The following is a 72089-nucleotide window of genomic DNA, read 5'->3' as shown; positions in this document are numbered from 1 at the left end:
CAAAATAAAAAATGCATGGGAAAATACATCATAAACTGTGATATACTACACAAAATTAAGTCTATATTATTGAACCTGGATGCTTAATGTTTTGCTATTTTCCAAATGGAAACATCAAATATTAACCACCTCCGTTATTGCTCCCCTCTAATAAAACCTACATTTTGGTAATAAATGAGTCTTCATGAATCACAAATCTTAATATGAATCTGCCCCCAAAATTCCAGGGATGTGTCAAATTCATTTGGCATTCCATGCTCCATAGTGCCTTCATCCAATAAAAGAAAGAAAGAAAAAAATCCGCTTTCCTCTATTTTTTAAAATACTCAGTATGGTCCAGTTCAAGTGTTTTTTTTTCTTTTTCCTTAAACAGTATCCTCAGTTTTCTGACTTCAAGTTGTTAGATTTTACTGTGGCAAGGATAGGAAATATCTACTCATTCTTACCCTGTTTCCCTGAAAATAAGACCTAGCCAGACAATCAGCTCTAATGCATATTTTGGAGCAAAAATTAATATAAGACTCGATCTTAATTTACTACAATATAAGACCGGGTCTTTAATATAATATAATATAGTATAGTATCGTATAGTATAGTACGGCACAGCACAGCACAGCACAGCACAGTACAAAACAATACAATACAATATAATATAATATAATAATATAATACTGGGTTTTATATTAATTTTTGCTCCAAAAGATGCATTAAAGCTGATTGTCCGGCTAGGTCTTATTTTCGGGGAAACATGGTATAAGCCAAATCCAATGTGCGCGGACTTTGGGGCGTAGAATTGGCGAAGAAGAAAGAAGGTGATTACAGTGATGTCATGACACTACAATCTATTCCCTTACCCATACTAGGGCAAATGGCAAATGAAGCTAACCTGAAGTACCCTTTAAATGTCTCAATTTCTACTTTACACTAGTGCCATCTGGGAGGTTATAACTATAAAAAGATGGCATATTTTGTGTGCTCCTTCTAGATCACCTATTCTCTTTTCTCTGATGGTGGAAAACAAACCCATCCTTTAAGGACCATTTTAAAAGCAATTCCTTTCAAGAAGCCATTTCTGATGACCTCAATCCAAAACTATAAAACTCGTTAGCCTTTTCTGACTCTCTACTGTTTTAAGAGATATCACATTTTCATGTGTTATAAATAGTTATATTTTTTTTCCCTACTATAGTATATGCTGCTTGAGGACAATATCGTGTCTTGTTAATTTTTACATCTGCAAAAGCATTTCATACCAAGTGGCATTCAACAAAATATTAATTTATCGTGTTATGCAACAAATAAAAAGTCTCCTCCTAAATCTACTTCAACCTATGTGATAAAACAATTCAGTCTCTTTTAAGTGAAAAAAAAAGTAACTACAGAAGGAACACAATGGATCAGCAAAGAAATACCCTTCCAGTGAATTTTGTTCAGAAACAAAAACCACCATTTTAAACTAAAGTAAATTATTCTCTAAACTTGCAATACATACAAATTAGCAGGTTATTTTCAAATAGCTAGAGTTTCTTGGATTCTTATTTGTACTTGTTTAATAGTTCATGCTCCTTGTTTACATACATTTATTCAAAAACCAAATGCTCAAACAATTTAAAGCAAACGTAGAATAGACATTTTTGTTCCAAATTGGAATCCCAACAGAAGGGGCAAATTGCAGTGACCTTAATAACTAATGACTCAATCAAAAATTGATTTAAGACAAATTAACAAATATGAAAGACTTATTTAGTCTGTCTAAAAGAGTCCAAGGAGAATGAAAGTCAGTAAGTGCTGAAATTTTAGAGAAATTACACATTTAATCCATAATCTCTAGCTTTATTTTGAAATCATTTCAGTGAGTTATATTAAAATGCAACAAAACTTACAGGTTTTTGTTTTTTTTACTGTAAAGTCTGAGTCAACATTCAGTGAGTCTCCATGTGAGCTATTTGATAGAGATATCTGATGCCCATCTGACCCCCACCTATGATTTCATAGGTCTGATTCTGAGGCACTAAATGGGCTTTCGGATAGACAAATGAAAAATTAAAAAGACAAGACTCCAGCAAGCAGCTGCTACCACATAGGTTGGCTGTGATTTTACTTCAAGCCTTCACCTTACTCTTGCCAGAAGAAGTTATCTCATTTCTTACTACATCAGAATTGCAAACAACAAAAAGTAACTCTAGCTAACTCCAGCAAACAAATAATTTATTGTTAGGGAAATGTGAAACAAGTTTCCAAAAGGGTATTAACCTGACTGCTCTGGCCTTTTAGGGGTCAGAACCAAACAGATGTTCTCTCTGAGGACACAACCAGCTCAATGAATAATGTCATCCCCGCTTCATTTTTTTGTGTCACTTATGCTTAAGGGCTGGATTTCTGGGAGAGAGTACCTGGTTATTCTAGTTTGCTGTCACATATCCTAACCCCTCAGAGTTCAAGGTAGCTCTACTAACAGTTAAAAGTGTACCCCCTGGCCCCTGGCCCACCCCATTAAGCAGGATGGGAGCTTCCCAGTGGGTAGTGGAGGGGAGGGAGAAAACAGGTATGTACTTCCTCTCTGACCCAAGCCAGCTATCATTTTCTGAAAACCTTTCCTCACAGGCCCAAAAAGCTCAGACAACCAATAAAAGAAACTTCCAGACTTAACATCAAAAAAAAAAAAAAATCACATAGTTTTAGGTCTCTTTGCCTGTGCTCAAGAGGTTCACTCTGACTGGAATGCCATTAACCTTTGCTAGGTGAAATTCCATTCCTTCCTCCAAACCTATTTCGAATATTACCTTCTCTGTAATGATTTTCCTGACCTCTCCATGAAGAATTAATCAGCCCTGCTCCTGAGCCTCCCAAGTGCATTCTTCATCCCCACGTGGGCTTACCTGAGTGTTACAGTTAATTGGTTAAGTGTCGGTCTCATTGACGGGATTGTGAGCTCCCTGAAGACACAGACCCGCTTCAGGAGCTTGTACAGCTCCAGATCATCTACTCTAACCCGGCCAGGGCGTCTTCCAAAATGTACTTTGAATATGTTAATATCAATTTGAAGGTCCTGTGGAAATAAATCCCTAGGCCCAAGATGGAGCTGCTCTCTCATGTCATGTCAGCATATCAAACTCGGATGTTCCTTTAAATGTTCACTCGCACTCAGTACATCCAGTCAGCCCATCCCCAAACTCCAAGCCAGCTCCAGCTCAATTCTTACCTCCTGTTCCTTGAGTTTTCTAAATAAGGTCAAGTATGCATTCCCAGCCCATCAGCACCTATTTCCGAGTTGCGCTTCTATTGTTCTCCATAAATCTCATTTGTGCTCAAAATCCCCAAGACGAGTTCTCCACCGCTTGTGATGTGCTGTAATCCCCAATCCATGGATTATTTTCCCGTAATAAAGTACTAAATTGTTTTAGTTTTGTCATGTGACAATACTAAACAGAAAAGTTTTTTCCAGATATTTTCTGATTCCGTTCTGTATATATGTAATTTGTACTTACATAATACAAAATAAGCACAATTTCACAAGCTGAGTTACAAACCACAGGTGATTTTGAAAGTTAGTTTGAATTACTTTTAACAGTTCTACACGGTTAATATCAATGAATAAAATCATAAATGAAATGTTTATTTAAAAAAAAGAGGAAATAATGTATCGGGAGCTCAGAAGTCCCAAGGATAGATTTTACAGAAAGTAAATTCAACAAATACTGTTCTTATTTCCTACAAACTTAATATCTATCATGGATAATAATAATAATAATAATAATATAGACGATATACAAAGGAAGTCTAGAATATGGGACACATAAAAATAAAAAAAGAAATTACCCATATGTCTAGGAAGTAATATATGAATATCTAAGAGTGGAATACAAAAAAACCTTAGTTGAAAAGAAATTAATTTGTATCCAATAATGCAAAAAGCCTTTTGTATCCCTTAAGATAAATTACAAAGTGTCTGCTTCTTCAAAATTCTGACAAATATGATTGCTCACTTATTTACCATTTCAGTTTCTCCATTCTTTAAAATAAAGTTACTTAACTTTTATTAGGCTTGTTTGTCTCTCCAATGACATTTTAAACTGTGAAGAAAGGCACCCTGCAGTTCCACCAGCTGAAAATGCTCAATAGATGGATTGGGAGGAAACCACTTTCACTACTTTTATATCCCCTTTGAGTTCTAGGGAGCAAGATGATAAGAACTTTTGGGTGAAGTCTGGTTTTTATATTTATTTTTGAATTAAGGAATTTTCTACAGTGTAAGGCAGAAATAAAGGTACCTATATCAATCTTTGCATAGGAGGAATATGCACATGTAAAAAAAATCAGTCTTACAAAGTTTTATTAATTTAACAATCTGAATATTCTAAATGGATGTAAATCTAGACGTTCTCATAAGCATACAGGGTTACGGCTCCCTATTTCCTCAAAGTATTAACAATGTAGATATTATTATCAATACTTGTTTTTAATATTAACTCCAAGAATTCTGCAGTGTACTAAAAATCCTATGTAGACTGCTCACCCAATAGTCAATAACAATACTAATAATACTAATAATATAACAGAATCAGGAAAGCCAATAGGATTATTGAAAAGGAATTCCAAGACTATATTTATAGCTCATTTTCATTTAGCAGCACATTAGAGATTGAGTGGTTATTGCATGTTTCAGCAGTTCTGCCTACACACACAAGAGCAGTTTTCTCCTACAAACATAGACCTTTGATACTAACTACCTTCTTACTTGCACACATATATATGGTGACGGAAGGAGAACTGCCTCTGGGTGGTGAGCACACAATGGGATATATAGATGATGTATTATAGAATTGTACACTTGAAACCTAATAGTTTTATGAACCATTGTCACCCCAATAAATTTAATTGAAGAAAATCAACTGAAATTCCTTCTGATCTATTTAGTCCCTTAACCTCTCAAACAATCCTTCCCGTTTGGGTGTGAATCACTTCCACAGGAATTCACACTGAATATCTTCTTGGAGGTCACCAGTAATTCAATTAGTTGTTTAGTTTTATTTCATTTCGATAGCACAGTAATTGAACTACAAGAATTCCCTCTACCTACAAAAAAGAACTTTTGGTTTAGTATTAGCACACGCTTTAAAAATTTAAACAAATAAAAGATAGAGGTGTGCGTATTCATTGATTTCTAGAGAAGCTTATAAATGTTTTATACTCAAAGCAAATATAAAAGGTTGAGTGCATTTCTATGTCCCTTGAATCCAAAGACCTCACAGAAGAATTTTTTTCTTTTATCATTTAGATTGGGTTAGCCCATCTGTTGAGCCCTGTTAGATGACCAACACCATACTAGACATGAGCCCTGAGCAGAAAGGATTATAGAAGAAATGAAAGGCCAATTTCCTGATATGTAGTTTATCTACAAAACAATGGAAAACAGTAAAACAAAACAAAACAACAAATAAAAACACAGAAACAACAACAAAGCAGAGCTTATAACAACAAATCATTTATTAAGAGATTTAACAAAACCTGGTAAATTAGTTTTTCATGTTGTGCTTTACTAAGGATTTTCACATACCTCTCCCCATTTGAATCTTAAGAGAACAGTCATGTAGCATACTTCAGTTCAGGGCTGGCTGCATGGACGTGGCACCTGACCCAGGGCTCAGATTGGTGCCAGGCATGGTAATGATGATACTGTCTTGAAATACTTAATAGTATCTGAATACATAGACCCACATCCTCATTTTGCACTGGGCCCCACAAATTCTGTAGCTGGTTTGGTTTGAATTTTACAGACAAGAAAAGATCCCAGAAGGAAAGGAGTCATCTTCCAATTCATGTAAACAGTTAATTAAATTGTGTTCGAGGAGGAAAAGAAAAGATGGTATTCCATTGGGTCTTTAACAGGACATGAGAATAGATGTTATTTGGGTGACAAAGGGGAGGAACATGGACCAAGTCCAGATAAATAAAACTATGCATTGCCTCTGTGAGGGTGCTCATTTTGTAGTAAGAAACTAGGGTCCCCCCAGACTCAGGTTTAGCTGCCTGACAAAATGCTGACAAAAACCTCTCATGAGAATTTTAAAAGAAAAGGCATGAACTGGAATTAACTGGATTACACTATGGATAAGAGACCTCTAGCCACCCTGATGTCATATGCCTTTTGCAATAACCAATCTTCCTTTGAACAATGAACCTGGTGCTATCTCTTCAGTTTGAGGCAATTGTCTCTGTGTTGCTTTTGACACTGCGAAAATCGTGATGATCTATGCATATTAAACAACACTGAACACAGTGGCTTTGCTGCACATGCCCCTGAAGAGTGGCCTTTCAGAGTATTTCAAGATCCCCTCCCACTCTCACTCATCATTGCATCCTACTAACAATGTGTTTCTTAAGGCCACATACAGTGTGGGTTTGAAATGCTCTAGATTAGGTGCTGGCAAATTATGGCTTCAGGGTCAGATCCAGTCCAGGGTCTGTTTTTATAAACCTCTGAAAGTAAGAATGGTTTTCACAGTTTTAAAGTGTTGTAAACAACAAAACAAACTACAGATAATATGCAGGAGAGGGACTGCGGCTTACCTATGTGGACTACAAATCCTAAAATATTTACTATCTAGTCCTTTACAGAAAAAGTCGCCACTCCTAGGTCTAGATAGTTTCAATTTCTTTTAGAGAAGTGTGTTACACTCTTCAGAGTCTTTTCCTGAAGCCCAAGACCTTAAAGCTAGCATTCTTACATTTTTAACAGTTTGGTGATTGTCACTCAGGTTGATGGTCTTGATCTTGGAGAGTCTGGACTAGATTAACCTCACCTCAGAGCAAAACTCCATCCAGACCTGTACTCCTTTCTCAGCTTGATTCAACCTTGGCTACCTCTCAGTAAGCAGTAGGCTGCTTGTGATCTCTTACTCTCATCCCTTTGAGAAATGCAATCAGGAGCATTCCATGCCCCCCCCCCCCCGCCCCAGGTTTCTAAGTCATCCCAGGTGATAGAGCTGCAGACCTCAGTGTTGACAGCTGCACTTCCTTTCTTTGCATTTACCTGTTTAGTGGCAGATTCTTTTCCCAAGTACAGAGGTCCTCAAGCTGAGAATCCCAGCCACCACCAAGCCTTCCCCAGATGCTTCTGTTGCTAACAGATGGGTACCCAGCCACGGGTTGTTCTGTCTCAACAACAAAACCATCTTGGCCTACCCCAACAAGTTAGTACAGAATGTTAGAGAAAGGGACCAGCTGAAGAAAGCTGTCTGGAAACACGCTTCTTTTCAGCATAGAAGAGATTTTCATTCTACTACAAATAGATATTTGGGGATGATTTACTTCAATAAAAACTTACATTATGTTTTCCCTGTCCTACAACTTTTAAAGGCAAGAATGGAAAGTAGATCAGATATGGATAGATAATATAGGTGAAAATAGACAGGAAGGGAAATATGAACTATTAAGATAAACTCTTCCTACAATCTTCTAGTCCTTTTAAACTTGATTGAAGCAAATGTCATTTCTCTTTCTTCTCCTTTCCTTGCACTTATGATGATTTTGTGTGAGAATAATTTACTGAGAGATGTTCTTCTCTTTTTCCATTCCTTCATTGCAAGCTAGCAGGCAGACACTTGGTCACAAATGTTTACAGAGTGGAAAACAGAAGCTACTTAAAATTAAAATTTATTTTCCTATCTTTTATAAGAACTTCAAAACAAAGTTCTTATCTTTCTCCTTTCTGACTATAAAGGCTAGTAAGTGCCTTCATGGGCAGGAAGGAGAACGATAAAGAGATTTTCCTAAAGCTAAAAAGACACTGGAGATGGGGGAAATAAGAAAAAAAATAAGCCAAAGAAAATCGGTCCCTTTAGGCCTTGGTATCAATATCTCAGAGAGTTGGCAAGAACTGAAAGGAGATGGTTTTATGGTGTTAGTAAGAATGTTGGACCCCAGTCACAGGGACTTTTAGTTTTTCCATAATTACCTTTTTCTCAAGCAGAGCACCAAAGAAGCACAGTTATGTCCAAAGATACCAAGAAGATGGGTACAATGTGCATCTCATTGGTACTATTAATTAATGACCAATAACCAATTGTCAAAGGATGTGCCCAATGCCACGACACTAAGGAGTTTTTAGGGTTGTTGCACAACTCTGGGCAAGCCAAACTCAATAATGTTTAATGTCACTTTTCTTGCCAGCTGATGGTAGGGAAACTTGGAGTCAGAATGATTTTCAATAAAAACAAAGAAACGAAAGACAATGAATAAATGGACTTTTCTGCACATTTGTGTTTATGCACTATAATTGCACTGGCCACATCTTTTGTTTATAGATGATCATGATGAATAGTTAAAAGTCTGGAAAGAATAAGGAGGCCTATGGCTTTTGTTTTAGACAAGGTCTGTAGGCCTTGCCCACAAAACATCCCTTCATATATCCATAGTCTTTGGACTTTATTGGAGGTGATGGTTTATCAATAAAACAGTTTGTAGCCTGGCCCCTCAAGGACCTTCTCCTACTAATCTCACAAGATTACTGTTCCATGCTGCAGAATCTTCTTCTAATTGAAATGTGTATTGGGGGAACAAGGGAAATGGTCTTACATAAATTGATGTCGCAGGATGTGGAGAGAGAAATGGCGTCTCTTTTACACACACACAAATGTCACAGCATTTCACTCCTTCTACCTGGTTATGTGTCTTTTATCTCTTTGGCTACCTGGTGCTTCTAGCTCATCTAAGTTTGCAATTGGTCTAAATACTAAGTGCAGAAACAGGAACCCTGGGCTGGAGGAGGCCTTCTGAGGTCAACCTGCCTATCTCCCTGCCTCTAGGCAGATTAACACTTAACCCAAGAAATTCACAAAAGTACTGTCTATTTTTAGACAGCTCAAGAATCACCTTTATGTAACTTCACTTCAGTAACCCAGTTTACTGTTTACCAAGCTGTTCCTATATCTAGCTTTAACACAATTCAAAATAATAATAAAAATAAGAAGAGGAGGAGAGATCCAAGATGGCAGAATAGATAAACACTGTGCCTGCTTCTTCCTGTAAACACTTAAAATCATAACTAAATTATAGAACAATCAACCTAGAGAACCATCTGAAGTCTGACTGAACGGAAGTTCTATAACTAAAGATATAAAGAAGAAGCCACATCAAGACTGGTACAATGGGTAGAGACAGGAAACAGGCCCCAAACCTCTGTGTGGCAGTTGAGAACTGGGAGGGATACCTCAGCCCCGAAAGTTCCCCCCAGAAGGAGCAAGACACCACAGGCACACACTGGACTCCCCCACCCAGAGTACAGGGGAGCCCTCATATCTGGCTGTGAAAAACAGTAGGGATTCCAATCACTGGGTAGGACAAAAGGCTTCTGGAAAGCCAGACATCCTCTTAAACGTCCTGCAAACAGACTCTCTCACTCAGAGGTACTCACCTTGAGCTCCAGTGGAGAAACAGCAATTTCGGCCGGGAGGGGGAGGGGTGGAGGAGGTATTGGATACATACAGGTGGCTGCATAGCGAGGACTAGAGGATAGTTGCCATTTTCCCTGTATGGGGACTTTCTCCTGTGCAGTAGGCAGGCAGGAGCCATCTTTCCTGTGTTGAGCTCTCCCCCCACAAGCCAAATCTGAATCTGATTGGTCTGGTGAGCTCTGCTGCTCCCCCCTGCTAACTCACTGGGATGTTGCCCCATCCAACTCCCCCAACGCCAGAGGCATTTTCTCCGAGAGCAGCCAGCCCTGCCCACATTGTACTCTTTCTTGTCTCAGCTAGCTTTCTCAATAATGCTATACTCAATAGAAAATAAGGACCTTCCTAGCTATCAGGCACAATAATGAACAGGAGTCAAGAATGCCCTACCAAACTCTGAAGGCAAGTGTGAAAAAGATCCAACTGTTTCTTAAAACAAAGTCAGTCCACATTTGGAGGGGGGAAGGAAATGCCACATCAGGGAATTAGAACCAGCATTAAACTCACAGAGTTTATTAGAGACCTTGTGTATATAGTGGCTGGGGACCAGAAATGAGCTCCAGAAATTGTTGCAGATGAATATTTCTTATTTCTTATTGTAATATAAGAAGTGATGTAATTGCAATATTTCTCAAATAGTATTGTCAGGAATGATACAAAATAAATATTACTATTGTAACAGAACTAATGATGTCAATTGAAATGTTTTAATAAAATTCCTGATTCTACCTGTGTTTCTTGTTTGTCTCTCAGCAGATTCCTCATTCTTGAAGAAAAAATCTGGTGGGGATTAGGAGGTAATCATATGCAAATTAGAAAGGCAATTAATTTTTAATGAAAATTAACAGTAGAAATGATTTGTTCATATAATAGACTAAGGTTCATCTACAATTTTACCATGTAAAGAAATCAGGCTGTTTCAGGAAGTTTGTTATATATTAATTTGTGAAATAACCAAAGGTTTTAAACCACTAATAAAATTATTCAACCAGTGGAGTCTGGCATGGCAAAACAAACATTTATTTTTTTTTTTATTTCAAACATCCCCATGTATACTTTCTTGTATATCTGGAACCACTCAAAAATTTAAAAGAATAATAATAACAATAATAATTTTTATGTTTGGGTCCATTGGTACTATGTCTGTATGTGAAAGAACACACAAAGTAATTTTTTTTTTCTTTATCACTCTTGGTGTTTTGCAAGTAATCTTGAAATAATTTATTCATGGGAAAATGAGATTCCTTTATCTCTCAAAACATAATCATTTATTTCACCCTATTAATACTTAGCATCCACTGATATTTTAAGTGGATTGAGGATTTTGTTGTTGTTAATAATAGAACATAGAATTTGAGTAATCAATGGTTACCACAGAGGTAGGAGCTGACTTTGTTCAAAGAAGAATAGGTAGGAATACAGGAGAAATGAGTTTTTACAAAGGCAAAGACAAACAATGTATGTGCAGAATATTCAGAACCATATTAAAACAACTATCAGAAGGGGATAAAGAAGAATACAACAAATGCTAACAGTATATGCTATTAGGTTGTGACTTTCCTAAGGACAGGGCCCATTACTTATTTTTCTTTGCATCTTAAGCAGATAGCTGTGCTTAGTAAATATTAGATGCTCAATAAATATTGATTGAAATATTTTTTTTAAATAGTGTGATTTATGTATTTTCTCAAAATTTATTTTTGACATTTTAATGTTATTACATAAATCAGGAAAACTAACTATAATAACAAATATTTAAAGTACATGTGTAATGTGGTTTCAGTGTTAGGTGGGATAACACTATGAAGAGGCCATTCATTATTTACCCCTTTTTCAGATGAAGACATGGAGTAACAGAGAGCGTTGGGAATGTAAATAAGTCCCACATCTAGTACCTTGCAAAACAAGGGTTACCTCTTTACAAAACTGTGCTCTTACTTTGCAAATTTGATTTCCAAGTAATTTTTGAAGTTTTTTAAAAGGCTGTTTCTCTCTTACCCCTTACCTCCTGGGGCCATATTTCTCAATCTGAAGATTCCTCCAGTGAGGTATAAAGGAAAAGGGATCCAAGAAAGCTGTCATTGCTGGTATGTTGTTATTGAAATTTCTAATCACAAACTTCTTCTTGATTGTTTCTCTACAGATTCCTCACCCCAACATAATATTCATCCTGATCTCCCTTATTTTGAACATACCTACTAATCCCCCACCCTCACACTCATAAAACTCTTGAGCACATTGTGTCCATTCACTCAACACATATACACCAAAACTTTTTCGAGCTTCCCAAATTGGTACTCTTTAGAAAGCATAGAAGCAGGACAGAACATTGCACTACTCTACAGAGAGGAAAGAAGATTTACTGCATATTCCGAGGCTTGAAGGAAGAAGAAAAGCCCTCTGTATGACAGCACCAAAACAAGTTGAGTCATTTTGCCTCTTTCAAGACTAGACACAAAGGAATATACGAATAGTTTCTTGTCAGTGGGATTCAGTTCATTGCATTCTGAAATCAAGTGTTGTACAAGTTCTTAATGTTCAAGAATTGAGCCTGGTGAGATGTGTGAGGTAAATTCAATAGCTCCTAAAGGAAACATCTATCATTTTCCCTTACAAATAGTAGGATTTGCCTGCCCTGGCCTCAATTCAGAAGAATATTAGTTTGACCCTCAGAAATATTTCACAACAGAATTCACCATGCTTCTTTTTGAAATAAATAAATGGTGATCGTGGATGCTCACCTAACTTTTATCATAAAAGATCTACCAGAAAGAAGTCTGAACTTCCTATAACCTATATAATATGCTGTATATGCCATTGTATTTGTAAAACTTACCTCCCACTCTAAGGATCAGAGAGGCCTCTTCACAAATGATATAACTTGACTTTCTTAAGGCAAAAGATATATTTCTCTCCATCTGTTCTGTTACTTTCTCTCTAGCTTGTCAAAAGTTTCTTAAGACACAATTATCTTTTTAAAATTACCTTGAATGTAACAGGAGAAAGGTCAAGTAGCACTCCATGTACAAGACAGACAAGTGTTGTTTGGTTTCTATTCTTTGCATCCTAGTCTGATTTTCCAAACATGTTTTGAAAATTAGCAGGGAATTAACTGATCAACTCGGTACAATTAGAACAATTGAATCAAATAATGAAGGGATCAGCTTTATTCTGTTTCAAAAAAGGGCCACTTATTACCTGTACAAAATATAACTGAGCCTATTGCTAAATTTACCTATCCTCAATTTCTAAGTGTTTCCATTTTTGTTGTGGCTTGATTGTACCTGTCTGAACCATACGAAATATCTTCCTGTTGAAAACTGGCTCAGCAAGATTTCAAAGCAGAAATGTATAGATAGACCACCCCACACACACTCTGCTTTGTACAGTCCCTTCTGAAATGGGTTACTTCCCCTGTCTGTTAAGGCCACGAGTATATGAAACAGGGGAAGGGGTTCTGAGAAAATACAGTGGGGCTGCCAAGACTTTTGCCCTCAAGTGCTACTGAATAATGACAGGAAATGATGTAGACAACATACAAATAGAAAGTAACTTGGCTGAAACCAAAGTGGTGCCAGAGATTGCACAGAAAGTATAACAGATAGAATTGGTCCAGAAAGAGAATGCCAGAAGGATTAAGACTCTTGGGCAGACTTCCCTTCTTTTTTTGAGGCTCCCCACATTTTAGAATGCAATGGATATTTATTGAACTGAATTAAAATTTCTGCACTGGATCATGTTTAACTAGTTTTTATATATTTTGCTTCAAGCAAATTCTTCCCTGCCTTTATTTTCTTGTTTTTAGTTTTGTTTTTCTTCTAAAGAAGTAGCACTATTGAAGTGGTAGATTAGAAGGATTCCATAGCCCCAAATTACGAAATTTGATGGCATTTTCATAATTTTCTAATTGAGATGATGAGATACTATGGCATGGAGAAGAATGCAGATAGGTAGGAAGATTAATGACATGTTGAATGAATATATCAAAGTAATGTTAATTACTCAGGTGAGGATAAAAGACGTTTCTATCCATAACTTAACAGACCACTATCATCAAGCCTGTCTCATCTAACATGACCTTTTCACAGTGCTCATCAAATAGGAAAAGAGTATAAATATGGAAGAGATACAAACAGGTTGGATGCAAGAATTAAAACTGATTGTTCAAACTGGGATGAATGAGGCAAATACAGTAAGATGGCATTTACTTGAGGGACAATAAAAGAGACAACACATTTAACTTCTAGAAAAGAGTAGTAGCAATACTAGCAACTACAATCAATCAGGTAAATACAAATGCATTAATTATTGCAATGACACGGTGAGGTAGCTATAGGGTTTATATTTCCACATTTTCTGCATATGTGCTGACTGCATATCTGTAGGAACTGACATAAAGAAAAGTGTTTTCTTGATTGAAGCAGAGTTTACATGATGGATGATTTATCAAATTAAGAACATACTTAGCCAAAGCATCTTTATAAAACATTATGACTGCCTAATCATATTATTACAAAAAAGAAAACAAAATTCTATTTATTTTCCGTTTGCTCTCTTAAACTTGCTTGGTTCAAAAACACCTGGTATAATAAGATGTGCCCTTCATAAAATAACAATTTTTGATGTTCCCAAAGAAAATTTTAAAAAGCAGAGCTCCTTGACTTAAGGGCACTTTTTAAATCATCCTAATCTTATGCAAAAGTGTGTGTGTGTGTGTGCGTGTGTGTGTGTGTGTGTGTGTGTGTGTGTGTGTGTGTTATTTAGAAGCCAAGTACTGTTCTCTCATTTCTCAAGGGAAGCAACATTTATGGATCTTGTTTGGAGGGATATTAATCACCTGCCTCTCAGTCACTGGCATAAAAATCTGAAGTAGCTTTTTAATTTTTTTTTTTTTCAGCCAAAATGGCAGGGGAGGTAGGTATGCTGATCATCAACAAAACCAGCAAATCCTTTAAATATTTTCCCTTTTTCTTCATAAATGAAATAAACCCCCTACGGGAAAATGTTGGCTCTTCGGTCGTAAATCATGTCTTTCTCTTTCAGAAGCAATTTTATGTGAAGATGTAGCCAAATTTTACTCTGAATCTTCTGTGCTTACCATTGGTGGTGGTGACATTTTCTCCTGGAGAAAATTAAATTTGCCTTCATCTAACCCTTCATATGATGAGCTTTGCGTCTCAGCAACTGGTTGTCCTGGCAGAGCTCCATCCTTGAGATAAGGTGATGCATCACTGTGACATACAGGATGGGATTTCAAGACCTGTCTTCCAAACTGCACAGGGGAACTTGCTGCTGCTGTCTGGGACTGCTGAGGGCTTATGGGTAGAATGTGGACAGCGTCCATTTGAGAAGGGAGCTGTGTTCTCAGCTGCCTCATTGACTGAGATGTGCTCTAAATTAAAACTTTTTTCTCTGCACTAGAATGTGCCAAGGAGCTGGGCCAGAGAGGAGAGACAAATCCAGATGGCATTGAAAGCTCATTTTCTCCCCATTTTGCTGGGCAAGCAAAGAGTGGGTTCAGAATGGATAAGCTAGGTCAGTAGAAGATCAGATGGTACCAGCCAGAGTTCCAGAGGGTTCTCCATACTAATGAGGGCACTTCCTTAGCCAGAAAATTTCCATTGTTATGGAGTTGAACAGATGTGCCCTAATGACCTATTTCCTTATAAATTTGAGGAGCATGATGGAGTGGAATTCATCTGTTGGAGCCCTTTCTGTGTTTATCCAGCTCAACCACGCCCCGTTTAAGCACATCTTTGTGTGAAATAATGAGGCCTCAGGGGATCTTGTGTAGTGTTTCCTGCTTCTAAGTTTTCCATCAAAATAAATTCTGTTTTATAGTTATATCCCATGGCACTACCCCGAGTGTAGCCATATCCACCCCCCATTGCACAACAGCTTGACTTCCATGCTTGTGAGCATTTCAAATTCCAACCACTCGTTGTCTTTGCAAGCCACCTAAAAGTAAGTAGGACACAAAAATCTCTCAAAACCCTTGGGGATGCTAAACAAAGGAAACCCTTTCACAGCAATCAATTTGAACACTTTTCCTTTCTTTTCTCCTTTGAGCCTTTTTGAGTCTTCCTTTCCCCAAGTGGAGGAATGGCAGAAAAGCAGTCAAACTGGATTGAGGATTAGCCTCTAAAAAAACGAAGGAAATTACTGCAGTTCCCCTTCGTTCCTTGCCAGCACCAAAAAGAAAGCCAGAAATCTAGTACTATACTAACAAAACCAACGTTATACCATTGTTAATTGGGCACTGTCCACCAGATTTATGACTATAAAGGTCATATTTGTTTGTTTCTGCACCTGATGCTGTTTTATGTCTCCTTCCAGTATTCATAACCCTGCCCTTCACATGCAGTCATCTTGCCTCCTTTGGTATCCGCCTGCACCTGAAGCAAATTTCAAACCAGTGAAGAAAATTGAAGACCTGCGGGCAAGTGTGAGAATCAACAGCAGGCATGCTGGCCAAAAATATGGATATTGTGGCTGGGAATTTAGGTCCTCTCTGCAGATATTTTGTTTTGATTTATTCTGCAAATATGTGGGAAGTTTTATTACTTAAGATAAGATAAAGTTTTTACTTCTAGCCTTCTGCTTGGAAAGATAGTTGTTGCTCTGTAAATCAACACAGGATTATCTGCTTTCTTTATCAGTCTGCAAGTCTGAGACAAAAATACCATAGCGTTCACTGAAGACAGTGCCAACAATTCATCTTAATTTTGTATACTGTAAGTCAGTTTTCCAAGAAAATCAACTAAAAAAATATGATATGAAATCAGGATGTAGTTAAATACATGCAAATAAATTCTAAACATTTATCAGGTTTAATTTCTTAAACAGGTTATTTTCGTTCATAAGTAGGTTTCTTTCATAAGCAGTTGGGTGTTCGCACAAATAGCTGATCATTTGTTTCTAAACGATTCTTCATATTTTTCCAAATTGAAAAGTTCTATGTTTACAAGAATGTAAATATGGAAAGCCTTATTTCTGTCCTTTATATTAGGTTTAGATTTTAGAATGCAGTAAAAGTTAAAAATTGCAGCTGACCCATGTTAGTCAATAAGTGTAGGAGACTGATATGATCCTTAATGCCAAGAAACTTAACGGGAGACTTGATGAGAGACTGCAAAACCTGAGGTAAGCTTGGTGGCTCAATCTGAAAGTGACTGATGTTCACAGAAATGGAAATCATTTGAATTCTTGAATAATTGTTCAGCTTATCCACATATTTTCTAAATCAACTATAATTTAAATAATTTTGCATATTTGTATTAGATAAAACATTTCATGCAGAAACATATATGTTGGGTTGAATTTATAGTATCAAATCAACATGTCAGCATTGTATTTGAGGATTTTTCTATCAGCCGTGAAAACAGAAAGGTAAACAAATGCATAGGAGACAGATTTCTCATTGTCTTTCTTGCCAGGGGCATTAACTAGACACTTTTTCCCCCCATTGATTTGTAGCTCATAGGCAGGATATTATATTTGGAAGTGTTAATAGTTTTTATACAACATTTAAAATGACTAGAGGTATTGGCTAAGGATTGTCTACAATATCTGAATTATACCCTTGCTTGGAAGTAACAATGCCTGAATATTTACAACACTTTACATTTTAGTACAGATATATGCACTATTCCATTTTAATCAGATCACTCATGTAAATGTAAGTATTACCATTCACCAATCTACAGAAAAATACAAAACAATAAAGACTAGAAATGAATATATGTTTACAAATTCTGAGTAACTGAGAAACTTGAATAACTGACTAACTCATTTCATTAGCACCTTTAACTAAAACTGGTAATACAAATTTAAAAAAAATGTGTTCATATGCAGCATAAATCACACAGCTGGGTATATTTACCAGTTCATTGTCCTAAGGATCTGTACACAGTTCTCATTTCCCTCAGGACACTAAATTCTTACACAATATTGCTTACACATTGTCTGATATGAACCTCTTACGTATTTGAATATGGTTTCCATTATTTCATTCTCTTTCAGCAAAAATACAGATTTAACAAACCTTTTGAATGCTGGGTACCCAATCCAAACTAATCAAGTGCAGAATGAAATCTTTACCAGACAAAGTAGAGGTAAGCCAATATCCAGTGAATAAGCACTGTGTAGATAAATACTCTGAATAATTTAGGCCTCAAATCCCTGACTACATACATAAATGTTTTATTCTCCTTGAAAGTTTATAAATAATTATTTAAACTCTTCACTTTAATAGTCAAAAGCAGTTATTGTAACATATTTCTTTCCTCATTTAGTGATTTTCTGCCAATGTAAATTCTCCCCTGCGATATTGTGATTTATAAGAAGACATTTGGTCTTCATCCACAGTTCCTTGCTCACAGCTCCCAAAACCCTTGTAATTTCCGAAAGGTGAAGAGTGATCAAGGTTTCTTTTGTTATGTTAATTAGGTAGTTTTTGGACTCCACCCAAGGATTGCCAGGAAGGAGAGCCAATGAGGTGATTAGAGGTTTGAAACTTCCAGTTCCAACCTCAGAGACTTCCAGGGAGGGTAGACCGGCTGGAGATTAATTTCAATTGCCAGTGGTCAATCATGACTATGTAATGAAGCTCTATAAAAACCCAGGAGGACAGCTCCCTGGTCCTTTTTTTTCCAGAGAATTTCCACATTGAGAAACCAGAACACTTCCAGGTGCCAACGTTCTGAGTCTCAAGCTGTACAAAGACAGAAGCGCCTTCATTTCAGACTGCACTTTATGTATCTCTTCATCTGCATGTTGATTCATATTCTTTAATATCCTTTGTATTAAGTTAGTAACCTAGTGAGTAAACAATTTTTCTTGAGTTCTGTGAGCCATTCTAGGAAATTAATTGAACCGAGGAGGTAGTCATAGGGACCTCTGATTTGTCATAGGAGGATCAAAAGCACCAGTAACAACCTGGGCTGACGACTGGTGTCTAAAGTGCAGGGTGGTCTACAAACTAGATAAAAAAGTGTCCTTAAAATTATTAATGTAAATTCATGTGAAATTTGTATGGACACTTCATAATGTATCTGTGCTTGTTTTATATAACAATTCCATTTTAAATTATATAATATAACAACCCCTTGCACACATACATTTTTAATTATGATTGACCAATCAAGGCTTCTAGATTATGTAATATATTTCTACAGTGAAAAGGATACTCATGATATCAGTGAGCATCCAGGGGTGAGAAGGTGGGGGTCTACCAAACTTAATATTAGAAATACAGCATTAGCGGTTGAAATCTAGAAGAGTGAGTGGTAACTAGTCCAAAGATAGTGGACCTTAGCACAGGGCTAGATTAGGTAGGCACTGTCTTGGTTTAGCCATTATAGTTGACTGGCACACAGCTTTAATATTTTAAAGGGAAATGGATTTGAAAGGACAATGTGACTAAGCCACTGTTAAAGTTGGCCATAATACAATCGCTTAGCACCTATGGTCGTACATCAGATTTACTCTTTTTTGTTACCTCCACTGTGTTTAAGTCTAGAATTTCTGGTTTATAATAACCCACAAATGAACTCATTTTATGCATATCTTTTTATGGAGTATTCATATATGAATGTGTTGAACCTGTGATAAATACTTTTAGTAGCAAGCGGTGGGAAATTCAACACAAACTGACATAATAAAAAGAGAGAGCAAGAGAGAGAGATAAAGTTTTATATATATACATATATATATATGTATATATATATATATACACACGTATATATGTGCATATGTGTGTGTATACACACACATATACACACACACGAGGTCAGACAATTAAGTTCGTAAACTTGCTGCAACGATGTTGCTAAAGTTTTTTGATATCAGGGGGATTATTCATTATGAATTTGTACCAACTGGACAGTTAACCAAGTTTACTATTTGCAAGTTCTTAAAAGTCTGCGTGAACAAGTTAGACAACCTGAACTTTTTGCCAACAATTCACGGCTCTTGCATCCCGACAATATACCAGCTCACATGGCACTGTCTGTGAGGGAGTTTTTAGCCAGTAAACCAATAACTGTATCGGAATACCCTCCTTACTCACCTGATCTGGACTCCAATGACTTCTTTCTTTACCCAAAGATAAAGGAAATATTGAAAGGAAGACATTTTGATGACATACAGGACATCAAGTTTAACATGACACAGCTCTGATGGCTATTCCAGAAGAGTTCCAAAATTGCTTTGAAGGGTGGACTAGGCACTGGTGGTGATGCGTAGCTTCCCAAGGGGAGTACTTCAAAGGTGACCATAGTGATGTGCAGCAATGAGGAATGTAATATTTTTTCTAGGATGAATTTGCGAACTTAATTGTCCGACCTCATGTGCACGTGTGTGTATGTGTGTGTGTGTGTGTGTATAGAGAGAGAATTTATTAGCTCACATAAATAAAAAATTCAAAGGCTTCCACCTTCAGGCATGGTTTCATCAAGAAATTAGTCAATGTCATCAAAACCAAACCTTTTGTCTATCCATCTCTCTGATCTGCCTTGTTCTCTATTGGTTTTATTCTCAGATACACTTTTATCTCTCATGAAGGTAAGAGGACAAGGTGAATTAAAGAGCTCCAGGTTTACATTTGCACAAGCCCAAGTTCAAGGATAAAGAGACCAATCTCTCCTTTCAAAGTCCCATAATTCGCTTTGATAGGCTCTGATTGGATCTTTTACTCATCCTTCAGAAAAAAACGTTGCGACCTGAGGATGTGATGCTTTTATGAACCAGGCCTGAGTCACATGTCCGCCCAGAAACAGGTGGCAGAGTCAACCATGAGAATCAAAACTACATCAGCTGAAAGACGAAGAAAATTAGTAAATTAGTTTCCCACAGGCCATTATTTTTACTATTACTAGGAGAAAAAGAAGAAGGAGGAGGAGGAGGAGGAGGAGAAGGAGAAGGAGAAAGAGAAGGAGAAGGAGAAGGAGAAGAAGAAAAAGAAGACTGTACAGGAAAGCAAATAAACATTGACTATTGGCGTTACATTTTAGAAAACCTTGAATGTCAAGAAAAGTAGCTATAATTTTTGCCACACATTTTCTAGTAATCAGGGAGAAGATAGGTACTATAATAATAGGTAAATTAAAAAGAATGAATCAAATAGCAACTGGAAGATTGAATCACAATCGCATTCATTGGATGTTCTCTCCAGTACTTTTTATTACCCTCCACAAATTAAAAAAAAAAAAAAAAAGATGGGATATCATGGAGAATAAACACTGTACAAAAGAGTATCATTGACACATCATTCCTGACAGGGCTAAGTCAAAGGTTACAGAGATAAGAAAGTCTGGAATATAATAGTAAATCAGTTTTTCTTATTTGACTTTGATTTAAAGGTACACCAGGAAAAATAATTTATCTTATGTCCAGAAGTAATAAATCAAATAATTTTAATAGGATAAAAGCAGGAAAAAAAGCAGACTCACAGGAGTTAAACAGCTATTTGTCAAAATGAGAACTTAAACAATAATTCTGTGAATTCTATCCCATTGGCTGATTTCATTATATACTGTCACGTTGAAAAACAAATCAACACACCAAAGCTAATTTGTTTTGTTAAAACTGGGTATTCTGTACCAGAAATTAATGGGAGATAAAATAATTATAGCAAGTCAAAAAGAAACCTAGTTCTATACTGACAAAACTTCTAAACTAGAAAGGCTTAGAGGGAAATGGAAAATAAATTTCTGCCAAGTTTATGTCTAACAGAGTTTGGTTATTTTTCTTTGAGGCTCTTATTATATAAGGAGCTCAGAAATATTTTCAATGCATGAGTTAATAAAAGAGGATGAAAAGCTACACTAAGGAAAAAATAGACACAACAATACTGCTGACTGTTGAATTCCAGCATACTCTCTAGAGGGTATTAAGAATTTCTTATTCATACCTTCACTTGTATTTTGAAGGCATCACAGACTTTTCCATCTGCGTTAAACAATTCTTCTATTCTTTCACAAAGCTTATGAATGCCCTAATACCCCAGGTTTAAGTCTCAGTCTTCTGCCCTGACTGACTATCAATGCAGAAAAGACGTATTATTGGGGCAGCTGGCTGGCTCAGTTGGTTAGAATGCGAGCTTTTAACAACAAGGTTGCCAGTTCAATTCTGGCATGGGATGGTGGGCTGCACCCCCTGCAACTAAAGATTGAAAATGGTGACTGGACTTGGAGCTGAGCTGCGCCCTCCATGACTAGATTGAGGGACAGTGACTTGACTTAGAGCTGATGGGCTCTGGAAAAACACACTGTTCCTCAACATTCCTAATTTTAAAAAAATAAATAAATAAATTTAAAAATAGACTTATTATTCATACCTCTGCTATACGGGGTGAAATTAATCAGAGACTCAGAAATTGTGTGTTAATTATTGTTGAAAATATTGGGGTTTTGTCTGTTGTGTGGTTAAGTGCTAAACTTCTAGATGATTAAAAAATAATACTGTGTTTCCCCAAAAATAAGACCTAGCCAGACAATCAGCTCTAATGTGTCTTTTGGAGCAAAAATTAATATAAGACCCGGTCTTATTTTACTATAATATAAGACCTGGTATATAATATAATATAATATAATATAATATAATATAATATAATATAATATAATATAATAAACATAATATAATGTAATACCTGGTCATATAATACCTGGTCATATTTTACTATAAGACCTGGTCTTATATATTATATATTATAAGACCAGGTCTTATATTAATTTTTTACTTCAAAAGATGCATTAGAGCTGATTGTCTGGCTAGGTCTTATTTTGGGGGAAACACGGTAGTAGTAATTATGGTTGAAGCCTAAAGAGCATCAGCTAAAGTGATAGCAGTAAAACCAAGAAGTCAAAGGAGTGACCAGAAGCAAAAGGAAGAGAATGTTATAAGGAACAAAACACAGTCAAACATGTTAAGTGTCTCTGGGAGAGTCAACAAGATAAAAGTAAAGTGATCCTTTCACTAACCACATAAAGGTCATTTGGTTTGACAAAAGTAGTTTCAGTAGTGCTTTAGGCAAAGCCCAACTTTAATAAGATTAGGGATCAACAGAAGTGAAAAATGGAAGACATTTTTGTAGAGATAACTATTTCTAGAAGTAGTTTCATTTAAACTTTCAGTTTTAAATGAAGTTTGGGAAACCAGGAAGGTGTAGAGAGCAAAATATGTTCAGAGGAAGTATTTCTATTGAAGTTTTGTCATTTATTATTGCTTTTGTTTAGATGGGGGAGTTAAGAGCCTTTTTTGTCTTTTGATGGGAATGATCTGGTAGAAAGAGGGAAGGTTCAGAAGAGAGAAGGTATGAGCTGAGTAGGAAAGCCTTCAAGAAGGTTGTAGCAGGTAGAAGAAGAAAAGGTGAGTGCAAGAAGTGAAATCTTGGGGATTTGGTAGTGGGAAGATATGGAGGGCAATGTAAGATCTTTTTTTTTTCCTTAAAACATATAAGGAAAGCTGAGGAATGGGGAAAAGAAAGGAGTTAAAAATAACTATATATCTCAAATGGTAAACTTACAATTAATGAAAATATAGAACTTAAATTCTAGAGATAATGATCTACCTTTTGGTGTATTTAGTTGGCAATGCCTAAGTGACATCCAGGTAGGACTAGCCAGCAAGTTCTCAGAAATAAAATATAACAATGCAAGATACTTATCAGGACTAAAGATTCAGATTTGTAACTATCCAGGCAAAGATGATAGTTGAAGCCAAAGGATTAGATGGTATGGATAATATAGAAAAAGAGTCAAAAAGATGAGCAAGAACCAAAGCTTGGGGAAATTTCTATACTCATGGAATATGAGGAAGAAGCCCATTGGAAGGAGATACAAGAGCAGTGCCTAGAAAGCTAAGAGGACTAGAATTGTGATGTGGCAGAGAAACACACTGAAATCTGACGGCTAAAATGTAGAAGATGAAAACCCATCAAAGAAATCCCACTGGATCTAGCAAGTGGGGTGCCATTTTGAGAATGCTCTTTCAGTAGATCAATAAGGACAATGTGCCCATACTCCTCAGATTAAGCCAAAGTGGAAGGAAGTAACAGCTGCTAAGTTCTTTGGAAAAGTTTGGCTTGACAGGAATAGGTGAATGAGGGTAGTAATCTAAAGAAGTGATAGAATGAAGAAATTTCATTACTTAATTGGAATGAAAGACTTTAGCGTAATTATAGGATGAAGTGAAACATCCAGTTGAAAGAGAGAAATTGAAAACACTAGTAAGAACTGGTACGATTGATCGAAGGAGTCTTTGCTCCATCCCTACAAAACACGGTTTGGTCCCATCTCACCTGCAACTTCTCCTGCCCCTTCCCTCGTATCAGATGCCTCACTGATACCCCTGAACACCCACCCACACACCCAAATCAGTATGATACTCAGGATATACTTATATGTTGCTCTCATCCTGGATGATCTTTATGCCTCAGGTCTCATTTCAAATATTTTATTTCTCTAAAAGATCTTTTCTGATAACACACACTGAAGCAGTCTGCCCAGGATTCATACCATACCACAACATAGTGTTTGTTTTCTTGATATAATTTATCAAAATAGACACCATTGTGCTTTCTTATTGGTTATCTTTAAGCTCAATATGGGTAAATCTGTTCCATATAGCAATGCAATTTTTCTCCTTGGCATTATAATAAATGTGGAAAAGGAAAAAATGCGCCTCTATCTTCCATAGTTCATTCAGCTGGTCTAATAATCAAATAGACATGACTTATTAACAAGAGAAAATAATCAAATTTAATTGTCTATGTACATACGGGGACCCTACATACACAAGTGGTTCAGTGGTTCAGAGACAGAATGGGAAAACAAGGTATATATGACATTCTGATGTCATAGGATGAGGTAAGTTGCCTTAAGATTCAGAGGAGAGGAAGGTCATTGATAGGACAATAAAAAGAGCAGATGTTCAATAATTAGAAGTTTGCCCAGCTCACAGATAGGTCATAGAAAGTTATTTCTGCAGATAACTCTTGTTATGGGCAAGTCCTCTAATTTAAATTCTTTTAGGTAGTTAAGAGTTGGGGAGTGGGGCATCAGAAGTTTCTCTTGAGCCTGAAGGGTTCCGGTTGTCTTTAGCTCAAAATAATCCAAGTTTCACAGAGGTACATATCAGAGTGACTTGTTCTGAACCTCTATATAAGCAATAAATCAACGCTGGTAGAATAATAAATGAACAAAAAAAATAGGTAGAGAAATGGGACTTAGATATCAAAAGGAAGTTTGCTTTAGAAAGAAAGTGGAACATTTTCTTTTCACGAGATGGTTGGTATTTATACAAATTAGGAGACATGTTTTTGATAGAGAGGAACAATTTTGAAGTAACTCAATTTAATAAGCTCAGAGACAAAGTTATATGCTGAAATAATATCCCAATACCACTGCCAAACTAACAACCTTCATGGAACATTTATGATTTGCCAGATACTATGTTCGGTACTTTTCAGCAATATCCCACTTAATCCTCAAAACAGCTCCATGGAGTTGGGGGTCAGGGATTGTCCACATTTCACAGATAAGCAACTCAAACTCAAAAGAGGAAAAGAGATGCAGCCAGGGTGTATAGTAAGGAAGACCCAGTCAGGACTGAAATGCAAATTTACCCTAAATATCTCCGTCTTATCCATGATGACATACTGCCAGGTGTGAGGAGAATCAGGTTGGATGTTAAGACCACACAGCAGAAACCATCGGCATAGCTGCATAGGTGTGTGTATTTGGATCAAAGTTAAGATTAGTGTATTGTTTTAAGTGGCTCTGAAGGACCACCAAGTTAGTCTGGGGCTATATTTCCCAGAGTTCCCTTCCTTTGTAGTTGTGGCAACTAACAGGCAATCTGTGTGAGATTTGGAAGTCAGGAGAGAAGCATCAGCTACATTCTTCTTCTGTCTGGCAGTCAGAGCAGGCACCGGTGCATGCCCAGCTCACAAATGCTGTCCTTGACCTGAAGCTTTCATGGTTGGCCTGTGGCAGTGGCCTTGCCCTTAGTGTGCCAGTGCCTATTGGACCTTCTTCTGTAAATCCTGAGTCACCAAATATAGGCCCTGGGGCATCAGCTGAGTCTAAAACTCCTCCCACCATCACCTCTCCTCCCCCAGCATCCCCAACTCCTAGGCTTGTGGGGGTTTAACTCCATGACTCAGAAAAACAGCCTCTCCTGCAGGTCACCTGCAGCACTGAAGCTAGAAGCTTTGAAGGTAGTGAGAGGGAAAACTGGATTTTGGCTTTCCTCAAGGTTGGTGGCTGTTTGTCCTTGCTCCTGCCTACGTTTCTTCCACTGTTTCTTCCTGGCCACTTGCCCTGTTGATTTCAGCCCTGGCACCAGACACAGAAGCAACAAGCATGAACACACTGTTTAGTCAGCCTCTTCCAATGCATATGTCAGAGCCCCATAAGAAAACCCGTATTCTATATGACCTTTAGTGTTCTTGCTTCTCAGATTAAACCCTCAGGTACAAAAAGCGCCTAGTTGATACAAGACAGCGTAACTGAAGTGGAGCCAGCTGGCACTTGTGCTACCATCCAACAATGATTAAAAAATACAAACAAACAAGCACACAAAAAACAATTGGCAGGTAAGTCCTATGAGGGGATCAGAAATGTAAGATAGTTGAAGGACAAGTGAGTTAAAGAATTCTGTGTGCATAGCTTCATAGCTCTTTGTGGTGTGTGCTCCCTCATGACATATCACCTTCTCTGAGAAGCCCACTCTGACTTGCAGAACTGTGGTGTGTCACTACTATGTGCCACCTTAGGACCCGCTGTTCAATGCTATTGAAATCCTACTATGTTAAACTCAAGTTGCATATTTACGTACTTGTCTATCCCTGTATCTTATACACCATTCCTCTCTAGTACCCAGCCCAGTATTTCTAAAGGGAAAGAAGACTGTATGTCATTTTTCTCTCAATAAAACTGAAAAATCATAATAATAAAGGGAGGGAGGGAGGGACTTTTGTTTTGTTAATTTCCCAGTCTTTTGTATCACCTTGCAGAATACTATGCACTCAATACATTTTTGTAATAAATTAGATACATCCAAAAATTAAAATAACAGTGGGGTTGTATTTTATATTTTATGGCTATCTTTGCTTTATGTGTTATTACTTTCCACATGATCCTTTGATAATGGTACACTTTTTAAAAGTACTTTATTTCACAAACTTTCTTCTTAAATGTTTTCTAATTCTCATTGAAAACCAAAGTCAATTATGTGTAACTCATTTAATTAACTTGGCAATAAAAATGAAGTGAATAAACAGTCAGCAAAAAATAAATATGCTATAAAAGAAGAATTTAAGTATATATTTTGTACAAAGTAAATATAATAAACTTTATATAGATAAGATGGGATGCATGAAAAGCAAGACATCTGCAAATTTCATTAATGCCTAAGTAAAGTTAGGAAATCAGTCATTACAGCAAATTGATTATTTATAGATAGATAGATAGATAGATAGATAGATAATCATAAGAATCCAAAGTGAAATTACAATTCTAGTTTAGAGATATGAATTCATGACCATCTCATATATGATTTTTAGGAAGTCAAGCATAAACAAATAGTCTAGGTGAGATGCTAATGTTATTCATACGTATTTCTGCATAAATTTATAAAATATATATTGACACAAATTTATAGTTAAATATATGTTATTTAAATGCCAAAAATTGAAAATGCACAGTCTTTTCTTTTTTTCCTCAATTTAAATCTAGATGCCACAAATGTGAGATTCTTAATATTAGGAGTGATTATAAAGTATTAATAACTTGTCAGACCAAATTGAATTTAACCTACTGATATAACTTGGAAGCACAAAAGCAGATGGGTTTAAATGAATGAAAAAAAGCACAAGGGAGAATAAATACCTCAGGGATGATTCTTCCAGGGGGAGCCCTAAGAAGCATCCAAATAAAACTGAACGTCTATAAACAGGATTGATGGGAACTTCTCAGGATGGTTCCCTAGAAAATTACTACAGGTGGTCTATACACTATCCTGCACGACTGACGAGACAATTCTTTCCTCTGCCTATAGAATCTGTTCCTCTTTTGGTGATTCACACAGAGTGCTCTCCATGAAGAGTAAATTATTTTCCTGGGAAGGATCCGCTGTGTGGGTAGTGGAGGTGTTGAGAGGAAAGTGACCTGAACCTCCAAAAGAGATTCAGAGAAGAATAAAGGGATCTCTAAATACGAGCAAAACATATCACAACACTTCGCTCACAGAGAAAATACTTCTTTCTTTGGCAGTTACAAGAGTCCTAAGCAAATATTCCTACTCCATACTCAGCCACCCTAAAAATCCTGCCAACGAATCAGACTTTCCACTTACACAGAGACCACAGCAATCTTCCCACTCAGTAAAGTCTGCCATTTGGCTGAGAAACTTCCCAGTCCTTCACTGGACTCAGATAATCTAGCCGTCTGCTACCTGCCAGATAATAGAGTGAATTCTCTGTAGAGGAAGAAAAAAATCATCCTCGGCCTCTATAATTGTTATAATCAATATCTGGCATTTAGTAAAAAATTACCAGGCATGCTAACCAACTACATGAGTAAATACATATATACATGTACATATACATGAATGGATAAATGAATGGATGAATAAATAAATGCAGTGGAGAGTGAGTACAAATAGAAATACAAGTGATATAGACATGGTTGTTATCAAACTGTAATTAAAATAACTGTGATTACTTCAAGAAAATAGATGATAAAATAAAGGAATTCACTGAGAATCAAACTATATAAAAAGATCCAAATGAAAACTGTAGAAATAAAAACGAAAATAATTTAGGAACTTAATAAATGAGTTTACCTACAGATAGGTAGCAGAAGGAATAAATGAACTGCAAAATAAGTCATCAAAGAATATCCAGACTTGACATGGAAAACAAAAGAGATGAAAGCAACATAAAAGAATATAATAGACTTATGAGACATAGTGCACACATTGAACATATATGTAATTTTAGTCTCGCAGGAAGCAGAGGAGAAAAAAATGGCAAAAGTAATATTTAATAAGATGATGGCAGTAATTTTCTAAAACTGATAAAATGCATCAGCTCAGATATTCAAACAATGCTAAAAGCCCAAGCAAAATAAATGGAAAGTAAATAACAACTAGGCAGATAATACTAATAGTTTAACACTGCTTAAAATTAAAAAGAAAAAAAAAACATTTTTTAATAGAGAAAAAGAAAACAATACCTATTGCCTTTTAAGAAGCAACACTAAAACTAAGCTGACTCTCAAGCCAGAACACAATGAAATTTTATCTTAAATTGAAAGAAAATGTCTGTCAACAAAAAAACCCATATTCAGTAAAATAACATTTCTAGGCAAACAAAATGAATGGCAACTTTTCTTCATCAATCTTATTCTGAAGGAAACAAGTAAAGAAACCATTTCAGGAAAAAGGAAATTATTCCACACAGAAAACTAGAGGAGGAAACAAATAGTGTTGAAAGATTTTATTATGTGAGTAAATCTAAGATGAAAACTGAATTTATAAAATGCTAATAATGTCTAGTGGGTTTTAAAATCTATGTAAAATTAAAATGTGTGACAACAGTGACAGAAACCCCAGGAGAATGATACATGGAATTGTCTTGGAAATTAGTACTAATTTATATTAAACTATATTAATTCAAGAATGAATGTTTTAATATCTAGGAAACCAATGAAAGAAGAGTAAAAATGTGTAAGTAACAAGTGAATAGAGGAAAATGGAAAAAAATAAAAACTACATTAAAGAAGGCAAAAAAAGAGAAAAATGAACATAAAAAATTTTAGGAAGATTTAAAATTGAATAGTAAATATCTGTAAATAGACTAAGTATTCTAAATAAAAGATGGAATTGTATTACTGAATAAAACAGTAATAACAAAGCAATCAGAAAAAAACTACATATTCCTTAGAAAAGATACACTTTAAATATGAGGTATAGGAGGTTGAAAATAAAAGAATGTAACATGTAATGCTTTTGACCTTAATGTCGACTAGATTTATGTTAGTATCGATAAATCATCTTCCTCTTGTTAGTGTTTATTTGTCTGTACTAACATAAATCCAGTCGACTTTAAGGTCAAAAGCATTACAAGAGATAAAGAAGCACATTCATCTAATACAGTATGTATTACTTTTTTATTATTGTGTAACCAAGTACCACAGATACAGCAGCTTAAAACAACACACATTTATTTATCTCTCAGTTTCCATAGCTCAAAAGTTTAGGAATGGTTTAGCTGGGTTCTCTGCTTTAGGGTCCCACCTAGCAGTTAGTATCAAGATGTTGGCTGGAGTTCATTCTCACTTCATCAATGAGATTGATGGGGGGCGGGAAAGCTTTAGTTTTTCTTTGTCTGTAAATGTTATTTCACTGAATATGGGTTTCTGGATTGATAGGCATTTTCTTTCAAATAAAAGTGCCTATATTAGTCAGGGTGCTCAAGAGAAACACAATAGGAGATGATGACAGATAGATGATGGATGGTAGATAGATAGATAGATAGATAGATAGATAGATAGATAGATAGATAGATGATAGATTTATTATAGGAATTGGCTCAGGTGGTGATGGAGGCCGATGAGTCCCATGATATGCCTGCCATTTGTAAGGCAGAGAATAAGGAAAGCCAGTGCTGTAATTCACCCTGAGTCAGAAAGCCTGAGAAATGGAGGGTCATTGGTGGAAGTCCCAATCGGAATCTGAATGCCCAAGAACCAGGAGTGTGTGCTGAAGTCCAAGGGCAGGACAAGATGGATGCCCCAGCTCAAGCCGAAAGACAGTGAATTTACCTTGCTTCCACCTTTTTGTTCTGTTAGGGCCCTCAGCGGTTTAGAAGATGCCCACTCACACTGGTGACGACAATCTCCTTTACTCAGTCTACTGATGCCCATCTCTTTCCTCACGGGCAACCCAGAAACAATATTTTACCAGCCGTCCTGGCATCCCTTGGCACAGTTAAGTTGACACATAAAATTGCCATCACAGTGCCATTTCTTTATCTTCTGGTTAGGGAAGAATCTGCTCATTTAGGTTGTTAGCAGAATTCATTTCCTTATGGCCATATGACTAAGGACTCTAGCTTCTTACTGGCTGCTGGCTAAAAGCTGCTGGCCGTTCCTTCCCTGAGATGCTCTCTCTACATAGTTCACAACATGGCTATTTATTTGCTGCTTCTAGGATAGGAAAGAACTTTTCTCCTCCTGGGAGAGACAAAAAATTCAGTATAATAAAGACTATATGTATAACAAAATTAATGAACTCTCTCTCAGAGACTATACAATACTAAACAACAAAGTACATATTTTAAAAAATGGATATGAATTTTAAAAATCAGATTTCTTTTGGCTTGTAAAATAATTCTCAAGAATTAGAAATATATTGCAAATATTTAAAGTATTGTGTCCGTGTGGTGATGAATTAAGTCATAACTCAATAAACAAAGGAGGAGGAGGAGGAGGAGGAGGAGGAGGAGGAGGAGGAGAGAAGAAGAAGGAGAAGGAGGAGAAGGAGGAGAAGAAGGAGAAGAGGAGGAAGAGGAGGAAGAGGAGGAGGAGGAGGAGGAGGAGAGAAGGAGGAGGAGGAAGAGGAGAAGGAGGAGGAGAAGGAGGAGGAGAAGGAGGAGGAGAAGGAGGAGGAGAAGGAGGAGGAGAAGGAGGAGAAGGAGGAGGAGAAGGAGGAGGAGAAGGAGGAGGAGAAGGAGGAGGAGAAGGAGGAGGAGAAGGAGGAGGAGAAGGAGGAGGAGAAGGAGAAGGAGGAGGAGGAGGAGGAGGAGGAGGAGGAGGAGGAGGAGGAGGAGGAGGAGAAGAAGAAGAAGAAGAAGAAGAAGAAGAAGAAGAAGAAGAAGAAGAAGAAGAAGAAGAAGAAGAAGAAGAAGAAGAAGAAGGAAATTTGACAAGGAGACAGAGGGAGAGAGAAGTATAAAAAAAAAATCCCAAAATGCTTAGAAATAACACATTTCTAAATAACAAATGGACCACAGAAGACACAAAAATTGGAGAGAGAAAATATTTTGGACTTGAATCCTATTGAAAATACACTATGTCAAAACTTGTGGAGTAGAGACAATTCTTCTTAGAGGAATATTTATCATCTTAAATGTACACATAATGGAGAAAGGACTGAAAATCAATTATAGCAACTTTCATCTCAAGAAATTATAAAAAGAACAGCAAATCAATCCATATACATAATAATAGTAAGAGCTCCAACTTATATTACAGAAACAGTCATACAATGAAGAATATTAATACAGACAAAAGCTTTTTCATGGAAATTAACAGTGAACTCCATAAATTGGTAGCAAAAATGACCCAAAAAGAAAGATTTTCAAAATATATGCATGCAAAAAAATTTACAAAAATGTAGTGGTGTTATAAATAAAGAATATGAGAGGTTTAAGTGGGTAGCAACTGAGTGATGCCCTAAGGATAGCTCATAGGTCTAATAATATTCACTTTCCTGATCTAAGAGGTAGTTTCACAGGTGTGTTGACTTGATAAAAATTCATTGGGCTAGACAATATTTTTAAAAGTTTTCTGTATGTATGCTGTGCTTCAATAAATTTATTATATAAAACAATGTAATAAAATAATAAAAAGGATAAATAAATAATATAATAACAATTGAAAAAAGTAGCATCTACAGTTAATTACTTTCAAATGCGTTGATTGATTCTGTAAACTTATATATATTATTACTTTTAATCTTGAAAACTTAAATGAAAAGGAAATTCCTAGAAAAATACCAAATTGCCCTCTACAGGAGTGAGAAAACCTTTCAAGAAATTGAACTGGTAATCAAAATCTATTTCCTGTGTGTTCCCCTCACCTACACACACACAGACACAAACATCATCAGACTGTTTTATAGCTAAATTTTATCAAATCCTTCAAATTTGATCACTGAAAGAATAGGAAAGGGAAGGAAAGCCAACTCCTTCCACATTTGTTTTATAAGTCTAGCAATACTTTGAAAGCAGAATTGGACATAGAAAATCAAGAAGAGAAAATATAGACCAAACTCACTTACAAACGTTCATGTAAAATTTTTTAATTTATCAGTGCTAAAGAAATTCTAAAATTTTCACACTGAAAAAAGGTCAACTGAATATAAGGCAAGATGAATTCATGACAAATGCCCACACAAAAGAATTGGAATAACGGGAAGTTTCTGACAAAGAAAAATATATATCTCCAGGATTGAATGCCTGAAAGGGTTTTAAGAAGTATTATTATTAACCTAGAATTCAGTTCTCAGGAACATTGTCAATTAAATATGAGGACAAGATAAATACATTTTCAGGAATTCAGTGATTCAGAAAATTTAACTTTTTAAAAATAACAGCCTCCAGTGAGAGGTACCCTAGAAAGATGAAGGAAATAAAAAGACATGCATTGCAAAGTACGTATTTATATTTCCAGGATGCCAGTTTTAGAGTCTACCTAGGAACCAACTGTCCAAGTGAAAAGAGGAAGCCAGGAAGAGAAATTCAACACAAAATGAAAAGATAAATGTACTAGCAGGTCATAGATATAATTAGATAGTTATTTTTCAACAATAAGATAAAAGAAAGTTAACTAGAAATAACCCCTTTTTAAAAATAAAACACAAAAGCAAACAAAAAGGCAAAAGGAAACTTCTGTAAAGTCATCCCAAGATGAAACAAACTAAACGGAGAGAGTATGATGAAAAAAACATTTCATACAGGTTTTGTGAGTTAAGATTGCTTTTTTTTAATTTTTGCAGGTGTTATTTTGAATAAAGTCATAAAATAATAATATTCTAAGGGCTGTTAATTTACTTCAATTTTTAGAATTAGCTTAGAAAAAGCCAAAAGCATCAGGCAATTTTAAGTACAGAAGAAATATGGGGAGAACTTTCTCATTTGTTTCACATGTTGGGAAGTTGACAGAAAGTATTTAAAATTGACTATTCAAGAAAACACTCTGATTCTAAATCTACTGAAGTGTAATGTTTAAAGTTAAAAATAGAATCACCTACGACTAATAAAAATAACAATCAATAAAACAGAATAATAACAGTGTGGATAAAGGTAAAGTGGTCTAAAATGAAGTCAATTTATAACTCTTTATATTTCCCAATGGAGAAATGATATGTATTGAAAAACATAAATAAATCATGTGACCAGAAGTGTCTGTATATTTCTTGTTGTCGTGGTGAGCCCCCAAGGATATAAAACTGATTATTTCTGAGGAGCAGTGGAATGAACTTACAGGGAATATATTACTTTTACGTTTGTAACCTTTAGCGTTGCTTTTGTTTTTTTTTTATTTTACTCTCCAAATAAAATTAATAAAAACAAACAATAATTACAACCTAAGTTTATGTATTTCATATCCTCCAACTGATGTTTACATGCTCTCTAAGATATGCTAAGTGATTTAATATCTCTAGCAAGTGACAGGTAAACACATCCTGAGGCAGAAACAAAACTATATTTGTCTCCTGTATCTCTCTCCAAATTATGTTATTCATACTACTTTCGTTCTCTAGCCATCTGGAGGTAAATTCCCACTAAGACTTTTCTTCTTTGTGCTAAGTATTATTTCTTCACATAAATTATCTCTTTTATTAGCATACCTGTAGGACACTTACAATGTTCTAAACCCTTTAGACATATTAACATATTTTCTCAGGAATCTGAGGAAGGTACTCTATTATCACCATTTTATAGATGAGGCAGTGAGGCACAGAGAGTTTAAATGACTTATTTAATAGCGTCTCCAAATGGGAAGGCAGGGATTTGAACACAAGCGGACTGGTTCTAGAGCCCATGCTCTTAACAACTAAACTGCTTTTCTGATTATAGAACAAAATCTAAAGGTTAAATCTGAATATTATTATTGCCTACGTACTGTTTCAACTCCCATTAGTTTGCCAGCATTAGTAAAAGAGATGCTAAAAATACAACAGATGCTGTTCCAGGGATGGTCTAACTCAGAACGATTAGAATTAAACACCATCTTTCTTATTTTGAACACTTCTCATCTCTGATGGAAAGCAGCTATATTAAACTCAACATGTTTCACTTACAATGAACTACATATTGCTAGTTTCTTTTATATGGTTTCTGTTAAGTCCCACCTCCCTTACCCTATCCTTTTTGTCATGTTCATATTTGGCATCCAATATGGTCATCTTTCCTTATTCTGTTTTTTCCACTTTTAGCTGAGAAAATCAAATCGATAGTGGCTAAGCAAGACAGAAAAACTTCCATTTATTGGTTAAGAAGTTTGACTCTCAAGTTAGACTGGCCTCGTTCAAATTCCAAGTCGGTGTACCTTTCTGAGTCTCAATTTCTTTGTCAGCTAATCATTGGCCTGAATTTTGCATGGGACTTATCTCATAGCTCTGTTGTAATGTTGTAAGGTAATAATGGATAAGCTATGAATCCAAATTTTCACTGCTAACTAACCATTACATTTCTTTATTTTTGTGGCATTCCATAAATATTTCTTGATGTTAGTGATATATCCAACAGGCATTTTTCATTATCATTCAAAACTAGGAAATTGGTGCAGTACCTGATACCAAAAACTAAATAAAATATTGACTAACCATAAAAGATGTTCACTGAATATGTCCCAAAAGAGTGAAATCAGAAACATCTGGCTGATATAATTTTCCCTCTTTTTTTTATTTATAATTTATTAGTTAAAGGTGTACAAGATAAGGTAATACTTAGACGTTCATCATTTATATCCCTCACACTGTGAATCCCCCTCCCCCCATCCACTATCTCTCTGACCTCACACCGAGCCATCACATTATATATATAAAATTATAGTTGTCATTCGTTATTGTTTTTCCCTCTTTTTCTGTGTCCCTTGTTCTGTTCTCCAGGTTTAGGTGCAAGGAGGAAGGAATTGCTCTCTGTTCCCAGGCTGGCTTCATTTGGACTCTTCTTCCTCAAAGAACCATCAATTCTGCATTTGAAGGGACCTCACAGTGTTCTCTATTTAATGTTCCAGTTTTTGGATAAAAAGGTGAGGCATTCCTCAGCATGCATCATTCCCATGACATCACCTATAATTGGTATCCTTACTTTCCATTTTCCGCCCTACTTTTCAGCTTTCAGTGCAGCCCATGGCCTGAAAGATTAAGTCGAACTCTTAAAAGTAAAGCAAAATGCAGAGGTTTGTTTGTTTTGTAGCAGAAATAGAAGAAATACAATTTTACAATTTGAATATAAATTTGTGGTTCAGTTTTTTTTAACTCACTCTTTTGAGAAATTGATGAATGTTTCCTTTCCACAGAGAAAACTCAAATACATTTACATATAACTCTGCTTATAATTTCAGGGTGTTTATGGAATCCCTTTAGCTCACCTATGGACTTCAGACTAAAATCACATGACTTGCAACTATTCTGAGAGCAAATGTTTGTCTCTATCCCCTTCAGCATCTTTAAGATACAAACATCAAGTTCAGGCTATCGTTTCATATTAAAATACTCCATTTCCCTTGAATTGTATATTTGCTCTATAATATCTGGTTAATGGACAGAATCCTCATTCATACTTGATCCAAGGGAAAAAGCACATTAGAAATTCATTGGTTGATATAAATGGCCTTGTAAAGCTCAATTAAAAAAAAAGAGAGACTGGTGCATGTCCAATATTTTGATAATAATACCATCATGCACTCCCACATTTTGTGCTTCTTGCTTCATTTATCTCAGGAGAGTTAAAAACATCCTTATGCCCTCAAATGGTGTCCTGTTAATTGCCATCAAATAATTTACATAAAATTTTAGAAAAATGCCAATCAGATTCAGAACTAACCCTGAACCTTATTTTCTTAGAAATTTTAGAAAATTAAAGCCTCCTGGCTAATTTTTTCTTTTGTTATTTTTATTGCTTTTGTTTGGTTGGTTTTAGAAGAGTCAGAGAAAACATAAATATGTTCACAACATTTGGAGAAAGTGTAATGTGTAGGCAGGTTGCTTTACTTTTTGACTTGGCTGCCGTGAAGCTGACTGATAGGAAGGAGACAATGGGCTGAATCTTCCTTGATGAGTGGTAGCTGAGACATGGCTGTCCTCTTTGTGTTAAGAGTATGTCAAGATGTCCTTTGGACCTTATCAAACCTTCCATTCCTCTTACAATAGAAATAGGTCATAATAAGACCACATGGAATACAACCTTAGATCATGGCAATGTGTAAATTTACATGAAAATCAGACCATGTGTCCCCTATAAAAGCCTGGCAAGATGAGTCTGATACTGGTTAACTGCTGATAAAACATACAGTGCCTTCAGAAACTGTTTGCTGAGCAATTCTTCATCTCAACTCAGTTAACATGGCAAAATAAATAATAAACGACCTTACATTTACATATTTTCCAAAGTGCTTTCATTCCATGGTCTCATTTGACCTTCATGCCAATCCTATAGGGTCTGCAATATAGGATTATAAATATTTGTAAAAATAGATTAGGAGGTAATACTCTACCTTGTGCAAGAATGTCCTAAAGATTAATTTCCTTGTGACTTTCAGTCACATTAAATGAAATTATCATAAAATTATAACCCTGTTCTTCTTTTCCCTAGAACTATTATGGTAAAAAAGGAAAAATTAAAAGAAGTACCTGGATTTTGGTGGGGGGTAGATTTATTTTTAGGAACAACAGATGTTCTCGAAAATTTAAAATAGGGCTATATAAGAGGTCATAGCAAACATATCTATCTCAAGAAGAATGGAGAACAATTTGTTAGTCTTATACCAAGGTAACAAAAACTTAAACCCTACTTCTTAGTAAATCAGTTACTCTTCATCATGAAATAGTCCTGAAAGAATTAGAACAGGCATGTCAAGTGTTTGGCATGCATGCAGATACTATGTCTCTTTCATTCATGTCAGCCATTCCTAATTAATTCAGGCACCTTTTCTTACATAGCTTAGATTTAGCTTCATGGTTCTTTGCAACATAGGCAACCATCATTGATGGATGAGAGTTTTCAAGTAAGATGAAGTCACTTGGTCATTCCTTAACTAACTGTAAGTGTGCAACTTTACATAGTGTGATTAATTGCCTCTATTTTGTATAATCCACCCCTACTCTGGAGAGTAAGATGAATTTTATAGAAGTTTATATAAATATGGGTTTTGTGAATATTGATGTTATAATGGACGATAACTTCACTAGTTAACTAAAAAAAAAGGAATAATAGGGAAAATATTTTTGAATGCATTTTCTATTTGAAGTCCAATTGGACAATGGAACGTGAACGTGAGCAGAGGAGATATGCCCATGAGCCTGCTGCATGTTTTGCCACATTATTTGCATGTAGCATTTGTAATTAGTAAGTTGGTGCAAAAGTGATTGTGATTTTTGCAATTATTTTTAACCTTTTAAATGGCAATTACTTTTGCACCAAATTGTGCAGTTTCCATAACATACTAAGCAACTAAGTTTAGGTCAATGAGATAGTTTTTTTCTTCGACAGACCAAATTGGAAGGCTATCACACACACGTATTATAAAGTTGTTCAATTTTTGCTGTAATAAAAATCAAGATAGAACAGCTGAACGTGGACAGATAAATTTAGTCACCCTCTAACATTTTCATCTAAGAGATCAACCTTCCAACTGCAAATTTAATGCTGACACCTACTGTCACAAAACAAACGAAAGATAACAAAACCAAACAACAAAAAGAAATATCACCAGGAGAAGGAGACCATACACATTTTTTCCCTCCAGTAGAATCAGTGATAATGTTAGGAGTGATCGAGACAAAAGCTATATTTTTATTGTACCCTTGAAAAAAAGTCAAAGAAAAAGTTAATGCTAACAAGTGTTTTTAAGCATGTGTGAGAACCTTCCATAAAGATAAATAATGTGATACATGAATTTGTTTTATTTAATGAAAAGCATTGTGCATTAAACGTCCTTGGATTGAGTTATTTCTTCTGCACTCTGTTCTCACAACACTCTACCCATATTATGGAAAACCTCCTTAATTTATGAATTAACATATCTTCTTTGTAAGACGTAAGCACCAAAAAGATAATGTCCCTTTTTGAAATTCCAGCAGTTTGAGTAGTTCCGACACACAGTTAAATCATATATATTGGTATATATATGGTATATATGTGTGTGTGTATATATATATTAATTATATGAAAGATAAAAGAATAGATTTAATGACAAGTTCCAAGTAGAAAGACACTGCTGTTGTATTTGTTTTCTCCTCCATCAGTGAAAGTAGAGTGCTTAACCCAGAGAAGGATCCCAATGTACTTTTAAATATTGATTAAAATCATACTCAAAAAATAAATATGAAAGAATCTGTTAGTTTTTGGGAACTACAGCATGCATTGCAAATTAATGTTCAGAGTTAACGGGAAGTGATTTTTGTACTTTCTCTTCCACTGAGTTGTATTTTCTTGTAATATTATTAAAATATAAGACTCTGCAACTCCCTGTCATAGCAAGATGGATTATTGTAGGATTTACTTGTCGGGCTTTGAAATGACCCACAGCATTAAAGCAGCCCAGGCGCTGATTTCTGAAGTGGCCTCATTGCCTTCAATGTGGGATGTGATGAATTGCTGCTTGATAGGTCAGTGTTTTAGGTGTTTTTTTTTTTTTCATAAAATGCTAATCTATAATCTAAAATGCACACTATACATGCACACACTCAGCGGGACAATGTGAGCAAGGAAGGGGGTGATAAACAAAGAGAGAAAGAGAGCAAAAATAGGAAAAGAGGGCCAACTAAATGACCACAGAAAATATTGCAAGTGATTTGGAAGTTTAGTTAAGGAAAAAAATCAAAGAAAATAAAAACAAGCACAATGAGTCGGATGATTCATATTAAAAATACAATGTCACTCTTTCTAAATATCAATTCTGATCTTAACTAAATTCTCAAGTTGGGTTTTCTATAGAACACCCACTTGAAAGTAATTGTTGAACTTTATTGTTTATCAGAGATATGACGGGATTTGTGCAGACACATGCGAAATATAATCACCTCCATTCTTGCTATCAGCAGCCTATAAAAAATGTACACAGGTATGCTACCTAATTTTTTTCTGTTTCATTTTATTTTTTTCTTCAAATATTTTATTATTTTTCAATTAAAGTTGACATTCAATATTATTTTATATTAGTTTCAGGTGTACAGCATAGTGGTTAAACATTTGTATAATGTACAAAGTGAACTCCCAATTAGTCTAGTACCCACCTAGCACTATACATAGTTACTACAATATTGTTGACTATATTCCCAATGCTTTACTTTACATCCCTATGACAATTTTGTAACTACCAATTTGTACTTCTTAATCCCGTCACCTTTTTCACCCAGCTCCCCATCACCTCTTCCCTCTGGCAACCATCACTTTGTTCTCTGCATCTATGAGTGTTTTTGTTTTGTTTGCTCATTTATTTTGAGATTCCACACATAAACGAGATCATATGGTATTGTCTTTCTTAGTCTGACTTATTTCCCCTTAGCATAATACCCACCAGGTCCATCCATGTTGTCACAAATGGTAATATTTCATTATTTTTGTGGCTGAGTATTACTCCATTGTATATATGTCCCACCTCTTCTTTATCCAATCGTCTATCAGTGAACAACTAGGTTGCTTCCGTATCTTGGCTATTGTGAATAATGCTGCAATGAACATAGGAATGCATGTATTGTTTTAAATCAGTGTTTTGGATTTCTTCAGATTAAAACCCAGAAGTAGGATTGCTGGGTCATGTGGTAGTTCTACTTTTAGTTCCATACTGTTTTCCATAGTGGCTGCACCAATTTGCAATCCCACCAACAGTGCATGAGGGTTCCCTTTTCTGCACATCCTCACCAGCACTGTTGTTTGTTGATTATTGATGAGAGCCGTTCTGATAGGTGTGAGGTGACATCTCATTGTGGTTTTAATTTGCATTTCTCTGATGATTAGTAATTTTGAGCATCTTTTTCATGTCTCTTGGCCATGTGTCTGTCCTCTTTGGAGAAATGTCTGTTCAGGTCCTCTGCCTATTTTTTAGTTGGATTAATTTGGGGGCTTTTTGGTGTTGAGGTAATGAGTTCTTTATAAGTTTTGGATATTAACCCTTTATTGACTGTATCATTGGTGAATATCTTCTCTCATTCAGCAGGTTGTCTTTTAGTTTTGTTGATGATTTCCTTTGCTGGACAAAACCTTTTTAGCTTGATGTAATTCCATTTGTTTATTATTTCCTTTGTTTCCCTTGTCCTAGGAGATATATCAGAAAAAATATTAGGAAGAGCAATTTTAGAGAGTTTACCGCCTAGGTTTTCTTCTAGAAGTTTTATGATTCCAGGTCTTACTTTAAGTCTTTAACCCATTTTGAGTTTATTCTTGTATATGGTGTAAGAAGTTCTTTTTCATTTTAAACTGTGATATGGACTTAAAATGTATAAAGCAGAGATAGGAAAAATTATTTGTGTATGTAACAAAGTGATATTTTCATTTACCACAGATACACGTTAATTTATGAATGCCACATATATAAATGTATATCTATAGAACAGAAAGTATGTAATGCATCAGAATATTTGCCACAATAATTTTAAAAGATATTTTGAGACTAAGCAGAAATTATGAACAAGACATAAGGAAATAAATAGAAGGAAAAGTGATAAGAATGATGACCTATAGAAAATAAAGAAGAAAGAGTTTTAGAAAAGAATTCATAAGGCTCTCGAGTTGGGTCCATCTAGACAGTTTCACGGAATAATAGTGCAATAGAAAAGTCCTGGATCTTGGGCAAGTAAACCTGGGTTTAGATGCTAAATCCAGCACCTACAAACTATGAGGCCATTCATACTTGCTTCTATTGTCCATCTCATGCGATATAATTTAGTTTTGAGTAAAATAACATGTAAGTAAGATAGTTATAAACTTCAGGACACATAACAAATGCCAGGTATAGGAATATGATGCAGCAGTCAAGAACGTGACCTCTGGGGCCATTCTGCCTCATTCATCCCCTGCTTTCATTGTATGAAAGCGATGAAGCTAATTGTTTAATTTCTCAGTTCCTTAATTTTCTCATTTGTCATTTTTACACAAATTGTAATCCGTGCAAATAATGATTAAGTAAAATGTCATGTAAAACACATAGAATAATACCTGGTAGAATAAGTATTCAATAAATGTTAGTTATTATTCAATTTCTAACAGGCTTCTAATAACAAAAAAGAAGATTATATTTCTTATATGTCTCCTCAAATCCAATCATCTCTCTGATAAGCAGTGAAGAAGTTTTATGATTAACTTTCAAATGGGTGCTCAATAGAAAAGCCAACATAATAATTTAGCTAAGATTAGAATTGAAGACATTGAGGAAGAGTGGCACAAGGATTTTAATATGATTGATCTGATTCATTGGTCTTTTTGTTTTGTGTGATATTTGTTTTGCTTGATTCTGCTTTAACTAACCTTTCAATGCACTTGTCATTTTTCTGTTCTGGTTGAAGGAACATCATAATTGGGAACCATCATAATTGAGCAGTTATTAGCTCAGGCATCAGTTACTACAGAGATTGTTTTTAACAATAGAGGCACTGCAGAGAAAAGGTATGGTTGGCTCTTGGTCTTGTGTCTGGCCTTGGTAGAAAAGGAGTCGAGAAGAGACATGCATATTATGGAGAGTTTCAGGGGAGAGCCTGCAACTGTGCCATTTATCTGTATAACCCCTATTTCAGAAAATGTTTGTTCTGTCAGATCTTACTTTGTGTGCCAAGCGTCTGGAAGAGACTGTGGTGTTGCTACTGGTGCTTTTGGGAAGGGGAACAGAAAAAAAAATGGGGAGGGGGTGAGATTGCTGGGCCTTGGGTCGTGAGAGCTACATTCTGGCTGTGGATCTGACTTTTGGCTTCTACTCTGTGATCCACTGACCCGGAGTCCCTTACGTCAGAGTCAGCACTGCCTTCCATGGCAACAGGCACACACACACAAACACACACTCATGTATACCTATGCACAGGTATATGCCCTCATATACTCTCACATGTGAACACATCTAGTCACATAGGCTTGGAGCTGCTTCAGTAATGACCTATTTCCATTCTAAGGCTTGTTTCGGTAATATGAGACAAATAAAGTCAGTTTTTTCATGTTCTATTCTGACACCATGACATTTACTGAGCTGCAAACCAGATGACTTCTTTATTCTAAGAAACCAGTAGTATGTTGGCAATTTTATATAAATTATCATTACATTTAAGTTTGAAATTCCTTGATTTTCATTTCCCCTCAATAAGTCTTCTATTCATCAATGCAATACACTAGAGTTGCAGAATACCAGGGAGGAGAAAGATAAAACATCTTCTCAAGGGAATGGCTTGTAATAATAAGAATCAGTGGGAATCTCAGTCAAGCCACTGTGGTTTAGAGAATAATAAAGGAATTCAATGCATTTTTAAAAAATCAAAGTGACAAATAATTTTTTTAAGTTTCCATTTTCTCATGCAGTATAATCAGTGAGCTGTGAATGATTGATTTATTAGTTCATCAGCAAGCTTTCTTATATCATAAACAGGGAAATACAAGTAGGAATATAACTTTCTTACCAAAGCATTCATGTCCTTATATTAAAAAACAAGTATTTTTTTTTATATTCTGTAGGTATTTTGAAAGGAGAATTAAAAGAAAACCTTCCTAAAATATAAGACATTTTAGACCTTGAGCTAACCCAGCTAGGTTCTCTTTCTCTCCTGCTTTTCCTTCCTTTCTTTCTTCATCCCTCCCACCCTCCCTTCCTTCCTTTTTTGCCCTCTGCCTTCCCTCCTCCATGCCTTCTTCCCTCTGTTATCCCTTCCCTTGCTTCCTCTCTTCTTTTCCTTCTTACCTCCATTCCTTTATTCTTTTTTTCCCTCCTCCCTTTCTCCCTTTCTCCTTCCTTCCTTCCTTCCTTCCTCCCTCCCTCCCTTCTTTCTTTTTTCCCCTCTCACCTTCCACTTCTTCTGTGTTTCTTTCTTTCTCCCCATCTTTTTCTTGCCAACAAATGTGAAGAGACAGAGTAGCGAAAGAGAATATAGCAGGAATATAATCTCTGCAGTCAGATGGTCTTAGATTAAATCAGCTCCAACACTACTTAGTTGTACTGCCTCAGAGCTCCCTAAACTCTCTAAGACTTGCTTCCCCATTTACTAAATGGACCACCCTATTGGGCTGTTGTGAAAATTGGATGACTACATGTATATGAGGTGTAATAAAAAGATATGGTGTATTTTTAAATATAAAAAAAAATATTACAGTAAAAGACACATTGTCATTAATCCCCTTCTCTTCGAACACACTTATCCCATTGTTCTTGCCACTTTTTGAAGCAGTTCTGGAAGTCCTCTTTCATGAGTGTCTTTACTTCATCCTCCATCATGACAATGCGCCATGTCACACATTGTTTTTGGTACAGCAATTTCTGTCAAATAAAAACATTACAGTGTGTCCTCATCCACCTTATTCACTGGATCTGTCACCATGAGACTTCTGACTCTTGTCCAAAGTTAAAATGAAAGGTAAATGAATCAATTCAGTACATCAAAGCAGCCACAACAGCACAACTAAGGACACTCATGAAAGAGGACTTCCAGAACTGCTTCGGAAAGTAGAAAGAATGACGGGATAAGTGTGTTTTCAAGGCGAGCGGGAGTATTTTGAGGGGGATTAATGGCAATGTATCTGTTACTGTAATATTTTTTTTTATTTAAACATTCCCTATATTTTGTGATCACACCTCATATAATCTATTTAGTACACTGCCTGGCACATGAGAAGTCTTCAGAATGTTTCAGCTTATACTGATCTCTGGGTTAAGTAACTTACTCAAAGACATCACAGGATAACACTGTGTTAACTTTTAATCTTTGTGATCAAAAGAGACATGATCAGAATGTCTCAAACTATACATTCTTGAGTGAAAAGACACAGATATGAAAAGAAAGGAACATTTTTTAAACAGTCTACACCTGAAATTTTGTTTCATGTTAGATAAAAACTGACAAGAGCAAAGAATGAAATAGAAACTTTACAACTTATATAGAAAAGTAAGTCAAAATTTTGCCAAAATTCAAGAAATTTGTAGTACCCCAAAATATAATCTCTCTTCATGATGTTTTTGATTTCGTCATCTAAGCCCAGAATTCTCTGTACTGGAAAAGTTGTGAAGAAGATATGACATAGAAACAACAGTCAAGAGAGATCAAGGGACAAATTTGAAGATAGTGGAAACAGATGTTGTGTGAACTGTGTGCAATTTGGCTGAAATGTTAAAATCGGAATGTAGAAGTTTCCATGGAGCTGAAGAGGGCTTTGAATGCTGACTGATTACCTAACTGTAGGCATCTCTTTAAGACAACCTACATCGACGTTTGCATTCCCTGAGAAAAAGCAATTTATGTTAATACCCTTTGCTCATTGTGTTTTCTTTGCTTTCAGGAATGTTCTCCTTCCACTGCATGTAAATTCTTCTTCATTTCTCAAACGATAGTGAAGGTGTCCCCTTTTCTATACTACATTCCAAGATCATACACTCCCACTGCAGGAAATTAGTCACTATTTCATCTGTGTCCCAGAGAATCCTACGCCAAATCTTGTTGATCATCTCCATGAATGAGAAAAGGATAGCAGCTATTTCCCCCCCATTTCCTAGTTCCCCAGTGCTTGACTGTCTGCCGAATAAAAGAACTATAGAATGAATAAACAGAGAAACAAATAAGAAATCAGAGGACGTAGACTACCAACTATGCTTACAATCAAGTCCTAGATCCTCTCTTCCACGGTGCATCCCAGAATACCTATTCCTACAGTTTCCTTACCTGTAGATGGGGGTAAAGAAAGTGGTAAAACTGCTAATAAATTTCAAAGTATTTAATTAACATTTCCCTTATATTCTCCTTAAGAAACAACTAATGCACCAGACTTACGTCGTCTACAAATTTTTCCAACGAAATGAAACGTGGCCCCTACTAAATACCTGATTTTTTAAAGATTCATGAGGATTTTTAAGAAAAAGCAAGAATGTAGTACTTATAAATACCCACTTTTGGTCCTTAATGAAAAACTCTACAATAATTTGATTTAAATTGTACAAATTATCTTGCCATAGTTTCATAATGTGTTCTGTAATAGAACCTTGTTTATAAGCATAAAGTATTTATCTATCATCCCAAATAATTGCTTTACACAGCCATTGTGTTTCTCAAGAAATGCACATGTAGAAAACTAAATGAATTAAATGAATTGTCCTCATACCTAACATCAAAGTAATAAATAAAATTACTTGATATTGAGTGATAATAAGAATTTAATTTTTTACTTTTACTTCTCAGTTGTTTTCTCTAGATCATTGAATTCGGAGGCGCCTAAATCTAAATTCCTTTTGTTTGTTGAGCAAACACAACAACAACAACAAAAATAAAGATTTATTATTTTTAAATCTAGAGTCTCTTAAAACTTACAGTCTCTAATTTTCTCTATATTTAAAGCTTTTTACATGTTAACTCTCTCTTGTACTCAAAACATATCATCCCTTGTCTAGCTGAGTAACTATTTCTATTTCAGTTAACAATTTAGCTGTCTCTTCCGCAACCATTACCTTTTCTTCAGCCTATTAACTGTGGTTTAATGCTTCCTAATTCTAGAAATAAAGTTCATTCTAACTGCATTCTAGGAAGTTAAGGAAATAATTGGCACCTCTTCTTTCTTCCAGTTTTCTGATGAGTTGGGATGTAAACTAACAGTGTCACTTCATGTTTTCTTCTCCTTGCTAGTTCTCCTTCCAGAGCCATGAATTAGCATTCTCTTAGCAACATAGTCCCCTGAGTTGCTAATTTCTCATCTCTGAAGTTTTTGTAGATCCGAAGTGTTTGACCATTAAGTAATATATACTAGCTTTGAGAGCTTTCCTCCTTGGTTAAACTCGTGTTCTGCATACAAATTGATGCTAAGGGTAGCTGCTTGATTCATGTCATCAAATATAAATTCCATATCCAAATGTCCTTTTGCCCTACTTTCTCTACATAAATAATTCTGCTTATATCTTCATTGAAAATTAAAGTAGGTTTTCATGATTGGATCTCATTTTTGAATGTCAAGGTTATTAAACATGCTATTAAGTTCAAATCCATTATTTTCTTCATGAATGTACAATAAAAGACTGATTTAGTGATTCACTTAACAAACTACTGTTGATATTTAAATAGTATTTTAGGGATTTTAAGCCAGACCTGGAAAGTGCTGAGAATTTTATTTTCTTATGTTTTTTATATATGAAATGAATCAGCATCCAAAGTATGCTACATAATATGTTGGTGGAATGGTCCCAGAAATTGTATCAGGAAACCTGGATGTCAGCCTTAATCAATAATACCCTGGGTTTGTTTCTCATTAAAAGGTATTCATTTCACACAATGGAATACTATCCTGCCATAAGAAAAGATGAAATAACGCCATTTGTGACAACATGGATGGATCTTGAGATTATTATGCTAAGCAAAATAAATCAGACAGAAAAAGTAGAGAACCATATGATTTCACTGATACATGGTATATAAAACTGAAAGGAACAAAGGAACAAAACTAACAAATGAATAAATAAAAACTCATAGACATAGACAATAGTTTAGTAGTTACCAAATATATCATGATTATTTGATAATCATGATAGGAAGGAGAACTGACTCTGGGTGGTGAACACACAATGTGATACATAGATGATGTATTACCTGAAATCTGTGTAACTACTAACAATTGTCACCCTAATAAACTTTAATTTTAAAAAATAATGCATTTCAAAGAGGAAAAAATCTAGACCACTCTTTCTCAAAGTGTTATTCAGCTTCTACTAGGAGCCACTAAGACATATGCAAGGGGTGCTGGAAGTTCATAGTTGTTTTTATGATGGTACTAAGATGTTACTGACTTTCTTCACTCTTATTGTATTATGAGTATACAATGGAGGCTGTGAGTACAGGAAGAGAACATACAGAGGATTCATAACATATGATAATATCATGACTCTGACAGCTGAGGGAATATGTATTTAAGTTTTTTAAAGTCCCATTTTAATTTCTAAGGCTGAAGGAAGAGATCCACTATGGATATGACACGGTGAGGAGCTTCTCTCACTCCCCAGTGAAATGGTGAAAATTAAAAAAAAAAAATAACGGTGACAACAAAAAACAATCATCCAAAGCCTTTGGAAATGGTCTTAACAGCAAATAGCAAATGAAGAAATAGCTATTCAAGAAAAATCTATGAAAATTTGGTAAGAAAGCTTCGAGTCTGTGGTATTTGAGCCAACATTGCTCGCTCCCTCTACTCTACTCTGGAGCTCAGGGAGGTGGAAACTCTACTCCAGACTGCAGCAGTCAAAAGCACAGGGCTGCTTCTCCCCCCAGTTCCCAGCCAGAGGGTTTTCTTCCTGGGGTGAGCAGAACTTCAGCATTTCTCATCCTACTCCCAGGTGCCTGATACTGAGGCTCAGTCCCAGGTGATTGCAAACAGGATGTAAGGACTCTCTGCAAACAGGATGTAAGGACTCTCTTCTTCTGCCCAACCTTCACTCATGGAATGGAGGCTCTACTGAAAGCAAGTACCAGGGAGAATGCTGGGGCCCTCACAGCTTTTCCCCTGGCTCCTGAGGAAGTGGCTCATACCAAGACAGGCACGTTGAGAGAACCTCAGGCTTCTGCCCCCTCTCCCTCATCATCACTCAGCTCTGGAGTGTCACTCAGAGAGAGCATACTGTTGTTTCCATGCCAAGCTTCAAAGAGCCCTCGCTCAGACATTTCACATAGGGCAAAATGCAGTTTCAAAATAAATAGCTCCCAATCTCTTCCCAAAGGAATTAACTTCATTAAAAAAAAAAAAAAGAAGAACTTGTGGAGAATTTTAATTTTAAACTCACTAAAGAACATTGGAGGTTGTAGTGAAAGGCAAATTGAAATACATATTTGGATCTAATGAATTTATAGTCGAGACTACGGAATGGCTCGTTTGTAGTAGAAACAAAGAAAAAGAGAGCTTGGAGTTTTCCTGGCATCAGAACAAATGACACTGAAGTTAAAACTATTCCTTTGAAGGAGTCACAATTTGACTGGATTCATTTAAAGAGGAATTTATGCTCCAACAACTTATTATTGATGAAAATAATAGCAATCTCAGGCAAATAGTGGAGTTTAACAATGAGAAGGTAAGAAGACAGTTTTACCAATATCACTGTTATCCCAGGGATATAATGTACAGCGTGGTAACTTTAGTTAATAATACTGTATTATGTATTTGAAAGCTGCTGAGAGTAAATCTTAAAAGTCTTCATCACAAGCAAAAAATATCTGTAACTATGTGTGGTGATGGAGGTTAACTAGACTTATTGTGGTGATCATTTCACAATATGTAAAAATATGAAATCATTATGTTGTTACCTGAAACTAATATAATGTTTATGTCAATTATATATCAATAAAATATTTAAAACAAAATCAATTAACATAATACATCATAATGATGCAGAAAAATTTGATAAAATATAGCACCCTTTCATGATAAAAATACTCAACAAACTTCTTTAACGGCATCTATAAAAATCTGCAGCTACTATATTTAATGATGAAAACCAGGTGCTTTCACCCTACAATTAGGAACAAGACAAGGATATCTGTTAATATAACTTCTATTCAGCATTATACTAGAGGTTCTAGCCAGGACAGTTAGACAATACATACATACATACAAACATACACACACATCATACAAAAATATATACTGAAGGTTGCTAGATTGGGGGCATGGAGATAAGGGGGAAGGTGAGGGGATTAGAAAGCACAGTGGGTAACCACAAGATTGCCATGGGGATACGAAAGTCAATTTGGGGAATGTAATCAATACTGTTATACTGTTGTACAGATTTTGTAGGGTATCCGATGGACACTTATCCCATTAGGGAGACCACCTCAGGGGTGTTGTAGATGCTTGTCACTGCACTGTACACCTGAAGTTGAAACTGAACAATAATGAATGTCAACTACAATTTTATGTGTATATATAGTTACAAGAAGCGGAGTACAGCATTAGGAATAGAGACAGTGGAAATGTAATGGCTGTGTGAGATGTCAGAGGGGTAGTAGATGGGGGGAGGGGAGGTATCACTGTGTGAGGGATATAAATGATAAATGTCTATTACATTGTTTTATACACCTGGAATTAATAAAAAATACTTAGAAATTAATTTAACAAAAGTAGTTCAAAATCCATACTCTAAAAACTACAAAAATTATTGAAAGAAATTAAAAATGATCTAAATAAGTGCAGTCACATATCAGGTTCACGAATTAGAAGACTTAACATAGTTACAATAGCAAATTGATCTATAGATTCAACACAACTCCTGTTAGAATTCCAGTTTACTTCTTTACAGAGAGTAGTAAGTTGATTCCTAAATCCATATGGAATTTTAAGGGGTTCAAAATAGCCAAAACAATCCTGAAAAACAGCAAAGTAGAACACCTCGCAATTTCAAAACTGACTATAAAGCAGTGGTAATCAAGACAAGATGGCAATGGCATGAGAGCAGACCTAGACATCAATGGAATAGAACAGAGCATCCAGAAATAAGCTTATACATCTATGGTCAAGTGAATTTTGACAAAGAATGCAGAACATCCACTGGGATGTTCCACTGGGGGAAAGAATGGTCTTTTCAACAAATAGTTCTCAGAAAAGTGGATAGCCACATGCAAAAAACGACGTTGGACTCTTACCTCTAACAATATAAAAGAGTTAACTCAAAATGGATCAAAAAACCTAACTATAAAACATAAGGCAAATAGGACTTTATCAAAATTAAAAACTTCTGTTCCTCAAAAGACATCGTTAATAAAGTGAAAAGACAAGCTACAAAAATTAGAGAAAATATTTGCAAATCATATATCTGATAAGGGTAAGGTACTTGAAACCAGAATATACAAAAATATCTTATAGTTCAATAATAAGACGATAACCCAATTTAAAAATGTACAAAGCAGCGAATACACATTTCCCAAAATTTCCAATAAGCTCATGAAAATTTGTCTATATTGTTAGTTATTATTGAAATACGAAGCAAAACCACAATGCATTATGGCTTCACCCACTAAAAGTTCTACCATCAGAAAGGCAGATAACAGCAAACGTTGCTAACAATGTGGAGCAACCAAAACCCTCATACACTGTTGGGGGGAATGTACAGGATACAGCAGCTTTTCAAAACAATCCGGAAGTTCCTCAAATGAGTAAACATAGAGTTTTCACATGATCCAACGATTCCACTCTTACATATCCAAAAGAAATGAAAACACAGTATCCACACAAAAGCGCATACATGAATGTTTATAGAAGCATTATTCATAAAAGCCAAAAGATGGAAACACCCTAAATGCTGATTAACAGACAACCAACAAATGGATAAACAAAATGTGTCCTATCCATACAACGGAATATTAATTGGCCTTGAAAAGGATCTAATAACTAATACTTGGTAATATGAATAAACCTTGGAAATACTACCCTAAATGAAAAAAGTCAGTCATAAAAGACCTTATGCTGTATGATTCAATTCATGTAAAAGTCCATAATAGAGAAATCTACAGAGACATAAAGTAGATCAGTGTTTGCTTACGGCTCGGCGTGGTGTTAGTGACAGCAAAGGGACAGAACTAAAGGGTATGGATTTCTTTCTTCAAGTGATAAAAGTTTTCTGAAAGTAAGTGTGATGGTTTTCCATATCTGTGAATATATTTAAAGAAATTGAACTTTACATTTTAAATTGGTATATAATATGCTATGTGAATTATATCTCAAAGCTGTTAACAATTTCTAATTTCTAACCAGCAAATATTTACAGATATAATCTACATAAAAAACTTTTAAAAAGGAAACAAAAACAGATCTTTGGGGTCTTCAATAATTGTTAAGAATGCAAAGAGGTCCAGTGAACAAAACGTTTGAGAACTACTGACCTAAACTTTTATGAACCTTGTGAAACTTGGCCTGAGTTCTGTGCAAAATTTCATAACCTTAAGTATTTTAGCTGGCCATTGTTAGAAGTATACAGCAATGACAACTAATAGACCTTATTTTAAAAAGTAGAGTTTCAATCTTTTATGTCTGAATTTTTCAGTAAACACTAATCATCATTCAATAGAGTTGGGGATCACAGGTTCTGCCTGTAACATGCTTTCTGGTTTGAGGGAAAGACTTTTCTTCTCTGAATTTGTTTCCTCTTAAATAATAAGGAGCTGAATTCAAAAACCTCTAATACCTCTTCTAGTTGTCAAGTGCTAAAGAAATTATTGTTTTTTAATTGACATAGACTTTGAAATTTAATATCTCTAGGTTTACCCTCCACTTCCATGTAACACACACAGATCTAATATTAACTTCTGTGTTCTATCATTTACTCTTTAATTATTCTTCATTTATCCCAAATTTATTCAGATAACAAAGATAAAATTTCTAGCTCTACATCCAACAAATTATTTTAGAATGTCATTAAGTAAAAAGGTCATGGAAATCAAAACTAAAATCTAATTTCTGTCACTGAAGAAGGAAAAATTCGTATTCATTCAGAAAATAATGACTTTTTCAGTGTTTTCTTAGCTGTTTACGTCAGAGTAGGCCTTTTAAAATCCAATGAAGACACTTGACTTTTATGCATGTAAAATTAAACTCTGGATAGTTTAAAGGAAGTGGAGCACGGCATAAATATAAGACTAATTCAGGAAGGGTTATGATCGAAATATTTTCAATTTACTTGATGCTTATTTACAAATGTTCATGATTTGAAACGTATTCGTGAAAACATATATCATTTATCCACAACAGCAACGTATTAAAGTAGGCATAAAAATGTTCCATTATATAGTCTCTATAACAGAGAATACAGAGAGTAAGAAGGAGCTTACGGGCATAGACAGTAGCCAAATTTGAACTAGCTCTATGCTTCTTGAAACCAAATTTTATGCTTTCTCTATCACATACACATAGCCATTTTTGCTGCTAAAAATTAAATTCTAATACACAGTATATGTCTGAAATTATAGCTAGTAGAGATCAAGAAACTTACATGCTAAATTACTAGACATAATATAATGATGGCTCACTGAATGAGGGACTTGAATTAAATATATGAGCTGTATTTAGCAAACTTACTGGTTTATATTTATTCTCTTATTAATTACTAATCTCTTAAACTTTTAAGTAGAGCCATTTTATTTTGATTATCTTTGTCAATAAAATATAAGTCTGGGCAAATTCCACATATATACATACATGTTCCTAGATGTTTTCTAGAGTCAACATTTTTTATTTTACCATAACAATACTAGCCATGAAAGTATAGTGTAGTTAATTAAGTGGTATTGGTTGTCCCTTTAAAATTAGTGTTGTCAAAACATTTGGGAGATGCTGAATTTCAGGGTAGAAGCTAGTATGTATTAGTGTTTTAAAGACTGCAGTACATCCTAACTTCATAAATTACTTTGTTTATAATCTCTACTTCATGGTTACAAAAACATCTGGCCCCCGCCCATAATTCGTGCCACCTCTGCCCTTGCTAAAGGAGCCCAGAATTTAAACATGGGACTCCTGCTGCCTCAGTTTTAGCCAAAACACCAAAGACCAAGTACATCCACATCCTGAAGTGAGATGCTAGATCATCTAAGTGGGACCAACCCAGAGTCCAGTTTTGTCACCCTAACTCTCAGCATCAGTGATGACAGAGGAAAATTGAAGTTTTCCTTGGAAAGTATTACTGGATTGCTGAGAGTTCCACACTCTCCCACAATGAGGGAAAGGAGTTAAGTGCTTCCTGCAAAACCAAAGACTCATTAAAACTGCACCCGTGACTAAATCTCCTGATGAGATGTGGGTATAGGATTAGGACATGGTAAAAAAAGTAACCATGCCACTCTGAGGCATCCAAGCATGAGTTCGTCCACAAGAGGAAAGGTGGGGCAAAAACTCGAACTTGATTTAACCTTGAAGTTCTGCTTAGTGCTCTGGACTGGATCTTTTAATAACTGAGACGAGACTGTCCATATGACTCAGAGGATGACAAAAAGGGATCTCTCTGAGGTTTCCTTCGGGGGCAGTCAAAGGAAAAACAAATCAGTTGTTTTATGCTTTTAGTTGAAGTCCAGCTCATTTGGTAATATGGTAATGTTATGGAGAAGGTGTTCTTTTCTTAGAGGATATTTCACCACAGGATACAGATTTCACTGCTCTGGATTCCTATGCTCCCAGGTACTTGAGGTCTTAGGGCCATTGCACGTGTTCCTACTTAGACTGGAATGATCAGCCTTCCTCTCTTCTCCTCTAGTTCTGTGTCTAATCAGCTCTGACTTGACCTACCCCCACTCACCCTTCCTCTCACCCCCTTGGGGAGGACTTTATTGAGCCTCCTTTCCCAATCTAGGTTGAATTACCTTGTTATTCATTCATTCTTGCAGTGCTCTGAGTTTATGCTTCATGATGTTTACCAAATGTATCTTTCTGTCAAAAAGTTCTTAAGCTCATATTATATTCCTATACCCAGGTACAGTAGACCAACAGAAACATTATAAATAATACATGTGCTAGTACTTAATTACTATTAATACATATTACCCCACATGAATTATATAGTAAAGACTTAATGATTTCATAAACTTCGGAAAACTTCTTTTTTGAGAAGAGACTGGAGGAGTTGAGCATAAGTGTGTATATGGACAATAACCAAAGCAGATGCAAGAATTTAATCTTATATGCACACATTCAAATAGAACCTTCGGAAGGTACACTTGCCACTCACATAAATAGTGCACCCCTTCTTTGCGTCTTCCAAAGCTTGCTGAAGTGACCTATGTAAAACCCAGATCTGGGCACATCTCTCCACTTAAAGACATTCCACAGCTCCCCACAGCCCTTGGGGACTCCCTCAAAAGACATTGAATGTTCTTCACAGTGTATCCTTTGTCATAAAGTTCTGCTACTATATGCAGTGTGTTTAAAAATTATGAAGTGAAGACCACAAAAGCACTATTCACAATCTAATAATAACAATAATCTCTAGATATGTTTTATAGTTATTTCCCCTATTGTACCCTGACTTCAATTTAATGGATTACTGCTTAGTATACCTTTTTTTTTATTCCCCTGTATCTGATTTAACTTTAGATATTGGGACTTATAAAGAAAGAGGAAAAGATACTTATCAAAACGAGATGTAGACCTTTGTCTTTCTATGTAATAATGACTATGATGGGCTGTCCTAAACACTCAATGTCAATAAAGAGTATCTCTTAATATCCACGGTATTTCTTGCCACATAGAACTATGACTATGTCCAATATGCCCTACGCTGTAACCTCTTTTGGAGAAGTGAGAAATGGTTCCTTTAACTTGATTGGTAAAGAATTGTAGGATTTTACCCTTGGCTTCATAAACCTTTCAGGAAATCTGATTGGAGCTTTGATATAATGGTATAGCTAGACTCCAATAAATCCACTCCTCAAAGGAAGGAGTATGATAAAACTCTAAAAAGAGATACTGCATTTTGTAGCCCTATTTGGCTCTTAGAGCAAAGATAAAACTCAAACAGAATTTTAGTGTAAAACGCTTTCCTTAATTTTGTCCACTAGTTTGACTTTAAAACATGTTAAATGGTTTGTCACAGAATAACCTAAAACAGCACAACCTGATTAAACTTATGGTAATTAACTAGATGACATTCTATTTAGTTTTCTGAATCATGTCAGGCAATACTGGCTCAAATTTACATATAATTATGCAAACCGATATCTAATTCTGCAGCAGGAAATGAGAAAAATTTTGTTAAAATTTATGTTCTGTAATTTATTACCAATATGAGTTGAGAATTTATATCCCTTCTGAGCATTATTTTTACTATATGTATACTGTAAAAATATGATAATTCTAAAACAGGAGTTCTCACCTTGGCAATATTGGCACTTTAGGCCAAATAAATCTTCCCTGTGGGGAGCTAACCTGGGCGTTATAGGATGATTAGAATCATCCTTGGCCTCTAACCACCAGATGCCAGTAACATCCCCTATATTTATGACGATGAAAAATGTCTCCAGACATTGCCAAATGGCTCCTGGTGGACAAAATTGCCCATAGTTGAGAACCATTGTTCTAAAGGGTTGTTATGAAGGCTTTCTACTTATCAATGAGAGTCTACCATGTTAGGCCCTGAGAAAGCACGGGTGAGCATACATAGATGGATGAGGCCTCCACTATGGTGGAATTATAGCCCAGGGAGTTAAAGTTGATAAAAACATGTCAGCTCATGCCTGGCATACAGTCCATACTCAATAAGAATTTGCTTCTATGTCTTCTGATAATAAAGAAATACACCTAGCATTTATAGTGCTAGTGATTTATTGGAAAGGACTGGATTTATTGGAAATATTACGTTGAACATAATATTTTGATACCAAATGTTACATAAAGCCCAGTATTAAATATTTATTAGAGAAACATACAATAGAAGAAGAAAATTCTCTTCTAATCTTCAAGTAGTGTGTCATCTCCTAGGGCACTAGATTTTATAATTCAAGGTAGAATGTGGTGAAGTACCACGTGAGACCGTCAATCAAAGTGCCAAAAGAGTTCAAAAGAAGAAAAACTCCCATTTAGTCAGGGCAAAACAGAGAATGGTAAGCACAACTTCAGAGTACCTTTATGGAATTCTATTTCACTGGGTTGCAAAAATGATCACGCTCCCTTATTCTTATTTGGCTTAAAGTTTTTCACATTACACAAAATTCAGGGAAAGAGCCTTTGCTATCGTTTACCATTTTCTAATCTAAAATAATAAATTAAAGCTTATTTCAAAACACAAAATAGGCTATGATAACTAAAAATAGAGAAATAGTACATGTGATTTAAATGTATTATGTTTTTCTGGTACTGGAGGGCAATTTAAAAAGTGAAGTAGCAGTGGATCATATTCATAGTAGATATCTAGATATAGCTAGGTATAGCTACAGACAGCAGATCTCTTTCTTTCTCTATATGTATGTGTGCATGTGGATTTATTTCCTTTTAACCAGCATCCTTTTAGGTAAACATCTCACCACCCACTCTGGTTTAGATAGAGCTGATCTTACTCCTCAATTCAAGGGTTAGATATATAATTCTAGCCTGACCTCTCTGATTTGGTAGTGAGCTTAGAAAAACATATATGCCCCAAGAATGATCTAATCAGAGTCGATCTCATGAGATTTGCTAGAAGATGGGGGAACATTGCTCTCTTTTTCCTAGAGTTACAATATATGTCTAGAGAGCTTTTCTGGGAACAAAGCCAACAGAATGGAAAACAGAGGCAAGAGCTAAAGAAAAAACAGCTTCTTGATGATATACAGATGATACAGATCCTGAATTTGGCATTGACTGAATGGGAGTTATTTCTTGAACTGTCTAGTTATATAAAGCAATAATTTCTCATTTTTGTTGGAGTTGGATTTTTAGATTTTGTAATTGAAAGACTTCCAATTAATAAATATTATAATTACACTAAACATTTATTCAAATAGGTCACTTTTCAGTATAACACAATGTCATGATTTTGATGAAACTCTAAATTAAAAAAAATTACGGTGACTAATATCTATTACACTCAATAAAACTTTGTGGAATCAAAGAACAAATGTCAATTGCAGATGAAAGAGTGAAAATTAAATAAATCAAGTAGCAAGCTTGTCAAACATTATAATTCACAACTAACAGAAATCGTTGAAACTACTCCGCCCCCCACCCAAATACCACATACAATGTACAAATTATGGATTATAGACTTCTGTTCCCTCTGGTTTGCTTCTTTTTACTGCACAGTTAATAAATTTACATGATTTTTCTATACTCTGCATGGTGACTATGACACTTGAACTAAAACAGCCACCTTAGTTCTTCCTCAGCTTTTTATCATTTAATATTCTCCATAGGAAAAACAATCCTAGGCCTTTTAGGAACTGATTTATTATCTTATTTTACAGGTCAATAGGTTATACTTGCTGAAAAAGGTTTTTCGCTTTTTCCTTGAATTTTAATCCAAATTAAATCAAATAACTTTTTTCGGTGATTGGCTACTTACAACTTTGCTATAAGTCTGCAAACACAGACTATATTCAGTGTATTGGAAACATTTCTATTTCTACATGGTGGCATTACAGGTAAAAGGCCAGAAAAATAACCAGAAAAGAGTGTCAGATTTCACCCTACCCTACATCAGTCGAATAGATTCCGTCCTAATGACAACTGATCAATCATTTATGGAATTCTTGCTGTTTTCCAAGTTCTGTGTTGTGGAACATGGCTAAATAGGTAGCTAATAAAAATTGCATAACATATTATTTCAGTCTTCAAAGATTAGAGATGATCTACCATTACAATTACCTGATTAATTGCAGTTTGTTAATGCTATGTCTCAAAGTTAGTAAGTGGTAAGCATATTAAAAAACAGAAAAACTACCTTTCTCAAGCCTGGGAAGGAAGAATGGAAAATTTCCACATTTTGGCATTTAAAATATAACAATATAGTTTGGCAAATTCAAGAATATAGATTGGTACTCTGTTTTTACTCCCTCCCTCGCTCCCTCCTTGTCTGACATCCATCCATTCATTTCTTTATGCATTCAATGCATTTATGATACAACTATTTGCAATATGCCAAGTGCTGAGATAGGCTCTGGAGTTATGAGCAAGAATACACCCAAGAACTTGCATTCAAGGAGCAATAATTTGTTCTCCGGTACAACTACCACAGAGACACAGATTATAATACAAAGTGTTACAGACTAACATACAGGAATACACAAATTATCATGCTAGCACCAAAGAAGGCATGACCAGCTCCAGGGAAGGTAGAAAGTTAGGGCTGAGGAAGAAGTGCTGAGAAAGACTTTGCCAGAATTAACATCTTAGTCAGCCCTTGAAGTCTTGACATATTCTCACTGTGAATGAACCATAATAGATAGAAGTTCAGAGAAAGGAGAGGTCACAGCCCGCCAGATGGATGAGATGGCATTTGAGCCAGCCTTTAAAGGAGGAATGGAATATAGGACTGCAGAGACAAGATAAGGTGAATTTCAGGCAAGGAGATCAAAAGAGAATCAGGAAGACAGGATCTGTATGAGGCATAGCAAAACCTTCCATTTGGCTAGGACATGGAGTTTGAGAAGTGAAGTAGCAGAATTTGAGGACAAATGATGCACTGGGACTAGTCTGTGAAGGACGTTCAATGTCTTTTGATGGAGTTCTCAAGGGCCATGGGGACCTATGGAAAGTTTTTAAGAAGTATAGAGATGTGCCCAGATCTGTGTTTAAATAGAAGAACAACATTTGGAAGGAGTGAAGAAGGGGAGGGAACTGGGATGGGAAGACAAGCTTGCTAGCTGCTATAGGAAAAAACTGATGGGAGCTTGGACTAGATTGATGAAGATGAGAGGAAAGGACCCATTCAGAGGATGTGATGGTGGGGGGCTGGGGCATGGGACTGAATGAATCTGGTAGGGATGGAGAGAGCCCCAAGGTTTCTAACGTTGGCAAGTGCATGGATGATTTTGCACTTATGAGCTCCATTAGGAAAGCACCTGTGGGATAGGAGAAGAGAAACATTAGATTGCCAGCACTCCACTAACTTGATGGGCACTCAAGGGGCTCCATATGCACATCCAGTTTCTTTTGGCCCAAAAATCCCAGCACTAGTTTCCTTAGTCTCTTATCTGTTTGCAATAGCATCTGCATACACCACTTTAGTTCTTAGACTTTATTTCAGATAACACCCCGCATTCAACTCAAACTTGTAATTGCTTAAGTCGCTTTAGAGTCGATTTCAGAGTCCACCAAGTTCCCCCAGCTTCAGGCACCATCCTCTTGCCCTGCCTTTCATGATCTTCCTCCATCCTGGAAGTGAAGCCAAGAACGATCCCTTTTGTCTCACACAGGAATGTTAGATAGAACACCCTCTGGTTCCCTGAGTATCTCAGCTCCTCCCTCAGGAAGTTCATGAATCATTTCTTCTGCACAGATGCAGTGCACTCCCAGAAAGCAGCCCTTGGTATAGAATTTTCTTTATCTGGTACTCATAAGGGTGTTACAGAAAGGAATGTCACCACTCAAAGTGATAGTCCACAGACATTTTCACCACTGAGAATTCCAAGCTCCATTTCTTAAAAAGCCTTATAAAGCTTTATGAGGCATTAAGTAGATTAATAAGTCAGAAGCATAAGTCTAGTTTTAACCATTTCGGGCTATAAGTCAAATGAGCAAATGTTTATATTTTCAGAGACCACTTTATTTAGTTTTTTCTATTTTGTGTTCATATATATAATTTATATATATATATATATATATATATATATATATATATATATATATATATATCTGTTTATTGGTGGAGCGGGCACCCAATAGCTAAAGGATAGGGATAAGTATCCAGAACACACACAAACACACTATAAATATACATATATGTGTGTACGTGTATATATGGATATCCCTAAAACCTCCTAAGAGCTCCATACATACTACTGATGAAACTCAGTGGTTCATAGGATCAGTTCTGATCGATTATCACAGAATGATATTAATATTGAAAAAGATACGTTGCTAGGATTATAGTGCTGGACACTATTTGCCTTTCTCACCACACATACTCAGTCATCTTTTCATCCAAATGAACATGAAGACCAGAACCTAAGCATCCAAATTACACAATATGATGGCCCTTCAGTCCTTTATTTTATATAGTATGATATCTATTTCTCAGTGGCTGAACTCTTAAAATTCAAGACAGTGTCAGACTCTTGGAAAACTGGCTGGCTTGCAGTACGTTACCAGTTATTTTATAAAGTGAAGCCCTTTACTTCTTAAACTTCAAAAAGTCAATGCAGGTAAAGGAAATTACCTTCCAAAAAAAAAAAATGTTTCATAGCCCACAGCCTACCCCAGTACATTTTTCATAACTCAGATAAAATTTATCCTCTTCTCTGCCCCCAACATCCTTGATAAGAAGATTTAAGATTATTTGATAACCAGTTAGTATTTATGGCCACCTGAAGGAGAATATGGAATTCACCCTTGAAGTCATGGCTGCCTGTGTGAAGGCACCTTAGGTCAGAGAGAGCATTAATCCATCCAGGATTTTAAATGAATCAGGATCATGCCTAAGGCCGAAAACAATCCTACATGATTTTATCCATTTAACCACAGAAGGGTTAGCACAGGAAGGAAAATCATTTCAGAGTATGAGATTTCATTGCTACTCGGCTAATCAAAGTGAGAAGCAATATGTTGACATATTCATTATGAACTAGAGAAGCCAGGTTTTTATAAGCTGGACACACCATTATACAACACAGACCTTTGTAACATGTTTGTGCTTATAGTTTAAACATCCAAATACTGTTTAATTATCCTAGGTAATCAAACAACCTTATATTTTATGCCTTTTTCAGATGTAGTTTTTGACCAGTCTCTAAGGTATTAGGTGTTGAGTCCTTGGTCAGATACACAACTCCCAATGTTAATAATGTTTATTTGGGCAATGAAACTATTAATATTTTAAGATGTGTAGCCCAGGAATTAATTATTTAAAAATAAGAGAATGTGTACCCTGGAAAAATATTTTTAAATTTTCTGATCACAGAGTCACATCTGCAAACGCAAAGAAAATCTGCTGAAGATGAAAAATATATTCCGCCCACCTGACTTTGTATTCAGTTGAATAAACAGTGCATACCAACCCTACAAAATAGCCAAAAAGTGAAAGTACCTACTTGAAATATATATAGAACCTAAAATAGGAAAAAACAAAAGAAATGTTTTTCGAGGTATGCACTTAGCTACAGGTGATAAACAAATTATCAGTATCCTATACAACAAGAAAATATATTTATATGCTAAGTATATTTAGATGTGACAGAAATTACTCTCAACGGCATTATGCAGTCTATATGAAAGTACAATAGTGTGAAACATTCCAGACCTTTAATTGTGTTCATTGACACTATAGTTACAATTGCTTGCTCTGCCATGGGAGACTGGAGGGAGAGACAAGTGAACAGATGGCTAGAATCTCTGTTCTGTGCTCTACCGGCTGCTGTTCAGCGAATGGAAGTACACTAATAAAGTGCTCAGAGGATATCTGCCTCCATCTGCTCTTAATAAAAATAAATGAGGCTCTGAAGCAAGCACAAGCCTTCAGAGTTCTCTTGTGGAACCCTGGAACAGTGCATGAGGAAGTGGACAGGTTGATGTAAGATGACTGCTTATAGGTTGTGATGGCCCCACCATTGCTGTAGCCCTTGTCTCCCATTCGCCGGTCCCTGAGCAGCACTCCCTTCTTTTTCTGGTTGTTTATCTTGAGAAATTGTCATGCTTGGACACCCTTAATAGCCTCTTAGCCCCATTGTTCCATGGCAAGTAATGAAATTAGATTAGTGCTGCTCAGCTTAGTGAGCAGGGACTTTATGATTCTCTTATGTTTGGGGAAATAAATGTTTATGAAGCTCCTCTTACAGTCCACGAGTGTGCAGCAAAGGTCATTAAAAGTGTTCATCTTGTGTCTCTGTTACAAGGTTTTCATTGCAGCCTCCCAGTCATGTCCCCCACCCTGGCAGAAAGCAGACATAGGGAAAAAGACAGAAAAACAGCAATTCCCCCATTACATTAGGCAGAGGTTACAGATTTCCTTTTTCTGAGGAAAGTTGGGAATTACCACCGAGGTCTCATTAACTATTGCCCAGAAAGAGGGGGAATGAAAGTGGAGTAAAAAGCATTTCTCCAAAATAAAATAATGAAAGTCTCTGTGGCAGAGTATTTTGAGCAGTTTCTATTTTAGAGTTAGCTTTTAAATGTTCTGTCTCCCAGGGATCTACCTTGGAGGTTAATGAAGAATCACAAAGATATTTTCATGGGGACCCAAAGGTAGAAACTTCTGCTCTTCAGAGTACATAATAATCCTTCAATTAGCATTTATCTCTTTCTATTATGCAGAAGTGCTGAATCAGTACAAAAGCAGAATAAATAGGTAGAAGTTATAGGAAGATAGTTTTGAACTCAATATATGGAAGAACTTTCCAGTATTCATATTTTCTCAAAAGATACAAGAACTGGCAAATTCTTTGTGGAGGTCATCTAATAGAGTCAGTATTCCTTCAGTAGGGAAGTTAGAAAGGATCCATGTTTTTTGTAGCCTTTCCAACACAAAATAGTTTGAAAAAATAATATGTGTCCCTCTCTTTGCCACACACACACACACACACACACACACACACACACTGTAGATTGATGCGTTCTTTAATATTGGAATGTGGTGAAGACAAAATCTGAATCATCAAGGCCAGGTATGTTTCAATAATTTGGAAAGGTGTTAACTCCAAGTTTGGGCTCAAATTTCATTCAGATAGCAGGAAATAACAAGTAGCCCTCTGACTAAGATTCTAATGTCACCCTTCTGGTTCATTCATGTGGTAAGAATGTACGGAGGCTCACTCTGTGTGATACACTAGGGTAGATACTGGATATACTGATGTAAACAACAGAACTCTATATATCATTATCTATCGATTGATTGATCATCTATCATCTCTCTATGTCTGCCTTTATGTATCCAATTCTCTATAGTCTGTCTATGGTCTACTTATATCCATATCCACAGTATCTATTCATATATACACCTATGTACATATGGCTAGAACTATAGAATCAGAGCTAGAATATACAAATACAGAAAGCTGCCTCAGTGGCGACTGTAATCATCTCGATACCTGAGAGATGTCATGCCAAAGTCAAAGCTAACTCACGAAAAAGAACAGAACTGAGAAAAGCAAAGATAAACGGAGCATGTTCCCTGATGGTACTGTACATGAAGTCCACTCTCCTTCTGCACGTGTAGAACAGTACATTGTATTATGTTTAAACCATTGTAAGTAATGTTTTTGGTTATAGCTGACAGAATCCTAACTGACATAACTGATAAAGTACAAAGCAATTTTGGTGGCTGGCTTTCATTTTTTTTTAGCATGAAGAGGAGAAGAAACAACTGAAGACTGAAAAGGAACACTAAATAACATCCTCACATTTTGATATGTTTCAGCATACCCTTGATTGCAGGCAGGAGGGAGGGAATTCAGAAAAAGAAATTATAGGCAAGTAAGTGGAAAATTGCAAAGAGTTCCAGTACAAAGTGATGATTGGAAAGAATCTCAGCAAGAGTGAAAAAACAAAATTTTCCCCTAAGTTACTAAAAACAGGTTTTTTTCTTTTTCTTTTTTTAAAACATGTTCTCTCTTGTTTTGATATCCTTTGTAAGAAGACAAAAAAAGAGATGAAATAGAAAAAAAAAAAGGAGAAGAAGGAAGAATGACAGAAGGAACCAATGACCATCCGTGGTCATAGACAGGAACTCCTGAGGTGCCTACCTTCTAGACTTTCCACCCAACCCACCTTCCCATAGTCACTTGGCAGTTATGTATCCCCACAAAGGTCCACATCCCAGGATTTCTCAAATACCTTGGGGAGAGGCTTTGTATTAGATGCTGAAGAAGGAGGGCTGTTGTTGCACAGAGCACTGGGTTTGCACACCAACTTGACCCCACTGGGAGCTGAGATCTATAGTATCTATGTTTCCTTATAGGGAAATAAGCAAACTCACTTCGTTTTCAATATAAACTAATCATGCAATTTCATACTCTGTATTTCTAACATAAAGAAAACAAAACATGTTTAATTTCCAATGGCTTTAAGGTTGCCTGTCCTACTGGATCCCTCTGTTGTTATGTATGTGTGCTGGTTTCATACACTGAAACGAATATATATACATATATGCCCATGTTTTATAGGATTATAATTCATGTATGTATGTTTTACCTTGTCCATATGATGCTTTTTTAAATACAGATTATTGTATTCTATAAGGAATGTAATCATCAACAAGCTATTATACCATATACAATTATTTTAAGAGTAGAAGATAATTAAATTCCAACCCTCTCACATCTCAGGTACATGATCTTGACCAGGTCACATAATCCTACAAAATGTGAGACACTATGTTCACAAACACAGATAATACTAATTTCCTCTAGAAATAAAAGAAGGAATGACAAGTGATATTATAAAAGTCTGAAATATATTTTGTAGAAGCATACCATAGTACTTCAAAACTTGACTCTTCAGTCAGACAAACCAAGTCATGAGGTAGAATAAGTAGTAATTTATTTAATGGCCCACGGTTAGTTTCTTCATTCCTAAATGGAGGGCATTAGTGCCTAAGGTGTAGAATTATTATGAAGAGTTGATGAAGCGAATACGAAACATGCCCAGTATTGTGCCAACAAAAAACACTCGATAATTGTTCACAATCACTGATGATATTCTCCAAATTAAGCTCTCTGTGTTGACTTCAGTTAACTTTTAAAATGCCTAAACAAAAGATTGGAAATACTTGGAAAAATTAATCCCCAGAACACTTAGGATAACACCTTTCCTACAGCTTAGATGTATGTAATTTGAAACAGCTGAGGTAGCAAAGCACAGAAATTGAGAATACATCCTTGGCAGCCTTGGTGTTAGGACCTAATTTTAAGTTCTCAACATGGCACAAAGGCCTGGAAGGAAGATGAGGAAAAGGAAGCACTGCATATGCTTGATAGCAGACTTCCATCCTGAAATCCCTACACCATCCTCAAGATGGAATTTATTGTAAATACCTAACTAGTAGTAAACAGGAAATGTGTTATCCCTATAAAATTTTGTATTTCAGACATCATCTACTTGTGAAAAATTCCACAAAGGTGACATACTGATGATTTTCCCATTATGTTAACAAATAAATAATGAAGTCTACTATTTAATGAATATTCTTTTGATTGAATACAGATTTGTTCTTATTTTCTGTAATACAATGATTGACCTGTACATTAGATGTTCTACCTTGAGTCCACAGGAGTGGTGTATAACATTCGATCATGCAGATGGAGACACATATAGACACATAAACATAATACTTCGTAACCAAAGGCTTCTTCAGGAAAAACCTGGCTGTAAATTCAGAACAAATTAGAGAATGTTGCATTTATGAAAACGGCTAAGGAATTGAGTTTCCTATTAACTCATTTCATGTCAGTGGTAGATATTATAGTCAGTATTTAAAAATATTGGCCTGGGACTTTAAAGGACATGAGGTAAAATCCTAGGTTTGCCTTGTACTAGCTGAGTAAAGCTAGGCAAGTTATTTAACCGCTGAAATTCAGTTTTCTGACCTGGAAAAAGAGGATAATAAAACCCACATCATAGGGTTGTTGTGACTATCGAGTTACATGATATAAAACCATGCACTCAGCACAGTGTCGGCAGAGTGAAACCACTTAATAAATGATTATAATGATTCTTATTACCTCTTGCCAAAGAAAAACATTTTCCCCCTCGGGCGTGGCGCTTTTAAAATTTGGAATATATATTTAAAAAATTAGAACTGTAAGAATGTTTTTCTCTTTTACTATTTCATAATACATTATACACATTTCGACTATCTGAAAGAATTTGAAGGTGAATATCTGCCTGTAGGTCAGCATAAAATAAATGGAAAAACATTGGAAATAAAGCACACCAATGGATAGTAAGAGATCTGAAAGATTAAATGGGGGAGGGGAGTCCTGATAGGAGGACAGACTTTCACTTTTATATAAATGGGATTGAGCAATCATATCTAGAGACAGTATAAGAGCAGTGTGTACAGGACAAAACTACTAGATAAATGGCTTATTGCTTTTCATTCAGAACTTCCTCCGAAGCACAGAGGGCTAAGTCCACACGAGCATTTCCTCTGATTCTAGCTGAAGAAGACCCTTTCTCTCTTAAAGAAGAAATGATCATTTATCTACCTTGAGGGCTATGAAGAGCACAGACAACAATATCTAAAGAGCCTACCTTGTTTGAGGTTAAAAAAACCTACCTAACAATGTTTTGTCTGAAAAAATTAATCCATGGTGAACAAAGGTAGTTGAAGAACAGTATAAATGAATTCAATTTCAATATATAGTAAAAGAAACCCATAGGAATGAACATGTCCTTTTGTAAACAGTTTAGACGATGTAACTTTGGTTGTATGTGACTGAGAGATGACTCATGGTGAAACTCTCATATACACACAAAACTAAAATAAACAAATTCACTTCAGGCAATAAAAGGATGACAAACGTATGTTACTTAGGGATACTAGATTCTGTCCCATGGTGACCTATAGCTTTGAGAGGGCAATTTAATATCCATATCCATACACATTCTTCTGTGCTTGGTTGTCTCTGGAGGTCCTGAGCACTAAGAAGGAGCTTTGCAAGATAGAGTTCTAGAAGAGTCTTAGCCTCAGGCCTTCAGGTTATTCCAAGCTGTTTTTGATAATAATTTGATTTTGTTCTATAGATCAAGGCTACTTTAAGTACAGGTCCACCAATCACTCATTACTGGTTTTTGACAAGAACAAGCTTCAGTTGAAATGATTAATCAACTACATCACTGAGTGCATTGCTTAGTTCAACTGGCATTTTTCCTGATGAAAGAAGAAATGCACTAATTTACACTTTGACATAAGTTCCTTATATGATGGTGGACCAGTAACAGTTTGGGGAGCAGCAGTTTGAATAGCAGAGCACTAGATTATTTAGTCAGAAGTCAGAGAAGAAAGTAGATTGAGGACACATATTCCACATAGTAATTAATGGAGATTTCCGAAATGGTGCAAACCAAACAGTATGGGACAAAACAAGTTTAACCATTGATCTATTTTTATTCTCAAGAAAGCAATTCAAGAAGAGTCTACTATTTGGAGCTCAAACATAAAAAAAAGACATTCTGATCATTTACGACGTGCCAGATCCTATGCTAGGCAATATGCTGGCATCATTTGTCTTGGAAAATTACCTATTACGCTCCAAATGAATTAGAGATCCTAAAATTGCACTTTGAAAAATGCTGCCTGACATATTGTATCTTGGATACACCCTGATTTTTTTTCAAATAAATGCAATAACGCCACCCTAAATCCTTTTTGCTGCTCCATCTCTTTTCTACTTAAACATTCATGTCCATGCAATTAATTTATTCACCAAAATTTTTATGGAGTAATTAATGACTGGCCTCCAGGATCACTCTATGCTGAGTAGTGCATATTAAAAAATGGATAACTAGTTATCACTACTCTCAATAAACTTATACACTATTCATGTATAAAAGATGAGATAGTTTGAAAACCAGTCCCTTTGAAGGTGCAATTAACCTTCACCAAGTGGAGCTTGCTGAATGCATTTCTATATCTGAGGCCCGTATTAGTCATAACACTTTAACTGTACATAAAAGGTAGAGTCAAACATGTTTACAAACAAAGGAAATGTATTGGTTCACACAATTCATTAGCCAGTGTTGGTTTAGCCTTAGTTAAGGCAGGATCTAAGGGTACAAACAATGTCTTCAAAGCAATTGTTTCTTCACACTTCTTATTCCTAACTGGCTTCATTTCCCCATCAGGGTTTTTGCCACTGCTGTGTGAAATGGCTGCTAGCACTCCTAGTTGAGTATCCTCCCAGTTCAGAAACCCAATCATAAAGATGTTTTCTCTCTCTTAGAATTCATATATAATCTCAGGGAAAGATCTAATTAGACTTTTTTGATTTATGAGTCCATCTCTGGATCATCACTGAGGATAAGGATAAGGGGATGCTGACTGGCAGCCTAAGTGATATTTTCACCCCTCTGATAGCAGAATGTGAAGTACGGACAGTGGGGATTGGAGAGAGTAGAGACTAATTACTGGCCACACTAGGCCCATGAATTTGTAAATAAGTCCTCGAAGGCACCCATAGAGTAAATAAGATATCATAGATTTATTATTGCTCTTATTATTTCCATAAATTGTACATAAAAATGTACACTATGAATTCTTAGATATCTTATTAGTTGCAAAACTTTGTTAACACTATACGTTTGAATATCCCAAGGACTTTATGTTAAATGGTTACTGATATAACCCAGTCTTCTCCACTTACAGTTAAATAAGCCAACTAAGGCTCAAAGGAATAGTCATGTTTCCTAGATTATTAAGGCACATTTTAAAAACACCTTCAACATCTAAGAAATTTCATCTTTCCATGGTGTGCCATGGTCAGTCAGCGCTTTATAGTGAGATAAAATTCACAAAATATCTTGCCCAAGGTCTTAAAAAGAGCAGAGCTAAGTGACAGAGCCTGGGGCATGACATGGGATTTGCGACTTTCATCCAGCATTTTTTCCATCTCGCCACTGTGGTGAGCAATGCCATTTGATAAATGCTTTTTGCCAGAAGCCAGGTTCTTGCTAAAAGCAAATGTTGACAGGGTATTACCCTACAAGGCCTGTAATTCCATGCCTGAGGCTTAACAACCATGGAATTTTGTCCTTTGAAGATTTCTTTCGTCCTTTGAGGAGTTAGGTGAGGTGAATTTACAAATTTACAAAGAAGTGCCATTAACCGACTACCAGTGTACCAACTTTAAAACTCAAGAATGCATCCTAATTCCTACACTGGCTACTGCTTTGTGTTCTTCTGGTTCATTTCTTTTGGAAGCCAGTGTATTTTCTTTTCCAGAAATGATTATCTACTTAAATATAATGTTGTTTTGTTCTGTTGACTGTCACTATAATCCGTTGTACATTTTGACAAGTTTTCAAGAGAGACTCAAATTGGGTATTACACGTCCGAATGGATCCAATCAATATCTAAATTGCTGAAGTGACAAGAGAACATAGAAACTTGTTTGTGAATAAACATGATAATTAATGACAATCAATGGAACACTTTAGTCAAGTAAATCTTAAGAGTATAGCTTATACTAATAAGTATTTGTCAAACTGTATTGCTCAGCCAACTAGCTTGCTGTAGGGAGTTATTAGCAACCCAGTTATAACAAAACCATTGTCAAAAGAAAGCAAACATAAAATATAGCTTCCCAGGAATGCAAGAAAATGGTTCCTACTTCAAAGGCATAACTACAGAATTACTGACAGGACCATTAATACATGCCAATTCTTCATATATAACACTCATCAGCTCAGTTAAAAAAAAATCCTTTTGCTTTGTTCTTTCAAATACCAAAAACAATCTAAATACCAGCCTTATAAGTTTTACTATATACATTTTTGTAGTCCACAGGGTTTAAATTATGAACCTAATAATGTTTTGAAATAAAGATGGTACTGAAACAAACTGTGATAAAAAGAATTTATTCTAATTGGATTTAATTAGAAATCAGCAACACACTGAAGTAAAATTGTCTATGATTTACTTTTTTTTTCATAATGAGAGATACTTATATATATTTTATTTTTTTAATTAAATTTATTGGGGTGACAATTGTTAGTAAATTTACATAGATTTCAGGTGTACAATTCTGTATTACATCATCTATAAATCCCATTGTGTTCACCACCCAGAGTCAGTTCTCCTTCCATCACCATATATTTGATCCCCCTTACCCTCATCACCCACCCCCCACCCCCCGATACTTATATATTTTAAGGCATCGTTTTGTTTCTAATAGATGTTCACCATAAGAATAAATTCCAGCATTTTGATCAAAGCCCTTTTTTGAAAGTTTTTTCAGATTTATGATAGCTTTTTCCAGTACTTTTCCAATACTTCTTTTGATGCTTTAAGGAACAATTTGTTTTTCACATCTCTAATGTTAGCACAGGATTTTAAATTTGAATATTTGATTTAGTAAAATGCATCTTGACTAATATTAGACATCAGGAAAGAACTCTGAGTCCAAATGTATTTCTCAAATTTCTTACAGTCAAAGCAGTGACTGACAATTATTATCCTAATTATTCAAAAGCAATAAAGGTTTTATTTTGGTTCCATTTTTATATCTCCCATGGTAGTTATTATTTTTCACACAAAATGCTCATTTAGTTATTATGTTTAAATGCTTCTATATATACAACGACTATACTCTCAAGACCAAAATTTGGAACATGAATTTTGGCCACAAGATAAAATGTTGGCTAGGGGTCAGATTATTTACACGTAAAATATTTTTACAGGCTTAAAATAACACATAGGAGGATGATAATGTTATGCTATCTATAAATAAAAAACTAAACAGCAGTATGAGCTAATTTTTATAGCATATTCTAATGGCCATTGTAAGGTTCAAGGGAGAAAAACACTCTTCCTTGACCAGATTATAAATCCTTTGAGAAGTAAGAACAAAGAATCAAAATAGCATTTATCAATATCAACATTAATGAAACCACTGCTGGAGAAGCTTGTCTATATTCACAGGCAAATGACTTCCTCCTAAAAGAATAGGAATGACCTGCAGGTAGCTTGTTCATAGGAAAAATAAAAAAGAGGTTACCACATGCATGCTTTCTTTGTTCTTTTAAAGTCACCGATTCAGATATATGTCTTTCTACTGCCTCCAGGGTATACCATGTGAGAAGGCAAAGTCATGCCAGTTTTACGCTAGTGGTAGAGCTATGTCACAGGAAGGAAATGAGGAACAAGGAAGAAACATCCTAGGTACTGGGCAAAGCTTTCTCCCTTGTTCTCCTACATAATCCTCACCAAAGCTTCATGAGGTACTACTTATATCTCATTTATAAATTAGAAAAATGAGATTTAGAGAGGTTAAATAATTTGCCCCCAGTCATACTGCCAGTAAATAATGGAACTGGACTTTCAATTTGGTATCCAACATAGTATCTAAAGTCTGAGAATTTAAGGAATGACAGTAAGTAGCATGCAAGCAGTCATTCATCCATTCACATAACTATTTTATACAGGTAACCCCCAGACCACACGGCACTTCTATAACATGGCTGGAGAATTAGGGAAAACCCTCGTACAACATAGCATCCTAGAACACGGTTTCCCTGTAACACGGTTTGAGAATTAGAGAAATCCCTGAACAACACGGAGCGTAATAAAAGCTTTTAAAAGCAAAAGATATTTGAAATTTTTCATTCGAGTGTGAATGTCTTATCAGATTTGACCGCAGTTTAAATCCATTAATTAGAAGTTTAAATCCATTTTGTTCATGGAATATTAAGTTCAGAAGATGAAGATATCTTTTCGAAGAGAAAATGCCCTCAGTTAATGGTACTTAGTAATGATGACGAAGAAAACATTATTTAATACATATTAATATGTTATACTTTTGGTGAAAATTGCTTTAATAAAGATATTTCTCTTAATTATAAAAACATAATAGTATATTGTGGGTTTGTTGTTTTTTTTTAATTTTTGGAAGCTAACTCCCTTTTTTGTACCAGTTCTTTGTTTCGTATAACACGGATTCGCATCACACGGCATTTTTAGGAACCCGACAGCTATGTTATACGGGGGTTACCTGTAACAATTACTATAGATTCTACAGAAATGGAAATGGAAATAAATTTTCCCATATTTGAATACTCATGGCATGGGTACTAGCATTTGTTGTGGGGATACCCAGCAGCACGGTATTGTATTACATGTACTAGCGAAAAGAAAAATGACAGCCGGGCCTCGG

This window comes from Rhinolophus hipposideros (assembly GCF_964194185.1).
Source record: "Rhinolophus hipposideros genome assembly, chromosome: 14".
Classification (NCBI taxonomy): domain Eukaryota; kingdom Metazoa; phylum Chordata; class Mammalia; order Chiroptera; family Rhinolophidae; genus Rhinolophus; species Rhinolophus hipposideros.
This window is presented reverse-complemented; position numbering follows the sequence as displayed.